Below are 72,089 nucleotides of genomic sequence, written 5' to 3' on the forward strand. Positions count from 1 at the left end.
AGGAGGTAGGAGGAACCAATTGTCACCCCCTAGAGAGAGAACACCCCCACCCCGAGCACCAACCCCACCAACACAAATTCTACGTCCACCCCAGACACCACTACAAGCATCCATTCCACCTCTTCCACCAACCCCACCACCTGATCGCCCTGTAAACATCATAAGGCTAGAAGAGAAAGGAAAAGCCGTAGTAGTGGATCCACCCAGAGCAAAGGAGATGGACAAGGGTAAGGAGAAGGTAACCTTTTTAGAACCACTTGAGGCCATGACTGTGAAAAGAGATAGGAGGGAGAAGGCTACACAATCAGATGATGAGAGAAGCATGAGAGGAGAAACTAGCAAGAGGCCATCCAGGCCACGACAAAAATTGGGCATCACCGACTTCCAGCTAGGGGAAAGTTCTAAGCCCTATGATCTAACATTGGATGTGGCAGAGCAAGGACCGAAGATTACATGGCCACAGATGCTACATCTTGCACCAAAAGTAAGGCGACAATGGTCTAAAATGGTAAGTACAAGACGCTCCAAAACAAAGGTAGCCAGAGCAATTTCGGGATGCAACATGGATGACATCCTTCCAATTGTCGACGTAAACATAAAAGGAAAGAGGGTTGGAAACACCTACATTGATGGAGGTGCACAAATCTGTGTAATGAGCGAAGCTATGATGCTTCGATTAGGGCTCGAGGTTGACAGGCCTTCTCCATGCAAGGCAAAGATGGCAAACAACGCAAAAGTAAAGTGTGTGGGTGTGGTAAGTGCCGTGAAAATAAAAGCTTTCAACACTGAGGTAGAGGTAGATGTTTTTGTAATGCCTACTAAGGGGGAGGGCTATCCACTAATTTTGGGAAGGCCATGGTTGATGGCCATGAAGGCAAAACAGGACTGGGGTACTGGCCTTCTACGCATGACCGGTAAGAAAGGGGAGACAATCTACTACGACATGAGGATTGGCAAGCAGAAGCAAATGAATCTGGAAACATCGGCAGATGAAACCACTAGCGAATCTTCTAGTTCTGAGGAGGAGACCACATCCACCGATGAAAGTGACAGTTCCATTGATGTGATGGGTATCATTATGAAGGATCCACAAAGGGTAAGCACAACTGGTGATCCATCACCAAAAGGGCAACCCAATGAAGAGGAGAGCAAATCACCTGGCCTAGGAGGAAGTAGGTTGAAGGGTATGTTGTCTACGGAATTAACACTTGAGGAGAAAGATAGTTTTTTGCAAATGTTGATGGGATTTCCTAACCTGTTCATTGACAACTATGAAAGAATCACAGGCATTACAGTGGTGGAACATCATATTAAGCTGAAGGAAGGGGTAAAACCAGTTGTGCAAAAGCTACGACGACTGGGGGTCATACAAGAAAAGGCACTCTTGGCCGAGGTAAGGAAACTGCTGGAGGCAGGATTCATCTATCCTGTAGAAAACTCAGAATGGGTGTCACCCGTAGTGGTGACGCCTAAAAAGAATGGTAAGTGGAGGGTCTGTGTTGACTACAAACCACTAAATGCAGCTACAAAGAGAGACCACTTTCCTCTCTCTTTCTTGGATGAAATTCTGAATGAAGTAGCAGGTTTTGAATGCTATACCGTCTATGATCTTTCAAATACGCATAGCCTTGGAAGATCAGCTAAAAACCACTTTTATCACTCCATGGGATTGTTCTACAGGGTTATGCCATTTGGTCTCACAAATGCACCTGCCACATTCCAAAGATATGTCACATATGTTTTTCAACCGTTCTTTGGAACATCCATAAGAGTGTTCATTGATGATTTTTGTATATATAGCTCCCGTATTTCACATTTAGAAAAGGTAACTGAAGGTTTGGCCAGGTTGCAGAGCCTAGGTGGGCAATTAAATGTGGATAAATGCCACATTAGGGAGAGTAAAGTCATTCTACTAGGCCATGAAATTTCAGCAAGAGGTATCAACGCCGACCCAAGTAAGGTGTCCGCACTCATAGCCCTACCTTCACCAACGACCGCACGTCAACTGGTCTCTTTTCTACAGAAGGTGAGGTATTTAAGTAGATTCATACATCTACTATCACAACTTGTTCTACCACTGCAACAACTCACTCAAAGATCAACTTTCACTTGGGACGAGGAAAGCGAACATCACTACAACAAGGTAAAGGAGGTCTTAGCCACTCTGCCAACTATCTCACCACCTAAGTGGTATGAAAAATTCTATGTCGCCTCAAGTGTTGGTGATGACTCATTGGGGGCTGTGCTACTCCAAAAGGATACGACGACATCTTTCATGAGGCCAATCTACTTCTCTAGTCGAATGATGACAGCAGGAGAGAAAGGTTTCACCCATGTGGAACACTTAGTCCTAGCTCTTAGATTTGCAACTACAAAGTTTAGGTCATATTTGCTGCCTAAGCAATTTGTGATTCTAACCACGGATGAAATATTTCCCTATGTTGTACAACACATGGATGTGTCTGCTAGAATTACTAAATGGCTAGTTCGTCTGCAAGAGTTTGACTACACGGTACAGGTAGAAAGCACGACAAGGGCAAGTTTGGGGGGACTCATGACCTACCAAGTCTTTGAAGGAAAGGAGAAGCAAGCTAAGGGAGGAGAAGTCCGATTACCTCGAGTACCACTGATGGTAGAAGGAGCATACTCTCTCTACTTTGATGGAGCCTACAAGCGAGCGTCTGACAAAGCAGCTGCAGGCATAGTGGTCTTTGATGACAAAGGGACAAAGGTATTTTCGTTGGGCCAATTGTTAGATTCACATTCTACAATGAAGCCGAGTATGCAGCACTAACCAAGGGTCTACAATGGTGCGTCTCACAAGGTGTACAACGCCTTAATGTATTTGGGGATGCTCTACTTCTGGTAAGGCAAGTAAATGGAGCATGGACATGCAAGAATCCTAGTTTAAGGACTCACTTAAGTGGTGTAAAAACCTTGTTGGGTAAGTTTGAAGAAGTTCAAATACACCATATCCCAAGGGCTCAAAACCAAGAAGCAGATGCCCTAGCAAGTGAAAGACTACAGGAAGTGGTGGTTGGAGCAATAAAACTAAAGCTCCCTCTATTTCAAGGAAGTGATGCCTTGACTGACATCATGCATTTTTTGGAAACAGGGGAATGCCCATCAGATTTAACAAAGGGACAGAAGCAATGGCTGACGTGGAAGGCCACAAGGTATCGACTCATCAATGACGGTTTGTACTGTAAGGGTAAGGACCAAATACTCAGGAAGGTCCCTCTCTCTCAGGAAATCACGGGAGTAATTGCTAGTTGTCACGACGGGGTTTGTGGTGGTCACTTTGCCCTAGACATAACAAGTAGGAAAATCTTGCAGGCAGGCTTCATATGGCCTAGCCTCAACCGTGATGTACACCATTGGTGCAAAACGTGTAAGTTGTGTCAAAAGGCCGGCACTAGGTCACTTATGCCTGAACCACAGACACCTATTCTCTCATATGGCCCATTTGAAAAATGGGGTATCGATGCCATTGGGCCATTACCTAGGGCCAACTCAGGAAAATTCTACATTATCATGGGGGTCGACTACATGACTAGATGGGCAGAGGCTACAGCCACCACTAGAATCACAGCGGTAGAGGTAGCTAAATTTATCTACGAGCACATATGCTGTAGGTTTGGCACACCTTTAGAGATCATCTCTGATAGAGGGCCAAGTTTCAGAGCAGACTTGGTAGGAGAATTAATGCAGAAACTGGGCATTACAAGGAGGCACTCTTCACCATATTACCCTCAATGTAATGGCCTAGTTGAAAAGGTAAATGGAATGGTTTCTAAAATTATTACCAAGCAGGTAAACAATCATCCTGGAGACTGGGATAAGTATCTACTACCAGCTTTATGGGCTTACAGAACTTCATTTCGTACATCCTTGGGATTCACACCGTATCATCTAGTATTTGGTAAGGAAGCAATCTTGCCCATTGAAGTGCAACTACAAAGTCTCAGAGTAATGGCAAGCCAGCTTCAACAGCCCAACATGCATTTGAGAGTTCACATCATCAACTTGGAAAGACTGCAGCTAGACAAAGAAGAAGCAATAAATTATTATGCAGCACAAGCAGAGCATAGACGGCTTAGCTTTAACGAGCATCTCCGGAAAAAAGAATTGAAGAAAGGAATGTTGATGCTCCGCTACGACAATCGCTTCGACACGCGCAAGGATAAGAAACTCCTACTCCGATGGGAAGTCCCTTTCATCATCAGGAAAAAGTATGCCAATGGAAGCTACCAGCTTATGGAGGCTGATGGAAAACTTCATAAAACCAGGGTAAATGGTTGGCGACTTAAACCTTATTTTCTTCCATTTGACCAGGCTCCACCAATTGACATTCCAGATGAGAACACACCATCAGCCACCACCTCCGACGATAATGATCAAACAGATGAGCTAGAGACATGAATGCCTCTAGCCAAAAGGGGAGGGCTAATGATGGGGGCTTTTCACAAGCCAAGCTCCCATACCCCTCTTCTCTCGTCCCCACCCCATGAAAACCCCTCTTAGGGAGGGAGTGATAAAAGGCATTGAAAAAAGTAAGAAAAAAAAAAGTATGATTATGTAAATGTATAAGAAAGGTAAAATAGGCCACCTCATGCCTGCGGGATAGTCCATCCCCACCTTGCCTCCTTTTTCTTCACTGTTGCCCCGTCGGGTGTCCCTTTTCCTCTCCTCCACTCAAAAGGTCAACCCCCTCTCTCTTCCCCTTGTCCTTTCTCCTTTCTCTCTCCCCTCAAGCTACCCCACCTCTCACCAATAATGCATTATAACTCACCAATAATGCACCCTAACTCACATGCAACTTACCCTATCTTCCAAAATAGTATACCCCACCCCCTCTTTCTCTCTCCTATCATATCCCATGACCCAAATACCCCCCTCTCTCTCTAAAGGGCGCCATGTCTCTTGTCTTGTAGCTAAATAACCTCCCCCACACTCACACACACTCAGTTTCATTGAAAAAGGTGCCCACAGACCCATCCCCACCCGGTGGTTACCTGATTTTTCTTGTGTTCACACACATCTGCACACAGATTCACCTCTGAACACACTCCCCTCTCTCCCCTCTCGTAATTACTTTATTCTCCATGTCACCTCTCACTTTTTTTCATCAACCCATCTCTCTCTCTCTTAGTCTCTCTCTCATGAGACTGCTGTTCTGGCACATATACACATAGCCAGACAAGTGGGGCCCACAATCACATGGCCTATGTAGATAATGATTTCTTCATTTCTAAATTCTAGAATTTCTCCCCCCTCCTCCCCTATATAAAGAGGGGTCACCATCACACTAAGGACACACACAACATCACCAAAGAACACACTATGCACTGTGTGTGCCTAGTGCACACACACACACCCACACCATCACCATCACCGCAATCACCATGCTTGTCTTGAGCATGACCTCTACACCCTTGGCTATGGAAGATGAAGGGAAAATAAATGAAGGATGATGGCCATAATCCTTGTGCGAGTCTTCGCCATCAACTCCCACCTATCCGCCATGTGCTCTACCACTTTCTCCCTTCTCATTCCCCTACCCTATGCTCCCCATTTCATCGCCTAATTCTCTAAATAAAGCTTGAGGTTTTGTGAGTATGTTTTCTTGCAATGTTTTGCCCATGTGAGGTGTGCGGAATCGCCACCTAGTCTTGGGTTTTGTTTTGGAGTGAGCTTGTGTATGTGTGAAGGGTGTGCGGATTCGCCATCCTTTTGTGGTGCCTAAGTACTAAGCCGCTATACCCCCTCCCTCACTCTCTCTCTCTCTCTCTCTCTCTCTCTCTCTCTCTCACTTGATCTCATTCCCTTTCCTCTTCATCATTACTCCCAAGCATCCATCTCTCTTGGATGAAAACTTTGTTATGGTGGTGTGTTGTTTGCGTCCTAGCCGTTGAAGCTAGGTGGTGCCCCTTGTTTGCTTTACCATGACAGGCTCGAGGCGCGCCATTCGGTCCCCGGTGTTTTAGAGGCCGCCGGGGTTCGGGGTTCGCTTTGCTCCCGTCAGCTTGATAGGGGTTGGAGCTGGTACCTCGTGCCAACTTGCAGGTTTACCAAGCAGATTTTCTATCAAGGATTGGGCTATTTCAATTATCTTTCGACACATTTCCAACCTCTGTTTTTTTATTTTTGCATATGGATAAGTCATCCATTATTGCTCTTGGATTTGGTTGTTTTTAGTCTGGCTTCGTATGCTTTTAAAAGTGTGTCCAGCTGCTCATTTACTTTTTCTACCAGCACTGATCCTCCCAATCCTGCACTTTTGGGTTCTACTCTTTCCTTGGCTCCTTTGGTCGTAGCAGTGTGTGAACTTAAACTAGTTAGATCCTCTAACTGCTCTAATCTATCCTTTGTGTGTTTTAACTCCTTGGATAGAGCCGTTTGCTCTCGTTCTCTCCTGGCTTTCATACGCACCTTTCTAGCTTTCCAAGTGCTTCTCTGATTTTTCATTTCTGCACTTGGGGCATTGGTCTTTGGCTCTTTAATTATAGGTTCATTTGTCATTCTTTGAGCTTGTGCTCGTGTCACTGCCTGAATAGGTATTACTGTCTCGTTTTCTGACCCTCCACTGGAAGGCACTGCTTCTAGCATGTTCAAAGTAGTTTTTTCTCCTTTGCTCGGGTTCTTATGGCAATCAAGAATCAAGTGAGTAATTCCACACTCGGTGCAATACGCATTCCGGTGGATAATAGACAGGATTTGTTGCATATCCGTTGGAATCTTCGTAATATGCATGCATAGGTACCAAAGCTTTCTCTTCTAGTTCGTTTACCGTTGGTTGTAATCCTGGTAGGGGTGGTTGTTGCCCCAATACTGGTTGTGGTCTTTCAACACCTACAGGTCCTGGTAGGTTGCCTGCTTGATACCTAGGCATCGATGGAAGTTGAGGAGATGCTACTTGAGCTTGGGGAGCATAAGGTCGCTCTCTCACATATCCTTTGTTATAATAACATTCCTCCATCGGTGGAAGTTGAGGAGATGCTACCTGAGCTTGGGGAGCATAAGGTCGCTCTCTCACATATCCTTTGTTATAATAACATTCCTCCGTCGCATGGTTTGTCCATTTTTGTTCAATAGCACACCACTTTGGCTATTTAGCATGAGGCTTGGCATACATTAATTCTTTTTAGCACTTCCTCCACAAGCTGCTCCTGGCTTACAGCTACTTCTTCTTTCGGTGTTGTCTTAGCAAACTTGCTTCCACTTTGTTGTGAGGATGAATCGTCATCAAGATCCTTGAATTCACCCTCCTTATAGACCGCACAATTGTCTACAAGGTAAAGAGACTCCTTAGTTAACTCATTTAACGTTGCTCCTCTTCATATGTAAGTCCTTCTAGAGATCTGTGTTCCTTAGTCCTTGAATAAATATAAGCATAAGTCTGGACTGAGTTGGAATTTCTTCCACATGGCAGAACTTCACATATCTTTTTAGTCGTAGGGCTGCCTTTCGCACAGATTTCCCTTTTTGTTTGAATTTTTGGATTTGTGAGACTGTATTATGAGCTATCCCCCTTTGTGAGAATTCCTCAATAAACTCGTCAAAAACCTCCTCCATAGACTCGAAATCTCTAGGCTCCACACAGTCAAACCAAGTAGCGGCATCCTCTTCTAGGGTAAGCCCAAACCCTGCAAACTGAGTAGGGAAGTCCAACACTTCTTCAGCTTTCATTACACGCACAAAAGTTGTTACATGATCCCTAAGATCTCTGTTTCCTGTGTATTTCTTGTTTACCCATTTTTGCACCTGAGAAGGTCTAATTCTACGATGGTCTACAAATATCATCATTGGTTCTCCTCGTCCTACTCGATATACCTCCTCTGGCCTTCGGTAGGGGGAGGGTTCCTCTCCCAGAGGTGCCCCTAAACCATAATCTTTTATGGTTCTTGCAAGAGGTGGTTCATCTCTTCGAACTCGTTCTATGGGTTGTCTTCCAGGCTCAGTCGACTCTTGAGTTTTTGGCTTACTCTCGCCTTGATACTGTGACTAGAGTGGTGCTTCTTGTAAATCTCTTAGCCCTCGTGTGGCTAGATAACCATCTCTATTTCGGTCTTGTTCTAATGTCGCAATTTGTTGAAGCCATGCCTGTAATGATGGCTGGCTTGCTTGTGGTTCTAGTAGTTGAACTCTTGTTGTTGGTTAGAATGTGATGTTGTCTCGTACTCTTCTGAAAATGGGTTTGCTGACTTGCTAGGGGTATAGGTGGACCTTGGTACTTCTTGGGAGGCATATGTTGATGTTTCTGGAATTGTTGTCTTTTCTACCTCCTCTGGGAGAATTCGTTTTTATTCTCGCCCGTACCTATCAACAAAAATGATATCCTTCCCCATAGCAATTTCATAAGAGAATAAGTAAAGAACCTTGTCTTTGCTTAATTCATTTGGGTAGGGTTCTTTGCATCGAAAATAAGAGACTACTCCCTCGCTCTCATGCTTGTAAATTCCCACATTCTCATTATAGGTAGAGACCCTGGTTGTTTTTTTATCATACATAAAAAGAGCTTCAGGTCGATCAATTTTTGGAGGCGGCTCTTGAGCCTTTGAGACCATTTTTCCTTTTGCCACATTATCTCCATATCTGTTGTAATCCTCAGGGTTACTAACTATCAGATAGTGGTTCCCTTTTCGTCTCGGAATCTATCTCATAGACTCGAATCATCTCCAGTCTCTGAGAAGGTCTTTCTTCTATACAAATACACTTGCGTCCCCGTTAGTCAAAATAAACTAGGGCTCCCCTAGAGTTTGTTCCTTCTAAGAAGATTGTAGTGAACGTGGCATCATTCAAAGGGTTTTGGGAGGTACTTCCTCCTAGCATTGGTCCTTCATCGGAGAAACATCCTGGCTGTTGACTACCCATCATGAAGAAGGACTTATCTGATGAAGTGTCAGTATCACTACCTTCCTCAATGATTGGTGCTAATGGATCTAGCCTTGCCTGAGTTACACTCTCCTCAGTGGACACTAAGCTACCCTGATCACCTACCACTTTTTGGTCTCTAGGAATGTATCTTCTTGATCTTAAATTCATCAAACTTAGCAATGCAATTTATCACAAATCCAACCACTCATCTGGCAAGGGATCAGTTTCCGCACAACTTCTTGCCTTGCCGCTGAGTATACCTGTACACAAGCGTTTAATTTCGGCAATCGAATCAAAGCATTTAACCGCTAGAGGTGGTCTTAGTAATGATTGGTATATTTGGAGGGTTAGCCTCAACCACTATTGTACTCTATACACTTCTGATGTTCTTGATTAGGTCTGCTAATCTGGAAATGTACTTTACTCGAGTGTTTGTCAGTCTAGAGGTAAAGTCTTAATTCCGTCTTTGCTCCGCCATCAAAAGGTCAAACAGGGTTCAATTTCACTTCTGAAAGAAGTTCTGGAACTCTTAAGTCAATTGGAACATCACTGTATGTCCACAGTCAGATTTTGACTTCAATAAGACCCTGTAGACATCCTACGCGTAGCATGTCTACCTGCTCTGTTTTGGCTGAAATTTTCACTATAGATTCCCCATGATGTGTTGAGTCCATAGTTGTTCTCACTTTTTGATTTGGACACCTATAAGCTGGTCAACTGATCAAAAATCTGTTCCAGCAGCCTGATGTTGATCTGACCAGTCAAATCAACTCCAATTTGGACCAAAATTGACTAGGAGGCTTGCCTAAGGCTATACAACACCCTGCTATGTACACAGTCAGACTTTGACTTCAATATCATGCCTTAGACATACTACGTGTAGCACGTCTAACTGCTCAAAATTGCTAAAAATGCAAACCACAGACTCCTCTTAAGGTGTTGATCACTCTGATATGGTCAAAGTTGGATTTTAGAGTGCTAAATCATTGTGAACACATCCTAAATGTAGGATGTTTAAGTGCTTTGTTTTACTCCAAACTCGAGCCACAGCTTCTCCTTGATGTCAGCAACCCAATGCTATGCTTAGATTTTAGTTTGGATTTCAAAAGACCCCAAATTTAGCTATTCTAGCCTTTTTCAGTAAAAATGCTAAAGTCTGCTTCAAACCCAATTTCCTCACCCAATTGAGATGAAACATTTCTCATGCACTCAATAAATCATGTAGACCATGCTCATGAAGACATCCTATGGTTTTAGTCTTAAAAATTGTGCCTTGTGCCCAATTTGGGTAAGATGTCTGGCAATTTCCGTCTGTTGGCCTTATCCTATTAAGATATGGTCAAATTCCCCTTTCCAAGTGAATATAGGGTAATTGCTACCTTCTAAACACACTGGTCAGCTCAGATTTTCAAAATTCTCACTAGAACACCCTGGAGACATCCTACTCGTAGGATGTCTACTGCTCCTTTTCTCAGATTAAAGTGCTACTTTGCCTTTCCTATGCTCTCAGCAAGTGTCAATATGCCTTACAAGTGCAAAAATATGCAAATTTTTCTCAACTTAAACCTTTTTTGAACTTTTACGTTTTCTGAGTCCGCCTTTTAGCTTTTGGGCAATCCAATAAGGGAAAAACACTCAAGTCTATATGTTACTAGGGTGAAACCCACCCTCTGAATACACAGGCGACCTCAGTTTCCCCAAATTCCCTGTTAAAAACCCCCTGGAGACATGCTATGCGTAGAATGTCTACTGTCTTAAAATTTAACTTTTTTCTGACAGAAGTACTCCCTATGCTCTGCAGCTCTCTCAGAAATACTCACAGAAACTTTTAAACTTCAATTCAGCTTCTAAACACTCTTTTCCGTCTTTTACAGCTCTTTGATGAGCCTAACAACAAATATAACATGCATCAAGTGCTCCAGATCATAAATCATGATGTCCTACTTACCCTACTCCTACTCATCATGTGAGATGGTGTTTTTGGTGTCTTGGTTGCTTCCTGGTCTCCCCGGACTCGCAAGCTATCCTTTCACCGCCTCTACCACTCCAAATCCAACCTAATACTACCTAAGTCAAAGGATGTAGGCTAGACACTCTCTCCCTAGACTCCTCCTAAGACCTAGAGAGTCTCCCACCCTCTGATCCTATCTAAATGTAAAATAAGACTCTGGCAAGCCAGAAAATCCCTATCCTCAAGGACTAGTCTCAGTCACCTACCTAGGGTTTTTGTCCCCGGCAGCGGCGCCAATGTTGGCGGATACGCCGTGAAGGACGTCAGCAAAGTAAGAACTCACCTAACAAGATTTGTCAGCTAAGGACAAAGCTCGACCCATAGGTGCGTGGAAGCAATCGTAGGGCGTCAACCTACACTCGACCGACTATTGACTACTTCCTACAGAGGTCTCTACCCAATGTCTAAGTTACAGCCTTCAAGAGTACACAAGAGGAGATTTTCTGCAACACTTTCAAGAGCCAAATACCCATCAAACATTCTCAAAACGCTACAGAACTTGAGGGAAATCCTATTAACACCAATAGGTCGCTCTCCCTAAGGTCCGTGACCCAAAACACCAACCCTAAACACCCGATGCAAAATCACGTAGGATGTCTGACAAGTTTTTGTAGGTCGTCGTTTCTGAAAACTAAAGTGTCTAATGTGTAGCTCTACTCATTGGGAACGCGTGGATATGTTGAAATGCAAAAACGGACAATGTATACTCACCGAATCACTAGATATAGCTCGTGGGTCGATCTCGCAAAGCCGGGTCATATACTTGTAATGTACGCGTTGGCGTGTAGCTCTCTTCGGGGGCAACAAGCTGCACTTCTCCACACTCGATTCCAACCACCAATGTGCACGTAGCGTCATGATAAACTCTCACGCTCTCTCGTGCATAGAGTACGCTCAACTCATATAGACAAAACTTATAAAAATAAAAGGTTTTTTGCATTAAGGTCAAAAGTGGTATAAATACCAACCAATCTCAAACCCTAATGTTCCAATTTAACCATTTACTAAGTCTAAATGTAAAAAATGGAATACAATTTGGAAGCTTCTGCAAGCCTCACTATTTACAAAGGTGAAATGACGGTTTCTTCTCAATTAAGGAATAATTACAAAGTAAATTAGTATCCCGTCGGGAAATCATCCTCCGTTGAGTGTGTCCAACTGCTAACATAGTTCCACCACTAAAAAGAGGTAACAAACTGTCATAAATGTCCTGTGAGCTTACATAATTGTTTCTAGTACATGATAGAAAAGGTTGAACAGAATCTTCCACAAACACAACGTCATGTGAGACCAAAATACACTTTGTTTGCGGATGGTACAAACTATAATCTTTTCTTTCAGCACTATAACCAACAAAAATACATTTGAAAACCTTATCATCCAATTTTCTGCGCTGCGTTTGTGGCACTAAACCATAAGCCAAACAGCCAAAAACAGGCGTGTGCTCAATAGACGGCTTTCTATCATGCCATGCTTCATATGGAGTCATAGATTGCAACGCTTTGGTAGGACACCTGTTGAGTACATAAGTGGCACACATGACATCCTCGAGCCAAAATGAATGTGTTAAATCTTGAGTCTTGACCATACATCTTTCCATTTCCGTAAGAGACTTGTTTTTCCTCACAGCAACACCATTGTGTTGAGGCGTATACGACACTCTACATTGGTATTTTATCCCACGACTAGCCAAAAATGCATTAAATTCATGAGACATATACTCCCTCCCTTGATTGGAATGGAGGGTACCCATAGTACATTTCGAGACATTTTAAGCCATAGAAGGAAATTTCTTGAAGCACATGAACACTTCAGACTTAGCTTTCAATGGATATACCCATGCATACCTGGAGTAGTCATCAATAAAAGTCACGAAGTACAAGTAATTTCCCAAGGACGGAGCTCCGAGCAATCTCCTCCAGCTCAATATTATTCTCACCCCCCACAACATCTCTTCCCTTTGCATTTATAACACTTTTTGACACAATATTGTAACTCACTGACCTTATATGATATTTTAGGAACAACTAGACGTTATCAAATCAAAGACTTGTCAAACATTATTGACATAAGGCTCAAGTAAAATATGGATGTGCTACATGAATATAGCTCTCCTCGCTTGATTTTAAAGGCCCCCTTTGCATCAGTGTTTGCAAAGGTTCCGGAACTTGGAAGGATCCAACATCCTTTCTCTGGCCCATCTTGCACGGCCACCACACATAGATCATTCCACTATATGAGATGTAACTCTCCTCTAGGTATTGCCTGTCAATGCCCCCTCCTACTTTGCATGCCTCACCTCACGGCTACTTGTCGATGCATACAAACAGAGACATGCCGCAGATATTCTTTGTGCTACACACGTGTGCACACAACCTTGCACTCCTAAGAGAAGAAATAGAAAAGGCAGGTGAGAGTGCTCATATTGTAGACTGGAGTCCTGCCACCCTCACTTTTACTTTCTCATGTGATTGCTCTTGGAAAACGATCTTCAAATGCAAGACCATCTACTTGCACATAGCCCTATACAAAGTTTGAAGTCACAAAATTGCACACAAGAGAGTGCCTATTTGTTTAGAAGTCCTTGTCCTTCTCTCTCTCTCTCTCTCTCTCTCTCTCTCTCTCTCTCTCTCTCTCTCTCTCAAACAAATGTCATATTTACAAGCTGTCGCATCTTGCTAAGGATAAGATAGCACTTATCTTGCATAGTAAATACATCTTCCAACATTTTAACTTTGAGAACTACAGTGGGAATGGTAGTTTTTAACACGCATCGACCATCAAGATCCCCACATTTCTCACATACCACAGAGACCATATAAACCAGTCCCTAAACGAAGTCAAACAAACCAAATACCTTGGCCTTATTTGTAGTAGAGCATAATCCAAAGGTCAAGGTGAATTTAGTGCACTTTATGATGCATTCCACCAATATGTAGCCCAAGCCCATCAGTCTGTAACTTCTTTACCCCCCCCAAAACAAGTGCCTCATTTTCTCAGGTTTTCCACATCAAAAGCAATTACTGGTACCATATTCTTTTTGATGAAGCATATAAGAGGTAGTCAATGAACCAGTTAGGGCTCCCCACAGATGCACTTTGAACTTTAATCATATCCGAGATACCCACAAATGAGAAAATATATTATTCCACCAAACAGAATAGACCAGTGTCTGTTACATCTAGCAGAAAGATCATGCTCATGAAGAAAATGCATGTAAAATTGGGATGTTTGAGAGTTTCACCAATTGGATACTGCATCTGGAAAAGTCTAGTCTCGGTACCTGTCTAGACGATTGGTAGTTGGTGGTATTTGTAGCCCCCCCCCCCCCCCCCCTTCTCTGTGTGTGTGTGTGTTTTCTTTGAAACATGGAAAAGAGCCATGATATCGTGATAATTCAAATTGTATACACAACCCAAAAATGTGCAGCTAACCTTGAGTCCTTCCACACCTAAGGCACAAGGCGTTAGCGTGTTCTTATAATTCGAAAGATTCCTATTGTTGCAAATGCATATTTCTTTTTTAGTGTTCTAGTAATAAACCAAGGCATCACATGGTAGAAGAGGACAAGCTCCAAAAATAGCCATAACTTGCGTACACAAGCCTTAATGTAAAGGATGTTGACTACCTTCTCCTACTTCTTGTTGCTACATGCACACTAAAGGTTCTAAAATTTTGATTCAAATGCCAATTTTGAGACCTCTTCAAGCATAGACATATGTCTTTGATTGAAATGCCATATTTTGATACTGCTTATTGACCAAGTGTGAGTCTCGCCTTACAAGGTTGTTTTCGTGGTGTCTACTTCTATTTTAGTCCCTAGTAAATTAAAAATATCCTCCCTAGCACCTGCTGATCTTGAATGTCAAATCTACTAATTTTCAAGCTTATTTTTTTTCTAAAACGGTAAATATCTGGAAAAAATCTGGGAGGTTATAAAAAGTCTTCTAATTCAATGATTACTAAAATCTTTCAATTTTTTATCAAATTAAAATAGCTATGAAAACTTTCGAAGGACCATAGCGGGGTCGATTTCCACTTGAATTCAATTATGGAAATTCCTAGCTTTAGGTTTGTCGTTCTTAAGGTTCCAAAAATAACAATTTGGGCTACTTTTGAGATAGTGGTTTACCAATTTTTTGGTCTGGTGCTCTCAATTAAAGCTTTAGGGTTTATTTTTCCGCTTCGAGAAAGGTGTATGTGCAGCATTTAATGGCCTAGGAACTTGTGTGTAGCGAAAAATAGCATAAACAGAGTGATCATTTCATTAGAATAGATTCCTAATTAGCATAGCAAGAGTGCTTGGATGGAGAGAGAAACAAAAAGCATAGCAGCTAGTTAGATAGGCATGAACAATACTTCAAAGCTATTGACAACAGTTGAGAACCGAATTTACATGGAGTCGGTCCCCCCTCCAAAAGGCTTTGTATTATAGGTTTCCCCCATCAAAGGAGACATTTTACAATACAATACTTTGTGTTCCTTCAATAACTTGCTAGTGCAATGAAGATGGAAGCTTCAAGCATCATGCACACTTTTGTAAAGCACAACATCAATTCCCTCATGGTCTCAGACCCAAGACCTCACACACCTTCGAAGATGGTGAGAGCTAGTGGGGTATGAGAGTAGATTGAGAGGAACAAGGATTAGTCTTACGAGAAAGAAGTATATCTCCTCACATAATCACTCATAATAGCTTAGCATACCTTAGTAATTATCATGGTAGAGGAGATGAGCATGCATTGAAGCTTGGCTCTTGGTTGGATTTGCATCACAAAGCCAAGAGTTGTTGGTGTAGGCCTCCCTTCTCCGAGCTTGGAGTAGATGATGAGCTTTCCATTAAAGCTTGAGAAGGAGAGATAGAGTCTTCTTGCTTCACACATGAGATTGAGTGTGTGTGTGATAATGCCTTGACAAAATCAGCCCCCTCTCTCTCTCTTGGTCAACCCCTCATGCTTTTTACTCATGTTGATACCCCATTGGACCCTGCAAAGCCTAGCCAATGATAATTAAGAAGCATAAGGATAGTCTTGTGACATGTGTCCCCCTTTCCCCTTTTGTGAGAGCTTTAGGTAATTAATTAATGCAATTAAACTCTCATTGGACCCCTTAGTCTTCTAGCCAATAGGAATCAGGCAAACCATTGGGCTGTTGAATTCTCATTGGACCCCTTGGGAGACTGGCCAATAGTCTTCTAGAGAGATTAATTCTTACTGGTTCTTTTATTAAGTGTTTTTAAATGAATTAAACTAGATTTACTCTAGCCTAATTCTCATTGCTCCAACTCTATGGCCATCCAATAGGATTTGAATGCAGCTTGTGGGAAATTGGGCTAGGTCTAAGTTGACATGTGTCCACTATGCGCGCCCTTTGTGTAAAGGGGCTTGCATGAGTGTGTGTGTGTGTGTGTGTGTGTGTGTGTGTGTGTGTGTGTGTGTGTGTGTGTGTGTGTGTGTGTGTGTGTGTGTGTGTGTGTGTGTGTGTGTTTCTCTCTCATCCCCTACTAAAAGGGCTCGCCCCCTCCTATTTAGGAGCTTGCAAATACTTTTTGTACACTATCAAGCATCCAATTTTCTTAACCATTGACCATTCGACTTAACCTTTGAATTTTTGAACCTTACCATTTTGGAAGTCTTAATGGGTTGAACCTTCGGTCTTTGAAGCCCATTGCTGGCACATTGCTCTTCTGTAGATGGCCCCCTTTTGGATCCCTATTTTCCCTCCTTTGGATCCCTACTATGGCCAGTCTGTTAACCTTACCAATAATCTAGCTTTTTCTCCCGTGGTACTTCCCCATATTAAATGATCTGTTTAACATGAGAAAATCATTTAGGAGAATTAGATATTAGTTATTATGACAGTATGTAAGGTGGAAACCTTACATACATGTCACCACAATTATACACGAAACTCATCAAAATAGTTGTTATGTGCTTTCAAGAGTACGCCACATTTGGAATACATTTGGCAGCATACACAAAGCTCATTGACAAAAATTTCTATACTTTCAAAAGTATATAACAATACTTGCAATACATCTTACCAAAGCATCAATTGCAAGACATGATGTCTTTTTGGAATCGTGCCTAACATTCCTTGACGTACAATCATGTAAGCAATTTGTTTTCCCATGTCAAACTTTAGCACAAGGCCACCCGCCTTCAAACAAAAACATAGGTGACTGCATCTGAAGTTGGAAACCCTTTACTTTGTACTTACTCTATGATGGTAGTGGTGGAGGAGAAGTGCCACTTATGCTACAAGAGTAAGAACTTAGCATTGAGTCATAGTTGGGGCTTGTGGGGGCACGGGGAGAAGCAAGAATTAGTCTATAAAAATCCCAAAAATTACTCTAGGACAATGGAAGCGCTTTAACTAGCATGATGAAGAAGCAAGGTATCAAGCTATAATCGTGGATATGCTTCCTTCTTCTCACTAGTTAGGTCTATTTTCTCAATAAAAAAGGGGTACCTTCTACAAGAGTGTTCTCCTTATTTTCTCTTCTCCCTATTTTCAAATGGAGGTGTGACCTTTTTTCATCTTCCCCCCTTGTGTGCCCTACTCATGCGGGTTTGACCGGATCTTATATGAGCACACTATTGCTCCAACAAAGCGAAACCTTTACGGTGGTTGGATTCAAAGGGCACAAGGACAAAGAAAGAAAGAGGGGTGTTCAGCTAGAGCAAAAAAAAAAAGATTGGATGAAAAATTAGAACACCATTACGGACCCACATCAAGCCTTGGCGACCCCCCCCCCCCCCCCCCCCCTTGCTTTGACAATGGATTTTATCCGCCTTCTTGCCAGTATGAAAAGTAAGCAAAGCTTCAAAGGCTGTTTTACAGCAAATGGGCTGATTGCAAGTGGCATGATAGGTTCTTTGGCACAAGCTAGCTACCACATTGTGTGAAAAACAAGCAGGGCGACAGAGATTTTAGGCAAATAGGGTTCCTTTGCCTCCGTCTGAACCAACCCTCTCACAAATACTACATTAACCCATAGTGGTTAGTAGGGTGTGGATTTGGCAATACAATATCCAGACTCCCCATTAACACTATATCACATAGGCATCATCAAATGGGATGAAGCGTGGATACAAAAATGAGGGTGCCCGTAGATCATGGGCTAGTTCCTCGCATGCAAGCGTAGTACGTGGCAAGTTCTAGGGGGAGGTTACGAGTTCAAGATTGGGGATGTGAAGTGACACAAATTTTTGCACTTACCTGTATTTATCTTTTGTTAGCAGCGGCTAACACAGGCTACACCAATTATGCACCAAGTTGTAGATGTGCAATAGTGCACAATATTTCATTCTCATTGTATAGAGCCTTGGGCTCATGTAGGAGTTCCAAAGCTGTATGAGTCTAGGCTAGAGAGCTCAACTTTATCCCATAGTTGAAGGGTTTGAGGCCCAAAGCTATAAAAGAGCCCTATGCTTAATGAGTAGTCATTCTTGGGTGAGTTCTCCTCTTTGTAGAGTGGATGGTCATGAGGATCATGGGCTTTCCATGCCCATGTAGCTCTTGATTTCTAATAATCAATTACACTTTCTTTATTATTAGTCTTCTTTGTTTCATTATGTGGAGTGAGATTGTATTAGTGTGATGGTAGATCTCCTAATCCCTTTTTTGAGTTAATATATTCTATCCACACCATTGGCCATGGTGTGTGAGTGCTATGCCTTCGTTCTCTTCATCTCTCTCTACAAGGCCAAAATTTTATGCGAAAACTATATCAATTCCTCATTGGAATGCACAAATTGCAAACTCAATCAAGCATAAATGAATGAATGCATGCTTAATTTCTCAAAAATTAACACTATTTTGACCCAATCAAGCAATGCACAAAAATTCAAATTTGGCTCAATTTGCAATGCATTTAGGCTTACACCTGATGATTGCACACACTTTTCATGCAAATTTCACAATCAAAAACCATTTAGGTGTCCCAATTGACCATCAATCATTAAAAATCAAGTGGTCATGGATGGGCACACACACTCAATTTTTGCTCAATTTTTTGCCAATTACGCTTGTCCAATGTTTGAATTAGCCTCACATACTCATCATTTACATGATTGCATACTCATGTATCATCAGTTCTATCACTTTATATGCATGCACACACTAAAAATTAGGTGCACACACACTTAAAATTTTTGACATTTTTTTCCCTCTTTGGTGTATGCACACACACAATGATTTCTATGCACACACATGAATTCTTGATGAGTGTTAAGCATTATTTGGATACACACAAATCTCTTTAGTCACAATTTGACTATCAATTTCATTCCAAGTCTATCAAATTAGGTGCAAAGTGTAGGTCAATTTGTGTTACACACATAATTTTAGAAAATAATTAGCAAATTGAATCACCTTGATCAATCAGAAATTGACATAACAAGTGAGTGCACTTACATCATAATTACACTCCAAGCTATTCCTTTGCTCCATGCAAAGTCGCATCATTGCACACACAAGTGTGTGCACATCAAATCGGCTCCAAAATTGACCATTTGTAGATCAAAAAATCACACACTCAAATCATCAAATTAAGCATAAATTAGCACAATTAACTTGATTAGAGTGATGATTCCACCTCTTGCAAGGGGATTTCACATACTTTACACTTCAATTTTTAGTGGTTAGGTTAGCAAGGTTAGTCAAAATTAGTAAAAATTAGCATGAAATTAGTACAATTAGCATGAAAAGAAGTGAAATTAATAAGGGTTAGCATGAAATTAGTGAAATTGGGGGTTTGGGGTATTCATAACTCAACATTAGCATCAATTTATTACACAACATCATCAAATCAAACCAAAAATTGAGTCACACACTCAAAAACCAACAAAATTAGTAATGAAATTACTCTATTCTACACATCCTAAACTCACTAGCTTAGGTTATCGATCCTCGGCAACGACGCCAAATGTAGGGATGCGTTGTAACACGACCTAATTGCAACCCACAAAATTATCAAATAGTGGATCGGCAACCTGGATAGGGCATGGAAGCACAAGCCTAGGATGTATAGACATAGAGGATTCAAGGGATCCTTCTTCTCATCATAGAGAGAAGCCATGGAAAGGACTTCCTCTAATCAACAACACATTCCTACTTACTAATCACTTGCACACAATCATGTGGTTGAAATTAACCTCTCACATCAATCACTCTTATTCACAACTACACAAGCATGCAATCAACATACCTACTCCACATTAGTGAGTCCTTTCCGACACAACCCCTCAATGTGACTATGTATGCACACACACTAACCGCACCTTGTAGAGAGAGATGAAGAGAAGGAAGGCACAACCCTCACACACCATGGCCAATGGTGTGGATATAATAGATTAACTCAAAAAAGGGATTAGGAGATCTACCATCACACTAATACAATCTCACTCCACATAATGAAACAAAGAAGACTAATAAGAAAGAAAGTGTAATTGATTATTAGAAATCAAGAGCTACATGGGCATGGAAAGCCCATGAGCCTCATGACCATCCACTCTACAAAGAGGAGAACTCACCCAAGAATGACTACTCATTAAGCATAGGGCTCGTTTATAGCTTTGGGCCTCAAACCCTTCAACTATGGGATAAAGTTGAGCTCTCTAGCCTAAACTCATACAACTTTGGAACTCCTACATGAGCCCAAGGCCCTATACAATGAGAATGAAATATTGTGCACTATATCACATCTACAGCTTGGTGCATAATTGGTGTAGCCTGTGTTAGCCGTTGCTAACACCTTTAGCCCCCAATTTGCAAACATGCATGACTGCCCCAACTGGAGGTGGCATCTAGCCCATGTATCTCTAGTAGGTTGGTAGGTGTGTGGTGAATTCTCCTATAATGACTTCTTTTTGTGAGAGCTAATTCTCTTTTTGCAACTTTAATTTTAATAGATGTTATGTTTTACAACGTGGCCCCCTAATAGGCTACTATGCTTTCAAAAGTTTATAACATCTTACCAAAGCATCAATTGCAATGGCATGTAGCCTAACACTCCTTCATGTACAATCATGTAAGAAATTTGTATACCCATGTCAACCTTTGGCACAAGGCCACGTGCCTTTAAAAAAAACATAGGTGACTACATCCGGAGCTAGGAGCCCTTTACTTTGTAGATACAACATGATGGTAGTGGTGGATGAGCAGGGGAAAAGGGCCACCCATGCTACAAGAGTAAGAACTTAGCATTGAGTCACAGTTGGGGTTTGTGGGGGCATGGAGAGAAGCACAAATCCTTCTATGAAAATCCAAAATTTACTCTAGGACTGTGAAAACTCTTTAATGGGTTCATTAGCATCACGAAGAACCAAGTATCAAGCTATACTCGTGGATATTCTTCCTTCTCCTCATTCATACGTCAATTTTTTCAATAAGAAAGGGTAGCTTCTACAATAGTGTTCCCCTGCGTTTTTCTTCTCCCTATTTTCCAATGGAGGTGTGACATTTTTTCATCTTCTACCCTACGTGCCCTACTCATGCTGGCTCGACCGTCTCTTATATGAGCACAATATTGCTCTAACCAAGTGAAACCTTTACTATGGTTGGGTTCAAATAGCACATCAACAAAGAAAGAAAGAGGGGCAATCAGCTAGAGTGGCACGAAAAGATTGGATGTAAAAGCAGAAACCTCTCTACACCCACATGAAGACTTGTCGATCCCCTTCTCCCCCACTCTTCAGCAATGGAGTTTGTCCGCCTTCTTGCAAGCATGAAAAGCGAGTGAAGATTCAAAGGCTGATTTACAGCCAATGGGCTGATTGCGAGTGGTATGATAGGATCTTTGGCACAAGCTAGCTACCACATTGCATGAAAACGAGTGGGGCAGTAGACATTGAAGACAAGCAGATTTCCTTCACCTTCGTCTGAATCCACCCTCTCACAAATGCCTGAGATGCACAGTCGTTAGGGTGTGGATTTGGCAATACAATATCCCTATCCCCCCTCAACACTATATCTCACAAGCATCGTCAAATGGGATCAAGCATGGAGGCAAAAATGAGGGTGCACATAGATCATGGGTTGGTACGATTATCGCATGCGGGCGTAGTACATGGCTTTTTGCGGAGAAGTCATGAGCTCAAGGGGAAGGATGTGAAATGACATGGATTTATGCACTTACCTGTATTTACCTTTAGCCTTGCATTTACAAACATGCATGGAGACGGACCCAACCAAAAATTCATAGGCTGGTGATTGTTCCTATGGTCGCTCTTTGGGTCTCTCCGATCAAATAATCCACTTTAATTTAGCCGTTATGTTTTTTGACCGGGCCCCCTAACAGGACACACAAATTATATTTTGGACATGATGTGTTCACAACTCACAAATTATATTTCTTGGATGTAGTGTGGTCTACATTTCAAATTTTCTACAAAGGCAATCGATGCTCAAGATGACAGTATTCTCAAGTACAAAGTTGAGGGTAGAAAAATCAAGGTGTATCCAGTAGTCCAAGGTGTTATATTGGGGTGTCCAAGGTAGCTTCTTCATGGACTTGGTCTCACTATTGATGTCCACTATCAGATACAAAGAGGGTGTTAGAGTTTTGGCATCTCAGGTAAACTACCCAATGTGATCCCATTATTTAGTTTGTCTTTTAGGTATTTATTTAAATTATTTGTCAAAGTGTAGGTATGGAAATTTATTGAGGTTGCTATATAAGCAACCCCTTGCCTCCATTGTATACACATTCAATTATTCATTTCCAAGCTTGATTGGTTCAGGAGACTCTCCCTCCCTCCCTCTCCCCCCCCCCCCCCCCCCCCCCCCCCCCCCCCTCTCTCTCTCTCTCTCTCTCTCTCTCTCTCTCTCTCTCTCTCTCTCTCTCTCTCTCTCTCTCTCTCTCTCTCTCTCTCTCTCTCTCTCTCTCTCTCTCTCTCTCTCTCTCCTTGGTCTCTATGCTTCCGCATCATCTACTTTGACATGGTATCAGAGCCTTGGTGGAGGTGGAGCTATTTAGTGTCAAAGAAGAGCTAGTGAGCTCTCCCCTTTCACTACCTCTTATGTTTTAAAACATTGTGGAGCTTTCCCTCTGCTAGCATTTTCAGACGTTGAGTCGACACTCTACTGCGCCCCTTACTCCCCCTACTCCCTGAGGGGCATTTTAAAATGTTGCCCTCAGGCGGCCCTTTGATGTCGACAGATTTCCTCCCTGAAGCGTGGTCCACTGTGCGTTTTAAAACGCAGTCAGCAAACGGTGGCCCTTCTTTGGCGATGATTCCCCTACAACAATTTGGAATACCCTTTCCTTGCTAACAATGTCTCCCCCACCTCCTCCACGATCTCTGCATCTTGAATCTACTCATCATTTTAAAAAGGTGATGGCAGGTTTGTCTTGGTAACTTGGAGCACAAGAGAGGGGCATTTGATTGGCTTTGGGAAGTGTAAAAACCACAGTGGAGGAGTAGATTGGGAGATGGTACAGACTTAGATCGACTAGTGCTGCCTTTAGAGGCGAGGATCTTAGAGCCCAAGAGAGGGGCATCTAAAGGAGACTTGAAAGAAATCGCGAAGGAGTTTTTGGAGCGGATTGGAAGAGGCAAGGAGATTGGAGATTATTTTGTGTCTTGGGATTTGTGCCATCAATTTTGAAGTGCAAGAAGATACCTAATTACCAGATTTTGCAAATTCAACATGGCCCCCGCTTGCTCAAGCTCCCGTGATGACAAATACCAAAACCAACAAGTGGTTATGGATAGCAGATCAATGATCCAGTTTGCAGCCTATGCATCGGCACCGCTCTCAAGGATCTTGAAAATTGTTTGGCTCAAGATTGTGAAGTCAAAATAAAACGACCGAGCTCGTTGAAGGACAAAGGCAAAGGATAGCTTGTAAAGGATGGTAGTACTAGTATTCAGCGAGCTGGATTGGAACCCACTAGGAATGGCCAGAATTGTTATAAATGTGACATGACGCTTTTTTTGGCTGGGGAGTTTGAAGACAAAGGCAAAAGTAGGAGCTCACATGAAGATAAAGATAAAGGCATGCTAGATAGAGATTACGGCCATAAAGATTTCACAAAGGAGATAGGCATGGCGGCCACCTCGATATCAGATTTCTAGTCTTTGGCTAGTGAATGGTAGAGAGGGGCTAGCAATGCTCCCTTTAATTAATTTGGACCCTTGTGTTGGAGTTCAAGTTATCCGTGTTTGGACCCGTAGGTCGGTTCAAGGCACATTCGTCTAGCAAGGAATCAATCAAAGTATCTAAAACACTATGGATGAGTGTACCAATCCATTGTTGTTGGTGAAATCATGGATAGGATGTGTTCCACAGTTCATTATCTTGAAGTGTTATATTTTGGACGTGATGTGTAAACAATTCACGAATGGGGATTCTTGGACGTAGTGTGGTCTACAGTTCAATTTTTTTACAAAGGCATTTGATGCTCAAGATGGCATTCTTCTTAGCTAAAAAGTTAAGGGTGGTAAAACCAAGGCCTCATATTGGGTTGTCCATGGTAGCTTCTTCATCGACTTGGTCTCACTATGATTTCCACTCAGTGTCCACTATGAGGTGCAAAGAGGGTGTTAGATTTTTGACATCTCAAGTGGAGTGCCCAATGCGATCCCATTATTTAGTTTGGCTTTTAGGTATTTATTTTTACTTATTTTTCAAAGTCTGGGTAGGGAAATTTACTAAGGTTGCTAGCAACCCCTTGCCTCCATTGTATACACATTCAATTATTTATTTCCAAGGTTGATTGGTTCAAGAGTCTCTCTCTCTCTCTCTCTCTCTCTCTCTCTCTCTCTCTCTCTCTCTCTCTCTCTCTCTCTCTCTCTCTCTCTTTGCTTTTGCATCGATGACTTTGACATGGTGAGTCTGAGCCTTGGTGGAGTCCGAGTTGCATAGCAGCAAAGAAGAGCAAGTGATATCTCTATTGTCGTCGGCGTCATCTTCCCCTTTCACTACCTCATACATTTGAAAAACAATGTGGAGCTTTCCCTCTGCTAGTCCATCCCAGTTTCCCCCTCTCTATCTTTACCGTTCTGAGTTGACAGTCCATTGCGCCCCTAACTCTCCCTATCGGGAACATTTTAAAACATTGCCCTCAGATGACCCTTTGATGGAGACCAATTATCTCCCTGCATCATTGTCTACTGTGAATATTAAAATGCAGTCAGCAAACAGTGTCCCTCCTTGGCGCCAATTCCCTTGCTATCGGGGGATATGTGTTCGCTACATGAGTAGGGCAGACAGGCGCGCCGGGCCTCTGGCTATGGGAGGTGTGAAAGAGAGAGAACAAGAGACAATGACAGCTCTGCCAATCACCGCAATCATCAATTAATCGATTAATACATCTGAGTAAAACTTAATCTTTAGCCAAGGCGGGCTGTTAACAACGCCGTCACTTGGATCATCTGCTAACTAGGAGTTTAAGCTCCCGTTTATAGGATTAACCGGGCCGTTAACGACACCGGACTTAACAGAATGATTAATCAAACATTAGCTGATGACGGTGATGGAAACTCCCTCATGTCGCTTTATCTGGTTTGAGTTCCCTTAGATTCAGCAAGCTTCAATTCTATTCAATGCCTCAGTTTTCCTGCTTTTGTTACTGTCAATTATTATGCAGCTTTCTGCTTATTATGCTTTGCACTGGCTTAATTTCCGCTCACAGGCTTTAACCTTCTCCTGCTCATCAATTGCTAGCCGGAACTTTATTCCTTGCTTGGTCGATACCCTTGTAAGAGAGATTATCCTCTCTCCTTGCTTCAGTTTCCCGCTCTACTTTCATTCGATGAGCGTATTCTGCGTAACTTAAATTCCTCAGTTTGGTTGCCCTAATTCTTTCTCCTTTCTTAACTCACTTGAGAGAGAGAGATAGCCTTGCTCGGTCATCAGAGCTCTACTTCGAGAGCCTTCCTTCGAGTCTTTCTTTGAGCCTTGCTTCAGTCTTCACCAAGCTCGACCTTACCTCCTCCTTGGTTTGTGCCCTCGAGGTCTTCGCCTCCTTTTCTTCGCCCTTCAATACGAGAGAGAGAGAGAACGAGAGGGGTGGCAAGCCCCCCCTTGAGGTCGAGAGCCTTCCCCTCTCTTGCTTCGTTTCCTTTACGCTACAGGGCCTTCCTTTGTTCTCGTTGGCTTTCAATAACCTCATGCAAAAGAATCCCCTATTAATAGCGTGCCTTCTTTTTGCAATGGTGCCGGCGTCACAAACGTGGTGTGGGAACGTCTCTGATGATGTGGCAGACGACAGTTAGACGATCACCAAAACCGCCGGAATTGGGGCCAAAAGGCTGCGCCTAGGCTTGTTCACCAACTCCCGCTTCATCGTCGAGCTCGACCGAGCATCACCCCGGCCAGCGCGATCGCTTCCTTCTCCTCCTGCTGTGCCGCTCGCTACCTCAGGCTACGCCTTTCCTTTTTCCACCTTTTGTTCACACTCAATAAAACCCTCAAGTGGGCGGCCTTTCACTGAGCCTTTGGGCGGGCGGCCGACTTAATGCCCTTGTAGGGCACCACATTTGGTATACATTTCGGCCAAGCTACATGCACTCAATGCACTCCATGAGTCGTCATTTCGAACAATGAGCTCATCAACATCTTTTTGTGCTTTCGTAACTAATGGCACACATAACCACATTTGGCACGCATATGATGCTTCCGTAAAGGCGCCACTCTTTACATTATCGGGCAAGGGAAGACTCTCAAGAAAGAAAAAGGTCATCACCCAGAAGAGGCATGGTAGCTTCTTGTGAATTCTAATGCTCATAATAACATTGCACAATAGTGCCAAAAGTTGCCCAGTTTAGTCGCGTCGGCAATTGACACCGACCTTAATCCTAGATTATCCGATCAACCTGGACTGTATCTGACGAGCCGTAAATTCCTTTAGACGTCTTGAATTGCATAGAACGCATACAAAATCCGTAGGGCTGTAAAATTCCCAGATGGCACACTGCCCAAGCCGACTTGACTGGCTCGGAGCCGGCCCTCGGTGAATATTTAACGGCTCATAGCTTGGCAACCGTAACTCGGATCTCGTTGACTTGAAAAGACCGACGCGCTCCACAAAGTAAGCACTTCAGGTCCATGCATTCACTTCATTTCTGTCACCTCAGCTGCAGTTGCCCCATCCGGTACGGATCTGCAATCGACTTAAACTTCAAACTGCCATAACTTCTTCACCGTAGCTCCAATTGACGAGCCGTAAAGACAGCTCGATAGAGCACTTCAAGCACTGCAGTTCTAGATCATAATCTTCCATCTATGCTCACTTCAAGCATACTCATTTTTGGCATCATTAAGGCATCTGTTGGCCCTTTTAAGCCGCATCTGACATACATTAATCATTAAACTTGGCCTGTTATCAACCTTGATCATTGCTTAGTAAATGTGTGGGCTTCAAAGAAGCTTAGCTTGCATTTCTCTGCTCTTTTTCTCATCATGGTAGCGGAGCTGCACGACATCCACCCCCTTTGAACCTGCATAGCCTCCGGTCTGTGCCAATAGCACTTCAATATGCATCTGCTTTAGGTAGTTTAAGTTGTTTCCATGATCAGACTTACATTACTTGTAAACATACGGAAAAAAATGAAATAAGGCTTATACCCTATCATCAATGTTCTAGATTAATCATTAGATAGCTGTCCATAAAAAATCTCTGAATTATACCTGCCGTATCTTCAAAGCATTCAATTATGGATAACATGTTTAGTGAACCCCGCCAGACTCAAGTGCTCCAGTTAATGATGCACACGGCTTGACCATTAATCTCTCTTTAAGGAACCCTATCAAGCTCAAGTATGCCTTACTCTGTCCTCACACGGAATGTCCGTCAAGTCCTTTACTTCAAGTTCTGTTAGCAGAACCAACTCAATAGATGTGAAGATACTTCATCAATTATCCAAAGAAGTCAACTGGAAGCCAACCATGTGATCTTATTAACTGCATAACCGAAAACTCTTCTGACTTAGCATAGATCTAGAAATCAAAACCTTACATCTTGCAGCCTGCTACATCAGGCATCTGGTACCCTCGAAAACTGCAACTTGCACTTTAGTAGCCCCCGGGATCAAACGGAAAACTAATCATTTGCCCAACTGGGAGCATTCCTTTAAAAAAATTGCACCATCCTCCAGGATCATAGGGAATATAAAGTAACTGACAGCAATCATAGCTAGCATGATAACCTCCTGGGTCATAAGGTAGTGGATGATCATATTTCAAGTATATTGCATCTCCACAAACTATCTCATAGCATAGGAACAAAAAGTCCCAAATTCCCATCATAGCAGAACCCAGAGGCAAAATTAATTCAATCACTATGGTTTCCAAAATATCAATCTGCATTTGTGAGTCATTGAATGCCATCACTTCATTTGATACCACAAACGCTGCATGGCTAGATACTGTATTAGGCACAAACTCCTCTAGAGCCTCATCCAAAAGCATCATAAGCTCTTCATCATACGTTGTAGGATGTTCTTCACTACTTTTGTCACAAGAAGCTCGAAATTCCTCTACCACATCATCAAGCAGATCCATAAGCTCCATATCTTCCTCCTTGGAAGAACCACCGAGTTTGTGAGTATTATCACAGGAAACCTCATGGCTTGTTGCATACATAGGCATGAATTGTTCTGGCAGCTCCACACTCCCATTCAAATATCTTTCCACTTTGATAGCACAAGTCTCAGCATGCATTACAAAGATAGCATCAATTTCTTTTTCCATAGCATCATCATAGCAAACCCTATAACCTGTAGCAATCATAGATTGATCATCATCCATCACCCCCTCTGAATATGCATCTCCATAATCATAATCTTTGTCTTGGTTCACATCAAATACATATGGTTGATCATCAAATACATCTACATCATCACCAGTGTCCTGAAATGCAGCCATAGACATGAAACCCTCTTGTATAGCATCATCCAAAACAATTGCTTTTGCATGTAATGCTACATAAGCATTCTACACCCAAAGAGCACTCCAAATGAGCATCCACATCACATATTGACTCAGACAAACATCTTTCTTGATCATTGCTAGCAACTATGCTTGTATGCAAACCATGTACTGGCTCTGAGAAACTTGCTTCTTTATTTATGTCACTTTGAGAGGATATGATTACATGCTTAGCATCCATAGAGTCATATCTGCTTTGGAATAAAGAAGACAATCCCAATCGAGCATAAACAATATCTAATATGAAATCATCATCTACATGCAATAATGTCTCGTCTTCCAGAAGACATGCATCAATAACAACTTCTAGCTTAGCATTTTCTTTGGCTTTACTTCTTGCATAAATATGCTCCCAGAATTCATCATAGTTGAGGATCTACATGTGATCCCCTTCACCTTTACTGAAGACAACCTTACTTCGTTTAGTAATCTCCTTTATTTCGCGATCTAGAATCCTTGAGCTTTTGTAAATGAATTACTCTGCAAAATACTCCCACCGTGTGGGATATGCTTCTTCCAGTTCTTGAACCTGCCTTTTAGAATCCGAGTTTACAGCCTCGTCAAAAGTTGTAATCATCCAATCTTCTGGAACATTTCGGCTCTTCATCTCAGCTTCGTAACATGCAATAAAACCTTTTGGATCATATCCCTGAAAAATATAATACTGCTCCCGAACAGCATCAAGTGCTAGCTCTACAACATCATCAATCTGCTTTTTTAACTGCATGGCTTTTGCTTCTAGCAGACATCCCTGAACTAATTTCATCATTTTAGGCAAATCTGCAACTGCTAGATTTTTATCAAATCCATTGGCACTGAAATAGTCAATAAACTGCTTTAATTGTTCTGTCATCTCCATCTTTACCTCCCACCCCGGCTCGTTTCGCGTTGAGTTCACCAAAGATGTCGGGGGATAAGTGTTCGCTACGTGAGCCGGGCAGGCGCCGGGCCTCTGGCTGTGGGAGGTGTGAAAGAGAGAGAACAAGAGACAATGACAGCTCTGCCAATCACCGCAATCATCAATTAATCGATTAATACATCTGAGTACAACTTAATCTTTAGCCAAGGCGGGCTGTTAACAACGCCGTCACTTGGATCATCTGCTAACTAGGAGTTTAAGCTCCCGTTTACAGGATTAACTTGGCCGTTAACGACACCGGACTTAACAGAATGATTAATCAAACATTAGCTGATGACGGTGATGGAAACTCCCTCATGTCGCTTTATCTGGTTTGAGTTCCCTTAGATTCAGCAAGCTTCAATTCTATTCAATGCCTCAGTTTTCCTGCTTTTGTTACTGTCAATTATTATGCAGCTTTCTGCTTATTATGCTTTGCACTGGCTTAATTTCCGCTCACAGGCTTTAACCTTCTCCTGCTCATCAATTGCTAGTCGGAACTTTATCCCTTGCTTGGTCGATACCCTTGTAAGAGAGATTATCCTCTCTCCTTGCTTCAGTTTCCCGCTCTACTTTCATTCGATGAGCGTATTCTGCGTAACTTAAATTCCTCAGTTTGGTTGCCCTATATCTTTCTCCTTTCTTAACTCACTTGAGAGAGAGAGATAGCCTTGCTCGGTCATCAGAGCTCTACTTCGAGAGCCTTCCTTCGAGTCTTTCTTTGAGCCTTGCTTCGGTCTTCACCAAGCTCGAGTTTACCTCCTCCTTGGCTTTGTGCCCTCGAGGTCTTCGCCTCCTTTTCTTCGCCCTTCAATACGAGAGAGAGAGAGAGAGAACGAGAGGGGTGGCAAGCCCCCCCTTGAGGTCGAGAGCCTTCCCCTCTCTTGATTCGTTTCCTTTACGCTACAGGGACATCCTTTGTTCTCATTGGCTTTCAATAACCTCATGCAAAAGAATCCCCTATTAATAGCGTGCCTTCTTTTTGCAATGGTGCCGGCGTCACAAACGTGGTGCGGGAACGTCTATGATGATGTGGCAGACGACAGTTAGACGATCACCAAAACCGCCGGAATTGGGGCCAAAAAACTGCGCCTAGGCTTGTTCACCAACTCCCGCTTCATCGTCGAGCTCGACCGAGCATCACCCCGGCCAGCGCGATCGCTTCCTTCTCCTCCTGCTGTGCCGCTCGCTACCTCAGGCTACGCCTTTCCTTTTTCCACCTTTTGTTCACACTCAATAAAACCCTCAAGTGGGCGGCCTTTCACTGAGCCTTTGGGCGGGCGGCCGACTTAATGCCCTTGTAGGGCACCACATTTGGTATACATTTCGGCCAAGCCACATGCACTCAATGCACTCCATGAGTCGTCATTTCGAACAATGAGCTCATCAACATCTTTTTGTGCTTTCGTAACTAATGGCACACATAACCACATTTGGCACGCATATGATGCTTCCGTAAAGGCGCCACTCTTTACATTATCGGGCAAGGGAAGACTCTCAAGAAAGCAAAAGGTCATCACCCAGAAGAGGCATGGTAGCTTCTTGTGAATTCTAATGCTCATAATAACATTGCACAATAGTGCCAAAAGTTGCCCAGTTTAGTCGCGTCGGCAATTGACACCGACCTTAATCCTAGATTATCCGATCAACCTGGACTGTATCTGACGAGCCGTAAATTCCTTTAGACGTCTTGAATTGCATAGAACGCATACAAAATCCGTAGGGCTGTAAAATTCCCAGATGGCACACTGCCCAAGCCGACTTGACTGGCTCGGAGCCGGCCCTCGGTGAATATTTCACGGCTCATAGCTTGGCAACCGTAACTCGGATCTCGTTCACTTGAAAAGACCGACGCGCTCCACAAAGTAAGCACTTCAGGTCCATGCATTCACTTCATTTTTGTCACCTCAGCTGCAGTTGCCCCATCCGGTACGGATCTGCAATCGACTTAAACTTCAAACTGCCATAACTTCTTCACCGTAGCTCCAATTGACGAGCCGTAAAGACAGCTCGATAGAGCACTTCAAGCACTGCAGTTCTAGATCATAATCTTCCATCTATGCTCACTTCAAGCATACTCATTTTTGGCATCATTAAGGCATCTGTTGGCCCTTTTAACCCGCATCTGACATACATTAATCATTAAACTTGGCCTGTTATCAACCTTGATCATTGCTTAGTAAATGTGTGGGCTTCAAAGAAGCTTAGCTTGCATTTCTCTGCCCTTTTTCTCATCATGGAAGCGGAGCTGCACGACATCCACCCCCTTTGAACCTGCATAGCCTCCGGTCTGTGCCAATAGCACTTCAATATGCATCTGCTTTAGGTAGTTTAAGTTGTTTCCATGATCAGACTTACATTACTTGTAAACATACGGAAAAAAATGAAATAAGGCTTATACCCTATCATCAATGTTCTAGATTAATCATTAGATAGCTGTCCATAAAAAATCTCTGAATTATACCTGCCGTATCTTCAAAGCATTCAATTATGGATAACATGTTTAGTGAACCCCGCCAGACTCAAGTGCTCCAGTTAATGATGCACACGGCTTGACCATTAATCTCTCTTTAAGGAACCCTATCAAGCTCAAGTATGCCTTACTCTGTCCTCACACGGAATGTCCGTCAAGTCCTTTACTTCAAGTTCTGTTAGCAGAACCAACTCAATAGATGTGAAGATACTACATCAATTATCCAAAGAAGTCAACTGGAAGCCAACCATGTGATCTTATTAACTGCATAACCGAAAACTCTTCTGACTTAGCATAGATCTAGAAATCAAAACCTTACATCTTGCAGCCTGCTACATCAGGCATCTGGTACCCTCGGAAACTGCAACTTGCACTTTAGTAGCCCCCGGGATCAAACGGAAAACTAATCATTTGCCCAACTGTGAGCATTCCTTTAAAAAAATTGCACCATCCTCCAGGATCATAGGGAATATAAAGTAACTGACAGCAATCATAGCTAGCATGATAATCTCCTGGGTCATAAGGTAGTGGATGATCATATTTCAAGTATATTGCATCTCCACAAACTTTCTCATAGCATAGAAACAAAAAGTCCCAAATTCCCATCATAGCAGAACCCAGAGGCAAAATTAATTCAATCACTATGGTTTCCAAAATATCAATCTGCATTTGTGAGTCATTGAATGCCATCACTTCATTTGATACCACAAACGCTGCATGGCTAGATACTGTATTAGGCACAAACTCCTCTAGAGCCTCATCCAAAAGCATCATAAGCTCTTCATCATACGTTGTAGGATGTTCTTCACTACTTTTGTCACAAGAAGCTCGAAATTCCTCTACCACATCATCAAGCAGATCCATAAGCTCCATATCTTCCTCCTTGGAAGAACCACCGAGTTTGTGAGTATTATCACAGGAAACCTCATGGCTTGTTGCATACATAGGCATGAATTGTTCTGGCAGCTCCACACTCCCATTCAAATATCTTTCCACTTTGATAGCACAAGTCTCAGCATGCATTACAAAGATAGCATCAATTTCTTTTTCCATAGCATCATCATAGCAAACCCTATAACCTGTAGCAATCATAGATTGATCATCATCCATCACCCCCTCTGAATATGCATCTCCATAATCATAATCTTTGTCTTGGTTCACATCAAATACATATGGTTGATCATCAAATACATCTACATCATCACCAGTGTCCTGAAATGCAGCCATAGACATGAAACCCTCTTGTATAGCATCATCCAAAACAATTGCTTTTGCATGTAATGCTACATAAGCATTCTACACCCAAAGAGCACTCCAAATGAGCATCCACATCACATATTGACTCAGACAAACATCTTTCTTGATCATTGCTAGCAACTATGCTTGTATGCAAACCATGTACTGGCTCTGAGAAACTTGCTTCTTTATTTATGTCACTTTGAGAGGATATGATTACATGCTTAGCATCCATAGAGTCATATCTGCTTTGGAATAAAGAAGACAATCCCAATCGAGCATAAACAATATCTAATATGAAATCATCATCTACATGCAATAATGTCTCGTCTTCCAGAAGACATGCATCAATAACAACTTCTAGCTTAGCATTTTCTTTGGCTTTACTTCTTGCATAAATATGCTCCCAGAATTCATCATAGTTGAGGATCTACATGTGATCCCCTTCACCTTTACTGAAGACAACCTTACTTCGTTTAGTAATCTCCTTTATTTCGCGATCTAGAATCCTTGAGCTTTTGTAAATGAATTACTCTGCAAAATACTCCCACCGTGTGGGATATGCTTCTTCCAGTTCTTGAACCTGCCTTTTAGAATCCGAGTTTACAGCCTCGTCAAAAGTTGTAATCATCCAATCTTCTGGAACATTTCGGCTCTTCATCTCAGCTTCGTAACATGCAATAAAACCTTTTGGATCATATCCCTGAAAAATATAATACTGCTCCCGAACAGCATCAAGTGCTAGCTCTACAACATCATCAATCTGCTTTTTTAACTGCATGGCTTTTGCTTCTAGCAGACATCCCTGAACTAATTTCATCATTTTAGGCAAATCTGCAACTGCTAGATTTTTATCAAATCCATTGGCACTGAAATAGTCAATAAACTGCTTTAATTGTTCTGTCATCTCCATCTTTACCTCCCACCCCGGCTCGTTTCGCGTTGAGTTCACCAAAGATGTCGGGGGATAAGTGTTCGCTACGTGAGCCGGGCAGGCGCCGGGCCTCTGGCTGTGGGAGGTGTGAAAGAGAGAGAACAAGAGACAATGACAGCTCTGCCAATCACCGCAATCATCAATTAATCGATTAATACATCTGAGTACAACTTAATCTTTAGCCAAGGCGGGCTGTTAACAACGCCGTCACTTGGATCATCTGCTAACTAGGAGTTTAAGCTCCCGTTTACAGGATTAACTTGGCCGTTAACGACACCGGACTTAACAGAATGATTAATCAAACATTAGCTGATGACGGTGATGGAAACTCCCTCATGTCGCTTTATCTGGTTTGAGTTCCCTTAGATTCAGCAAGCTTCAATTCTATTCAATGCCTCAGTTTTCCTGCTTTTGTTACTGTCAATTATTATGCAGCTTTCTGCTTATTATGCTTTGCACTGGCTTAATTTCCGCTCACAGGCTTTAACCTTCTCCTGCTCATCAATTGCTAGTCGGAACTTTATCCCTTGCTTGGTCGATACCCTTGTAAGAGAGATTATCCTCTCTCCTTGCTTCAGTTTCCCGCTCTACTTTCATTCGATGAGCGTATTCTGCGTAACTTAAATTCCTCAGTTTGGTTGCCCTATATCTTTCTCCTTTCTTAACTCACTTGAGAGAGAGAGATAGCCTTGCTCGGTCATCAGAGCTCTACTTCGAGAGCCTTCCTTCGAGTCTTTCTTTGAGCCTTGCTTCGGTCTTCACCAAGCTCGAGTTTACCTCCTCCTTGGCTTTGTGCCCTCGAGGTCTTCGCCTCCTTTTCTTCGCCCTTCAATACGAGAGAGAGAGAGAGAGAACGAGAGGGGTGGCAAGCCCCCCCTTGAGGTCGAGAGCCTTCCCCTCTCTTGATTCGTTTCCTTTACGCTACAGGGACATCCTTTGTTCTCATTGGCTTTCAATAACCTCATGCAAAAGAATCCCCTATTAATAGCGTGCCTTCTTTTTGCAATGGTGCCGGCGTCACAAACGTGGTGCGGGAACGTCTATGATGATGTGGCAGACGACAGTTAGACGATCACCAAAACCGCCGGAATTGGGGCCAAAAAACTGCGCCTAGGCTTGTTCACCAACTCCCGCTTCATCGTCGAGCTCGACCGAGCATCACCCCGGCCAGCGCGATCGCTTCCTTCTCCTCCTGCTGTGCCGCTCGCTACCTCAGGCTACGCCTTTCCTTTTTCCACCTTTTGTTCACACTCAATAAAACCCTCAAGTGGGCGGCCTTTCACTGAGCCTTTGGGCGGGCGGCCGACTTAATGCCCTTGTAGGGCACCACATTTGGTATACATTTCGGCCAAGCCACATGCACTCAATGCACTCCATGAGTCGTCATTTCGAACAATGAGCTCATCAACATCTTTTTGTGCTTTCGTAACTAATGGCACACATAACCACATTTGGCACGCATATGATGCTTCCGTAAAGGCGCCACTCTTTACATTATCGGGCAAGGGAAGACTCTCAAGAAAGCAAAAGGTCATCACCCAGAAGAGGCATGGTAGCTTCTTGTGAATTCTAATGCTCATAATAACATTGCACAATAGTGCCAAAAGTTGCCCAGTTTAGTCGCGTCGGCAATTGACACCGACCTTAATCCTAGATTATCCGATCAACCTGGACTGTATCTGACGAGCCGTAAATTCCTTTAGACGTCTTGAATTGCATAGAACGCATACAAAATCCGTAGGGCTGTAAAATTCCCAGATGGCACACTGCCCAAGCCGACTTGACTGGCTCGGAGCCGGCCCTCGGTGAATATTTCACGGCTCATAGCTTGGCAACCGTAACTCGGATCTCGTTCACTTGAAAAGACCGACGCGCTCCACAAAGTAAGCACTTCAGGTCCATGCATTCACTTCATTTTTGTCACCTCAGCTGCAGTTGCCCCATCCGGTACGGATCTGCAATCGACTTAAACTTCAAACTGCCATAACTTCTTCACCGTAGCTCCAATTGACGAGCCGTAAAGACAGCTCGATAGAGCACTTCAAGCACTGCAGTTCTAGATCATAATCTTCCATCTATGCTCACTTCAAGCATACTCATTTTTGGCATCATTAAGGCATCTGTTGGCCCTTTTAACCCGCATCTGACATACATTAATCATTAAACTTGGCCTGTTATCAACCTTGATCATTGCTTAGTAAATGTGTGGGCTTCAAAGAAGCTTAGCTTGCATTTCTCTGCCCTTTTTCTCATCATGGAAGCGGAGCTGCACGACATCCACCCCCTTTGAACCTGCATAGCCTCCGGTCTGTGCCAATAGCACTTCAATATGCATCTGCTTTAGGTAGTTTAAGTTGTTTCCATGATCAGACTTACATTACTTGTAAACATACGGAAAAAAATGAAATAAGGCTTATACCCTATCATCAATGTTCTAGATTAATCATTAGATAGCTGTCCATAAAAAATCTCTGAATTATACCTGCCGTATCTTCAAAGCATTCAATTATGGATAACATGTTTAGTGAACCCCGCCAGACTCAAGTGCTCCAGTTAATGATGCACACGGCTTGACCATTAATCTCTCTTTAAGGAACCCTATCAAGCTCAAGTATGCCTTACTCTGTCCTCACACGGAATGTCCGTCAAGTCCTTTACTTCAAGTTCTGTTAGCAGAACCAACTCAATAGATGTGAAGATACTACATCAATTATCCAAAGAAGTCAACTGGAAGCCAACCATGTGATCTTATTAACTGCATAACCGAAAACTCTTCTGACTTAGCATAGATCTAGAAATCAAAACCTTACATCTTGCAGCCTGCTACATCAGGCATCTGGTACCCTCGGAAACTGCAACTTGCACTTTAGTAGCCCCCGGGATCAAACGGAAAACTAATCATTTGCCCAACTGTGAGCATTCCTTTAAAAAAATTGCACCATCCTCCAGGATCATAGGGAATATAAAGTAACTGACAGCAATCATAGCTAGCATGATAATCTCCTGGGTCATAAGGTAGTGGATGATCATATTTCAAGTATATTGCATCTCCACAAACTTTCTCATAGCATAGAAACAAAAAGTCCCAAATTCCCATCATAGCAGAACCCAGAGGCAAAATTAATTCAATCACTATGGTTTCCAAAATATCAATCTGCATTTGTGAGTCATTGAATGCCATCACTTCATTTGATACCACAAACGCTGCATGGCTAGATACTGTATTAGGCACAAACTCCTCTAGAGCCTCATCCAAAAGCATCATAAGCTCTTCATCATACGTTGTAGGATGTTCTTCACTACTTTTGTCACAAGAAGCTCGAAATTCCTCTACCACATCATCAAGCAGATCCATAAGCTCCATATCTTCCTCCTTGGAAGAACCACCGAGTTTGTGAGTATTATCACAGGAAACCTCATGGCTTGTTGCATACATAGGCATGAATTGTTCTGGCAGCTCCACACTCCCATTCAAATATCTTTCCACTTTGATAGCACAAGTCTCAGCATGCATTACAAAGATAGCATCAATTTCTTTTTCCATAGCATCATCATAGCAAACCCTATAACCTGTAGCAATCATAGATTGATCATCATCCATCACCCCCTCTGAATATGCATCTCCATAATCATAATCTTTGTCTTGGTTCACATCAAATACATATGGTTGATCATCAAATACATCTACATCATCACCAGTGTCCTGAAATGCAGCCATAGACATGAAACCCTCTTGTATAGCATCATCCAAAACAATTGCTTTTGCATGTAATGCTACATAAGCATTCTACACCCAAAGAGCACTCCAAATGAGCATCCACATCACATATTGACTCAGACAAACATCTTTCTTGATCATTGCTAGCAACTATGCTTGTATGCAAACCATGTACTGGCTCTGAGAAACTTGCTTCTTTATTTATGTCACTTTGAGAGGATATGATTACATGCTTAGCATCCATAGAGTCATATCTGCTTTGGAATAAAGAAGACAATCCCAATCGAGCATAAACAATATCTAATATGAAATCATCATCTACATGCAATAATGTCTCGTCTTCCAGAAGACATGCATCAATAACAACTTCTAGCTTAGCATTTTCTTTGGCTTTACTTCTTGCATAAATATGCTCCCAGAATTCATCATAGTTGAGGATCTACATGTGATCCCCTTCACCTTTACTGAAGACAACCTTACTTCGTTTAGTAATCTCCTTTATTTCGCGATCTAGAATCCTTGAGCTTTTGTAAATGAATTACTCTGCAAAATACTCCCACCGTGTGGGATATGCTTCTTCCAGTTCTTGAACCTGCCTTTTAGAATCCGAGTTTACAGCCTCGTCAAAAGCTGTAATCATCCAATCTTCTGGAACATTTCGGCTCTTCATCTCAGCTTCGTAACATGCAATAAAACCTTTTGGATCATATCCCTGAAAAATATAATACTGCTCCCGAACAGCATCAAGTGCTAGCTCTACAACATCATCAATCTGCTTTTTTAACTGCACGGCTTTTGCTTCTAGCAGACATCCCTGAACTAATTCCATCATTTTAGGCAAATCTGCAACTGCTAGATTTTTATCAAATCCATTGGCACTGAAATAGTCAATAAACTGCTTTAATTGTTCTGTCATCTCCATCTTTACCTCCCACCCCGGCTCGTTTCGCGTTGAGTTCACCAAAGATGTCGGGGGATATGTGTTCGCTACGTGAGCCGGGCAGGCGCCGGGCCTCTGGCTGTGGGAGGTGTGAAAGAGAGAGAACAAGAGACAATGACAGCTCTGCCAATCACCGCAATCATCAATTAATCAATTAATACATCTGAGTACAACTTAATCTTTAGCCAAGGCGGGCTGTTAACAACGCCGTCACTTGGATCATCTGCTAACTAGGAGTTTAAGCTCCCGTTTACAGGATTAACTTGGCCGTTAACGACACCGGACTTAACAGAATGATTAATCAAACATTAGCTGATGACGGTGATGGAAACTCCCTCATGTCGCTTTATCTGGTTTGAGTTCCCTTAGATTCAGCAAGCTTCAATTCTATTCAATGCCTCAGTTTTCCTGCTTTAGTTACTGTCAATTATTATGCAGCTTTCTGCTTATTATGCTTTGCACTGGCTTAATTTCCGCTCACAGGCTTTAACCTTCTCCTGCTCATCAATTGCTAGTCGGAACTTTATCCCTTGGTCGATACCCTTGTAAGAGAGATTATCCTCTCTCCTTGCTTCAGTTTCCCGCTCTACTTTCATTCGATGAGCGTATTCTGCGTAACTTAAATTCCTCAGTTTGGTTGCCCTATATCTTTCTCCTTTCTTAACTCACTTGAGAGAGAGAGATAGCCTTGCTCGGTCATCAGAGCTCTACTTCGAGAGCCTTCCTTCGAGTCTTTCTTTGAGCCTTGCTTCGGTCTTCACCAAGCTCGAGTTTACCTCCTCCTTGGCTTTGTGCCCTCGAGGTCTTCGCCTCCTTTTCTTCGCCCTTCAATACGAGAGAGAGAGAGAGAACGAGAGGGGTGGCAAGCCCCCCCTTGAGGTCGAGAGCCTTCCCCTCTCTTGATTCGTTTCCTTTACGCTACAGGGACTTCCTTTGTTCTCGTTGGCTTTCAATAACCTCATGCAAAAGAATCCCCTATTAATAGCGTGGATTCTTTTTGCAATGGTGCCGGCGTCACAAACGTGGTGCGGGAACGTCTATGATGATGTGGCAGACGACAGTTAGACGATCACCAAAACCGCCGGAATTGGGGCCAAAAAACTGCGCCTAGGCTTGTTCACCAACTCCCGCTTCATCGTCGAGCTCGACCGAGCATCACCCCGGCCAGCGCGATCGCTTCCTTCTCCTCCTGCTGTGCCGCTCGCTACCTCAGGCTACGCCTTTCCTTTTTCCACCTTTTGTTCACACTCAATAAAACCCTCAAGTGGGCGGCCTTTCACTGAGCCTTTGGGCGGGCGGCCGACTTAATGCCCTTGTAGGGCACCACATTTGGTATACATTTCGGCCAAGCCACATGCACTCAATGCACTCCATGAGTCGTCATTTCGAACAATGAGCTCATCAACATCTTTTTGTGCTTTCGTAACTAATGGCACACATAACCACATTTGGCACGCATATGATGCTTCCGTAAAGGCGCCACTCTTTACATTATCGGGCAAGGGAAGACTCTCAAGAAAGCAAAAGGTCATCACCCAGAAGAGGCATGGTAGCTTCTTGTGAATTCTAATGCTCATAATAACATTGCACAATAGTGCCAAAAGTTGCCCAGTTTAGTCGCGTCGGCAATTGACACCGACCTTAATCCTAGATTATCCGATCAACCTGGACTGTATCTGACGAGCCGTAAATTCCTTTAGACGTCTTGAATTGCATAGAACGCATACAAAATCCGTAGGGCTGTAAAATTCCCAGATGGCACACTGCCCAAGCCGACTTGACTGGCTCGGAGCCGGCCCTCGGTGAATATTTCACGGCTCATAGCTTGGCAACCGTAACTCGGATCTCGTTCACTTGAAAAGACCGACGCGCTCCACAAAGTAAGCACTTCAGGTCCATGCATTCACTTCATTTTTGTCACCTCAGCTGCAGTTGCCCCATCCGGTACGGATCTGCAATCGACTTAAACTTCAAACTGCCATAACTTCTTCACCGTAGCTCCAATTGACGAGCCGTAAAGACAGCTCGATAGAGCACTTCAAGCACTGCAGTTCTAGATCATAATCTTCCATCTATGCTCACTTCAAGCATACTCATTTTTGGCATCATTAAGGCATTTGTTGGCCCTTTTAAGCCGCATATGACATAAATTAATCATTAAACTTGGCCTTCTATCAAGCCTTGATCACTGCTCAGTAAATGTGTAGGCTTCAAAGAAGCTTAGCTTGCATTTCTCTGCTCTTTTTCTCATCATGGTAGCGGAGCTGCACGACACTGCAGCGTTCTGAAATGCACTGCCCTTCCTAGCATTGTTCCCCCCCCTCTCCACGATGGCTCTATCTTGAATGTGTTGCAGCATTTGAAAATGTTGATGGCAGGTTTGTCCTTGATTGGCTTTGGGAAGTGTGAAAACCATAGTTGAGGAGGGGCTTGGAAGATGGTACAGACTTAGATCGACTTGGGACTAGTGCCTCCTTTGGAGGCGAGGATCTTAGAGGCCAAGAGAGGGGCATCTACGATGACTTGAAAGAGATCTTGAAGGTGTTTTTGGAGCAGCTTGGAAGAGGCGAGGAGATTGGAGATTATTTTGAGATGATGCCATCTAGTTAGCGGCCGATGGCATCGGCACAATTCTTAAGGAAAGGAGAAAATTGTTTGGCTCAATATTGTGAAGCTAGAAGCAAATGCCCGAGTTCGCTAGAGGACAAAGGAAAAGGTCAGCTTGTCAAGGATGGCAGTAGCGGTACTCAGCTAGCTGCCTTGGTACCCACAGGGTACGACCACAATTGTTGTAAATGTGACACGACGCTTTGTTTGGCTCGCGAGTTTGAGGACAAAGACAAAAGCAGAATCCTCAGGGTGGGTCACTTAATAATAATGTGACTACCACGTGAATGAAGTAGAAGGGGTTATTAAATTTTATATTTTCTCACATTTTCACATACAGGAAGGGTACCATAAAATGGAATTAAAAAAAAATTATAGATTGAATAGGAAAAGGATGTATTTTACAAGTCAAAAATTCACAGAGGAGTTTCAAAAATAGTCCTTGAATGCACGTGATATAAACAATTTACACATAGTGATCCCCCCCAAGGCAGGAACTCACATGAAGATAAAGATAAAGGCAAGTTGGATAGAGATTATGGTCATAAAGATTTGACAAAGGAGATCGGCATGAAACATGTGACGGCACTTGCGCTTTGACAAGAAATCTGACATTGAGGAATTGGAAAAAGAATTATAGATTGAATAGGAAAAGGGTGTATTTTACTAGTAAAAAATTTCACAGATAAAGAGTTTTAAAAATAGTCCTTGAATGCACGTGATATAAACAATTTACACATATTGAGACCCCCCTGAGGCAGGAACTCACATGAAGATAAAAATAAAGACAAGTTGTGGCATGGCACATCTAGCGATAGCCACCTCGATGTCAGATTTCTAGTCAAAGCGCAAGTTCCGCCACTAGCTTCAGCCAGAGAGAGGCTTGTGAGTGGCAGAGACGGGCAAACAATGCTCCCTATAATTAGTTTGGACCCTTGTGTTGGAGTTCAAGTTATCGGTGTTTGGACCCGTAGGTCGGAGTTCAAGGCACATACATCTAACAAGGAACCAATCAAACGTATCTAAAACACTCTGGATGAGTGCACCAATCCATTGTTGTTGGCCGGATCACGGATAGGATGTGTTCCAGAGTTCATTATCTTGGAGCATTATATTTTGGATGTGATGTGTTCACCATTCACAAATGGGGATTCTTGGACGTAGTGTGATCTACAATCAATTTTTTTACAAAGTCAATTGATGCTCAAGATGGCATCATTCTTAGGTAAAAAGTTAAGGGTAGCAAAACCGAGGTGTATCTAGTAGTCCAAGGCCTGATACCGGGGTGTCCATGTACCTAGCTTCTTCATCGACTTGGTGTCACTATTGATGTCCACTATGAGTTGCAAAGAGGGTGCTAGAGTTTTGACATCTCAAGTGAGTTGCCCAATGTGATCCCATTATTTAGTTTGGCTTTTAGGTATTTATTTTACTTATTTGTCAAAGTCTGGGTAGGGCAATTTACTGAGGTTGCTATATAAGACACCCCTTGCCTCCATTGTGTACATTCCTAGGTCAATTTTCTCAATAAAAAAAGGTAGCTTCTATAATATTTAGTGTTCTCCTGATTTTCTCTTCTCCCTATTTTCAAATGGAGGTGTGACCTTTTCTCATCTCCCCCCCTACGCGCCCTACTCACGGGGGTTCGGCAGGCTCTTATATGAGCACACTATTGCTCTAACAAAGTGAAACCTTTAATGTGGTTGGGTTCAGATGGCACGACGGCAAAGAAAGAAAGAGGGGTTTTTAGCTAGAGCGGCAAGAAAAGCTTGGATGAAAAAGAAAAACACCTCTCCGGACCCACAAAAAGCCTTGGCGACCCCCTTCCCCCCCTCCTTCAGCAATGGAGTTTGTCCTCCTTGCTTGCATGAAAAGTGAGCGAAGCTTCAAAGGCTGATTTACAGCCAATATGGGCTAATTGCGAGTGGTATGAGAGGCTCTTTGCACGAGCTAGCTACCACATTGTGTGAAAACGAGCAGGGCAACAGAATTTGCAGGCAAGCGGATTGCCTCTGCCTCTGTCTGAACCCACCCTCTCACAAATGCCTCATCTACCCCCACAATGGTTAGGGTGTGGATTAGGTGCAATACGATATCTCGATTCCCCCTCAACACTATATCACAATTGCATCGTAAAATGGGATCAAGCGTGGAGGCAAAAATGAGGGTGCGCGTAGATCATGGGATGGTGCGATAATAATCGCATGCGGGCGTAGTACGTGGCTTTCTAGGGGGAGGTCATGAGTTCAAGACGAGGCATGTGAAATGACGTGGATTTTTATGCGTTTCCCATATTGACCTTTAGCCTCGAATTTACAAACATGGATCGAGACGGCCCCGACCGGGTAGGGTGGTAGGTGTGTGGCGATTGTTTCTAGAGAGAACTACCAAAATACCCCTCTAATTTTATGTCTAAAACTAATGAAGCAATTCATCTCCAAAGCCTACATACCAACTCAACGTCCAGTTTTAGCATCTTGTATTGATAGGCAAATGTATGAAGGGCATTTAGAGAATTTATGACAAAATATTGGGAATCTTTGAAATTTGAGGGCTATTTTGGGAATTTCCGCAAATTAGAGTCCCTTGTTTGCTTTTCGCGTGCTTTAATTTAATAGCCGTTACGTTTTCTGGCTACACAAACCCTCGTTTCAGCTCGGGCATTTCTTCATTTCCTCAACAAACATTCGACGAAGCAGAAAGCAGACGCCAAGCTAGCCATGGGCACATCTGGTGATGCAGAAGGGCCGGACTGCTGCGAGATGGTGAAGCAGGACTTAGGGCTGGAGACCGTGAAGCAGCTCGGTTGGGGAGGGCAGGGCTTGGTTTTACTCTGCCGCGACCCTGCGTCTGGCAATCGCTTTGCCTGCAAGGTGCTGGCCTCCCATCGTGAGCGCCAGCACAAAATCCTCCTCACATCGTCGTCATCATCATCGACTTTGCCGAAGAAGTCTGAAAAGAGGAAGCTTAAGATGAGGCCCAAGGAAGCCGTTGAGAATGCAAACTTGTTGCGGGAGGCAGAGCTTCTTCACCACCTTCGCGGCTTGCCTGGCATCCTGCCCCTCATCACCAAGGTCGAGGGCGATGACGGGTGCGTCCATTTATTTACCCCCTTCTGCGACGCGGGCGACCTCCTCGACAGACTCGACGCATGCCCGATCCTCCATGAAAGGGAGGCTGCCCACGTTGTGGCGAGCCTGGCCCGAGCCCTCATCTCGTGCCATGCTCGGGGCGTCGTCCACCGCGACATTAAGCCTGGGAATGTGCTTTTTCGTAGGTATGAGGCCACCAAAATGCAAATGCAGAGTATAAGTGCACAAGAATACATGAATTCTAGTTTGCAGACTAATTCTATACTTAGTACTAAACTAGCTGCTGCAGGTGCACCAGGACTATATTCATTAGAGCTACATGAGGTGTTGCTGGCAGACTTTGGGCATGCTGCGAGGGTGGAGCATCCCCGGCAGAGGCTTGATGACCCCCATGTTGGAACCTCGACCTTCCGCGCGCCGGAGCTCATCCAAGGACGCTACGACCATCGCGTAGATATCTGGAGCCTCGGGGTCCTCCTCTACCTCATGCTCACTGACACCATGCCCTTCATCCAGCACCTTGCTCACGATGCCTCCGACAAAGACATCCATGCTGCCATCCTCTCCAACAAGCTCTCTCTGGATGGGTCCATCGTTGCTGCCTCAGCTCAGGACCTCCTCAGAGGCATGCTTTGCAAGGACCCCCAACATCGCATCACCCTCCAGCAAGTCTTGCATCATCCCTGGGTTGTCCTCAACATCTCGAACTGTTTCCAGAAGACCCTGAACCATGTCGTCGAGATGAGCCCTACTCCAAGTGCTGGCATCAAAATTCTCACTGCTGCTGGCCGTCCTGTATCAGCTCAAGCAGCTGACGTAGCTGTGCAGCCCAAGGCATCGAAGAAAGAACCTGTAATTCCTGGTATCCCAAACCACAATATTGTTGAGAAGAGCACTAGTATGCGAAATGCAGGTGGAAAAAATATGCACACCGTGTGGAGGACATCTGGGCATCGATCTGCATCGGCTCAAGTTGCGCAACCCAAGGTAAAGAAAGAGCCAGCTGTAGTCTCCAACACTACGAACCATATTCATACATGCGCGGCGCGGCCAGCAGTAGGATCTCCATCCTCCACCATGAATGCCATGCCTCTCGGCAGCCTCACACCAGCAGTAGCAGTGGGGCGGAATATCTCATGTATGCCGGGAAACAGTAGTAGCATTGCAAACGACGATGAGGTGGACGATGAGTTTCCCAGGTTTACGAGGGTAAAGCGACAACAAGTTCAAGTGCCATCAGCTGCATGCCATCAGCAGCATTGGCGAGTCGAGGAGGCTCATCAAAAAAGGCCAGCAGGCCACATACCCATGACCAGAAATTATACCTATGGAGCACCTCCTCCTTGCATCTGCTAACATTAACTGAAGCAGGAGCTAATCAGATAGGCTGATATATTTGAATTGGTGCATCCTGAAGAAGGTGAGAGAAGCAATATATTAAAGCTTTTAACATTTAGTGCAGCGGTACTACGGATACCGGTTGTTAAACGTACTACTTGTAACTCCGCAACTGAAGACATCTCGTCTCAGATAATTTTGGACTACTTGTAGGGCTTTGAAGCTACAGGATCATTGAAAGATCCAAAACTGGTATAAATCCGTGTGCATTCAATCTGACTTTCCGATGTGTTTCTCTGTCAATTAATTACTGCTTCACTGATCTAAATATATTAATTACATTGCAAACTGTTCAGAGTGCAGCTTGTTGATATACTCTGCAAACATTTTGTGTTAGTTGTCAGCTTATTGGTGAAAAACTTCAAATTAGATCTCTTTTATTAAAAAAAGGCATGGCATATAAGGTACGTATTGCATGAATAAAGGAGCAATTTTTTTATCAAGGGCATTCTCAAAATACAGCGGTGCCCAGCGGGGGAGAGTATTTTTACCTACATGCATACATGCTTTTCTTATCTGATATAATATTGCCTGGCAATTGATCAGTAATCATCATCATGTGATGCCTTGCCCATTGATTATATTTTCTGCTTAAAAGATGCCTGCGTTCCCCCCACCACATTTGGAATACCTACGACACCTTTCTCTTGCATGCTTTCACCACATTGATTTTAAAGGCCCCCTTTGCATCGGTGTTCGCAAAGGTTCTGGAACTTGGAAGGATTCAACATCCTTTCTCCACCACACATGATATATCATTCCACTATATGAGACGTAACTCTCCTCTAGGTATTGCCTGTCTCAACGCCCCCTCCTACTTTGCATGCCGCAAATATTCTTTGTGCTACACACTCTTTACACACGTGTGCACACAACCTTGCACTCCTAACAGAAGAAATAGAAAAGGCAGGTGAGAGTGCTCATATTGTAGACTCGAGTCCTTCCACCCTCACTTGTACTTTCTCATGTGATTGCTCTTGGAAAACGATCTTCAAATGCAAGCCCACCTACTTCCACACAGCCCTATACAAAGTTTGAAGTCACAAAATTGCACACAAGAGAGTGCCTATTTGTTTAGAAGTTCTTGTCCTCTCTCTCTCTCTCTCAAACAAATGTCATATTTACAGGCTGCCACATCTTGCTAAGGATAAGATATCACTTAACTTGCAGTGCCTTATCGACTACTAGTTTGCGCAACCTGCCTATCGGCGGGTCTCGCTCGCTCTTACTATGACACAAATCCAATTAATTTAATGATACTTGTTTACATGCTCTCAAATGCAGGTTTCTTTCACTCCATGTTTGATGAGAGAGAGAGAGAGAGAGAAGATTAATGTGCATTTGTGTCGTGCATCTCACTTATGCTTGCAAACAATTCATACGGATTGTCCTTTCTCCCTCTACCTTCAATGAGAGAGAGAGAGAGAGAGAGAGAGAGAGAGAGAGAGAGAGAGAGATTACACAAAAGCACATCAATAAAGAGAGAGATTTCAAACCAAAAAAGATTTTGTGACTTTTCAATCATAAAGATTTCAAAATTACATCATTGCCAAAAAGGCTCTGGAATATATCTACATAACACTCTTAGTCGCGGTATTTCAACAGGATCTTTGAACTTCATTTGCTTTGAGATTATCACACTCAATCTCAATGGACATAGACCTTGCTCTGAGCTCACTGAGTCTTTGCATCACTTCATCCCAATCATTGGCTTGTGGCTGTAAATCCATTGTATCTGTGGCCATTTCCTTCCACCAATCAAAGGCTCAACATATATTCTTTGGGCCTAGTGCTAGACAACTCAAAAGCTGTATTAGCTGCCTCTTCTCGAGGGTATCCAGCAGCTAGTAGATCAAGGAATATTCTATAGTTTTTTTCTTTTGGATCTGGCTTCTCATCTTTTGGTTCAATTTATGGACTTTGCTCTTTCTCTTTGTTCTTCTCTTCCTTGGAGTCTTGCTGCCCATCAGATTTGTTCAATGTTGTTGGGGTTGAGGAGGACTAGGAGGAGGTGGTGATGGTGGAGGGCTGGATTCTCGGCTTGATGGTGGGGTTGGTTGCTTCTTCTTGAAGTCCGGATCAGCCTTTGTTTTCCTCTCTCTTTCTTGCCCTTCCTACTCTTCTAGCAGCTGCCATCTCACATCATCAACTTCTTCTTCGGTAAAAGGTATGTTTGGGATATTCTCAGGTGTAGCATCTAAGATCTCGAAATTCTTTATATAATCTTCAAAGCGATCCCTTTGAGTTCTTCGAGAAGATCCAGACATAGCCTCAAGTGAGGGCTTCCATAATTTTCTCAGATCCCCTTTTAGCATCCTCTCAGCTCTGAAACTCTCCATTAGTCTTTCCAGCCTTGCTGCTTTCTGTGACTTTGTTTCCTTTATTGGCACCTGTAGAGTTTCTTTATTCCCCTTCTTGGGCTGTGGCGGCTCTTCTGGCATTGTCTCTAAACGGCACTTCAACCTTGTGGCTACCCTTGGAGCCTTAGGAGGCTCTTCTTCTTTGTCTTCCTTCAGCCAATCATTTTGGGAGGGAGGTAGAGGCCAATTTCCCTTGGCATGCAATGCTCCATAGATGACTTTGGTTATCAACTCACTAGTCACAATATAAGTGGGATTTTTGGTCCCCATTTTCACAAGGTTGTCGTGAATGTAAGAGGCATAGTTTATCTCCCTCGGGCGGCTCTTCTGCATCACCCAAGTGAAAGTGGTGGCAATAGCTCCAGGTGGCATCTTGTATTTCTGTGGCCGCTTGGTACACATGTGGAAGTATTGATTGTATAATTGGCTCATGATGGCCACCTTTGGGTTTGCAATATCTTCAAATGTCTAGTTATTTTTCTTCTCTGAGTAGACCTTAATGTGGAGGACATCTGGGCATTGATCTGCATCGGCTCAACTTGCGCAACCCAAGGTAAAGAAAAAGCCAGCTGTAGTCTCCAACACTACGAACCATATTCATACATGTGCGGCGAGGCCAGCAGTAGGATCTCCATCCTCCACCATGAATGCCATGCCTCTCGGCAGCCTCACACCAGCAGTAGCAGTGGGGCGGAATATCTCATGTATACCGGGAAACACTAGTAGCATTGCATACGATGATGAGGTGGACGATGAGTTTCCCAGGTTTACGAGGGTAAAGCGACAACAAGTTCAAGTGCCATCAGCTGCATGCCATTGGCAGCATTGGCAAGTCGAGGAGGCTCATCAAAAAAGGCCAGTAGGCCACATACCCATGACTAGAAATTATACCTATGGAGCACCTCCTCCTTGCATCTGCTAACATTAACTGAAGCAGGAGCTAATCAGATAGGCTGATATATTTGAATTGGTGCATCTTGAAGAAGGTGAGAGAAACAATATATTAAAGCTTTTAACATTTGGTGCAGCGGTACTACGGATACCGGTTGTTAAACGTACTACTTGTAACTCCGCAACTGAAGACATCTCGTCTCAGATAATTTTGGACTACTTGTAGGGCTTTGAAGCTACAGGATCATTGAAAGATCCAAAACTGGTATAAATCCGTGTGCATTCAATCTGACTTTCCGATGTGTTTCTCTATCAATTAATTACTGCTTCACTGATCTAAATATATTAATTACATTGCAAACTATTGAGAGTGCAGCTTGTTGATATACTCTGCAAACATTTTGTGTTAGTTGTCAGCTTATTGGTGAAAAACTTCAAATTAGATCTCTTTTATTAAAAAAAAGGCATGGCATATAAGGTACGTATTGCATGAATAAAGGAGCAATTTTTTTATCAAGGGCATTCTCAAAATACAGCGGTGCCCAGCAGGGGAGAGTATTTTTACCTACATGCATACATGCTTTTCTTATCTGATATAATATTGCCTGGCAATTGATCAGTAATCATCATCATGTGATGCCTTGCCCATTGATTATATTTTCTGCTTAAAAGACGCCTGCGTTCCCCCCACCACATTTGGAATACCTACGACACCTTTCTCCTGCATCCTTTCACCACATTGATTTTAAAGGCCCCCTTTGCATCGGTGTTCGCAAAGGTTCCGGAACTTGGAAGGATTCAACATCCTTTCTCCGGCCCAGCTTGCACGGCCACCACACATGATAGATCATTCCACTATATGAGACGTAACTCTCCTCTAGGTATTGCCTGTCTCAACGCCCCCTCCTACTTTGCATGCCTCACCTCACGGCTACTTGTCGATGCATACAAACAGAGACATGCCGCAAATATTCTTTGTGCTACACACTCTTTACACACGTGTGCACACAACCTTGCACTCCTAAGAGAAGAAATAGAAAAGGCAGGTGCGAGTGCTCATATTGTAGACTCGAGTCCTTCCACCCTCACCTGTACTTTCTCATGTGATTGCTCTTGGAAAACATTCTTCAAATGCAAGCCCACCTACTTCCACACGGCCCTATACAAAGTTTGAAGTCACAAAATTGCACACAAGAGAGTGCCTATTTGTTTAGAAGTTCTTGTCCTCTCTCTCTCTCTCTCTCTCTCTCTCTCTCTCTCTCTCTCTCTCTCTCTCTCTCTCTCAAACAAATGTCATATTTACAAGCTGCCACATCTTGCTAAGGATAAGATAGCACTTAACTTGCAGTGCCTTATCGACTATAGTAATTACATCCTCCAACATTTTAACTTTGAGAACATGCGTCGACCCTCAAAGATCCCCACATTTCTCACATACCACAGAGACCATATAAACCAGTCCCTAAATGAAGTCAGACAAACCAAATACCTTGGCCTTATTTGTAGTAGAGAATAATCCAAAGGTCAAGGTGAATCTAGTGCACTTTATGATGCATTCCACCAGTATGTAGCCCAAGCCCATCAGTCTGTAACTTCTTTACCCCCCAAAAAAAATGCCTCATTGTCTCAGGTTTACGACATCGAAAGCAATCATTGGTACCGTATCCTTTTCGATGGAGCATATAAGAGGTAGGCAATGAACCAGCTAGGGCTCCCCACAGATGCACTTTGAACTTTAATGATATCCGAGATACCCACAACTGAGAAAATATATTATTCCACCAAAGGGAATAGACCAGTGTTTGTTACATCTAGCAGAAGGATCATGCTCATGAAGCAAATGCATGTAGAACTGGGATGTTTGAGAGTTTCACCAATTGGCTCCTGCGTGTGGAAAAGTCTAGTCTCGTTACCTGTCTAGACGATTGGTAGTTGGTGGTATTTGTAGGTTGTTGACACATGCACAAAGATTATACCCACTATTTCCAGAAACCAAATCCCAGTCAGAACCTCCCCCTCCCCCCCCCCCCTCTCTCTCTCTACTTTCTTTGAAGCTAGGGCTCCCCACAGATGCACTTTGAACTTTAATGGTATACGAGATACCCACAAATGAGAAAATAAATTATTCCACCAAAGGGAATAGACCAGTGTTTCTTACATCTAGCAGAAGGATCATGCTCATGAAGCAAATGCATGTAGAACTGGGATGTTTGAGAGTTTCACGAATTGGCTCCTGCGTAACGAAAAGTCTAGTCTCGTTACCTATCTAGACGATTGGTAGTTGGTGGTATTTGTAGGTTGTTGACACATGCACAAAGATTATACCAAGAATTTCCAGAAACCAAATCCATTTCAGAATCTCCCCCTCCCCCCCCCCTCCTCTCTCTCTCTCTCTCTCTCTCTCTCTCTCTCTCTCTCTCTCTATTTTCTTTGAAGCTAGGGCTCCCCACAGATGCACTTTGAACTTTAATGGTATACGAGATACCCACAAATGAGAAAATAAATTATTCCACCAAACGAAATAGACCACTGTTTGTTACATCTAGCAGAAGGATCATGATCATGAAGCAAATGCATGTAGAACTGGGATGTTTGAGAGTTTCACCAATTGGCTCCTACGTGTGGAAAAATCTAGTCTCGTTACCTGTCTAGACAATTGGTAGTTGGTGGTATTTGTAGGTTGTTGACACATGCACAAAGATTATACCAAGCAATTCCAAAACCAAATCCCAGTCAGAACCTCCCCCCCCCCTCTGTCTCTCTCTCTCTCTCTCTCTCTCTCTCTCTCTCTCTCTCTCTCTCTCTCTCTCTCTCTCTCTCTCTCTCTCTCTCTCTCTCTCTCTCTATTTTCTTTGAAGTTAGGGCTCCCCACAGATGCACTTTGAAATTTAATGGTATACAAGATACCCACAAATGAGAAAATAAATTATTCCACCAAACGGAATAGAGCAGTGCTTGTTACATCTAGCAGAAGGATCATGCTCATGAAGCAAATGCATGTAAAACAGGGATGTTTAAGAGTTTCACCAATTGGCTCTTGTGTGTGGAAAAGTCTAGTCTAGGTACCTGTCTAGACGATTGGTAGTTGGTGGTATTTGTAGTTTGTTGACACATGCACAAAGATTATACCAAGCGTTTCTGAAACCAAATCCATGTCGGAACCTCCACCTCCCCCCCCCCCTCCCCCCCCCTCTGTGTGTGTGTGTGTGTGTGTGTGTGTGTGTGTGTGTGTGTGTGTGTGTGTGTGTGTGTGTGTGTGTGTGTGTTTTCTTTTAAACATGGAAAAGAGCCACGATATCATGATAATTCAAATTGTATACACAACCCAACAATGTGCGGCTAACCTTGAGTCCTTCCACACCTAAGGCACAAGATGTTAGCATGTTCTTATAAATCAAAAGCTTCCTGTTGTTGCAAATGCATAGTTTTTTTTTGTGTTCTAGTAGTAAACCAAGGCATCACATGATAGGAGAGGACACGCTCCAAAAATAGCCATAACTTGCGTACACACGCTTTAATGTAAAGGATGTTGACTACCTTTTCCTACTTCTTGTTGCTACATGCACACTAAAGGTTCTAAAATTTTGATTGAAATGCCAATTTTGAGACCTCTTCAAGCATAGACATAAGTCTTTGATTGAAATGCAATATTTTGAGAGTGCTTATTGACCGAGTGTGGATCTTGCCTTGCAAGGTTGTTTTCGTGGTGTCATTAATAGCATTAAGGCACATCCAATTTCTATGTATGTTTTTGAGAATTAGGAAGAGAATGGGGTGTAGAAGGGCCTCCTTCCTTGCCATGCGAGTATAAATTGATGAATATATGCATGCCATGTGTGAAAGAATGGTGGGTGTGTAAGGGAGGTGTAAGAGTGGTCAAAAGATGCACTTTTCCCCCCAAAAAAGGAGGTTGTCAACTTTATAATTTTTGACCTTCCATAACTCCTACATACGATCTCTGATTTGAGCGAAGATTATGGATCTATAATCTACACGCTAAGCTCTTTCCATAGATATGCTACATGATATGGTTTTGCTTGCTAGATTTTAAATCTCATTTTAGGGGAAAATTTAAATTCAAATAAACTAGCCGTTTTACATGTTTGAATTCAAAAGCTATCATTTGATTGCTTTCTTAATACTAGAGCTTTGACTCTCTTAAACTGCGAAATAAACCAGCCCTCCTAAACCCCATCCTCTTCCTAATGGATATCTCTTGGATGTTGAAGCCTTACGACAAGAAACCCTCGCTCTCATAGGAGGTTTCTTAATAGAGCGGGAGACTCCCCATTGGTAATAGATAAATATTTATTGGTCAATTTAGGTGATTGACATGGATCATTTCCTTTAATATTGAAAAATCTTGATCATAAGATTCCTTGGTGCTCTTTTTTTACAAGAGTTTTCTGTACATTATCATCTCTAGCCCTGCCTACGTCACATGTTTTGGAATGCCATCCTTCATGAGGGCTTCAGATCCCATTTTCTCTCATCATGATAGGTTTAATCGGAATGCTGTCATTGATGAGAGCTTTGGAGCCCATTATCTCTCATCACAACAGTGACGAGTAGTCGTCCCTAGTCTCCAATGACGTTCCACATCTCTACCAGATGCTAGATCTTGTTGGAATTAGGGTTGCACAAAAACACACACAGCTTGGACAAGACGAAGGAAGCTCAAGGCACACAATAGAGAGTGTATTACTTAGTGTGCAATGGAAAGATAGATAGCCCTAGAGTGATGGGCGCATATACAATGCACGAGGGAAAAAAACTCCTAAAGAGGGAAAAAATGTCCTGGCGGTCCTAGTGTGTTCACACACATCACTACCACATGTATATGGTAACACATCCCCCATGGAGTGGTGCGGTGAACGAGAGCTGGCACATGAGTAAAGGGAAGTGCCATGCCCTGAGGACATGATCAGTCACAAAGGGGAGTAAGCCCAAAGATTTGCGAAAAGATTCGAGCTTCTCACGAGACAATGCCTTTGTTAAAAGATCTGCAAGGTTCTCCTATTTGGCACATAAGCCAAGCTGATCTCTTCTGCTGAGAGCCTCTCCTTGACATAGTGGTAATGCACCTCAATGTGCTTTGTGTGGGCATGAAAAATTGGGTTCCTCGCAAATTCCAATGGGCTCTCACTATCAGTGTAGATAGTGTTGGTAGTGTCCTGTCCAACAACCAAATCAACTATAATGCATCTGAGCCATACACACTCAATCGTAGCTGTGAATACTACCCTGTACTCAGCCTCACAACTAGAAGTGGCCAGAGTAGGTTGCTTCTTGCTCAACCATGATATGCATGAACTTCCAAGCATGAAACAAAAACCACTTGTGCACACTCTTGTGTCAAAATAACCAGCCCAATCTGAGTCCGAAAAAGCATGTAAGTCTCGCGGCAATGATCCCCCCTTGGGATAAAACAAGCCAAGATGTAAAGTGCCACTCAAGTAGTAGAAAATCTTCTTGACATCCTGCCAATGGTTAGACCCTAGGCTATGCATGAATTTGCTGACCTGCGAGACTGCAAACTCAATATTTGGCCTTGTGTTGCATACATAAATGACGCATCCAACCCATCAGTATGTAACTTCTTTAACCCCCCAAAACAAGTGCCTCATTGTCTCAGGTTTACCACATCGAAAGCAATTAATGGTACTATATCCTTTTTGATGGAGCATATAAGAGGTAGGCAATGAACCAGTTAGGGCTCTCCACAGATGCACTTTGAACTTGAATGGTATCCGAGATACCCACAAATGAGAAAATATATTATTCCACCAAATGGAATAGACCAATGTTTGTCACATCTAGTAGAACGATCATGCTCATGAAGGAAATGCATGTAAAATTGGGATGTTTGAGAGTTTTACCAATTGGTTGTTGCGTGTGGAAAAGTCTAGTCTCGGTACCCGTCTAAACAATTGGTAGTTGGTGGTATTTGTAGGTTGTTGACGCATGCACAAAGATTATACCAAGCGATTTTGAAACCAAATCCCAGTCAGAACCCCCCCCCCCCCCCCTTCTCTCTTTTCTCTTTGAAACATGAAAAAGAGCCACGATATCATGATAATTCAAATTGTATACACAACCCAACAATGTGCGGCTAACCTTGAGTCCTTCCACACCTAAGGCAAAAGACGTTAGCATGTTCTTATAAATCAAAAGCTCCCTATTATTACAAATGTATAGTTTTTGTTTAGTGTTCTAGTAATAAACCAAGGCATCACATGATAGAAGAGGAAAAGTTCCAAAAATAGCCATAACTTGCGTACACAAGCTTTAATGTAAAGGATGTTGACCATCTTCTCCTACTTCTTGTTGCTACATACACACTAAAGGTTCTAAAATTTTGATTGAAATGCCAAGGAGACCTCTTCAAGCATAGACACAAGTTTGTGATTGAAATGCCATTTTTTGAGACTGCTTATTGACCGAGTGTGGATCTCGCCTTGCAAGGTTGTTTTTGTGGTGTCGTTAATAGCATTAAGGCACATCAAATTTCTATGTATGTTTCTGAGAATTAGGAAGAGAATGGGGTGTAGAAGGGTTTGGTTACTCGCCATGTGATTATAAAGGTGATTAACATTTTGATGAATATGTGCATACCATGTGTGGAAGAATGGTGGGTGTGTAAGAGAGGTGTAAGAGTGGTCAAAAATGCACTTTTTCTCCCAAAAAAGGAGGTTGTCAACTTTATGATTTTTTACCTTCCATAACTCCTACATACGATCTCTTATTTGAGTGAAGATTATGAATCTATAATCTACAAGCTGAGCTCTTTCCATAGATATGTTACATGATATGGTTTTGCTTGCTAGATTTTAAATTTCATTTTGGGGGAATATTTAGATTCAAATAAACTAGCCGTTCTACATGTTTGAATTCAAAAGCTATCATTTGATTGTTTTCTTAATACTTGAGCTTTGACTCCCTTAAACTACCAAATAAAGGGGCCCTTCTAAACCCCATTATTTTCCTAATGGATATGTCTTGGATGTCAAAGCCTTACGACAAGAAGTCCTTGCTCTCATAGCAGGTTTCCCAATAGAGTGGGAGACTCCCCATTGCTGATAGATGAAGATTTATTGGTCAATTTATGTGAATGACATCGATCATTTCCTTTAATATTGACAACTCTTGATCATAAGATTCCTTGGTGCTCTTTAAGTCGCCAAGATTTTTTTTTACATTATCATTTCTTGCCCTGCCTACGTCACATGTTTTGGAATGCCATCCTTGATCAGGGCTTCAGATCCCATTTTCTCTCATCACGATAGGTTTATTTGGAATGCTATCATTGATGAGGGCTTTGGAGTCCACTGTCTCTCATCACAACAGTGATGAGTAGTCGTCCCTAGCCTCCATTGACGTTCCACAACTCTACTAAATGCTAGATCTTGTTGGAATTACGGTTGGAAGAAAACACACACCGCTTGGAGAAGATGAAAGAATCTCAAGGCACACAATAGAGACTGTATTACTTAGTGTGCAATGGAAATATAGATAGCCCTAGAGTGATGGGCGTATATACAATGCAAGAGGGAAAAAAACTCCTAAAGAGGGAAAAAATGCCCCGGCGGTCCTAGTGTGTTCACACACATCACTACCACATGTATATGGTAACAAATCCCCCATGGAGTGATGCGGTGAACGAGAGCTGGCACATGAGTAAAGGGAAGTGCCATGCCCTAAGGACATGATCAGTCACAAAGGGGAGTAAGCCCAAAGATTTGCGAAAAGATTCAAGCTTCTCACGAGACAATGCCTTTGCGAAAAGATCTGCAAGGTTGTCCTGTTTGGCACATAAGCCAAGCTGATCTCTCCTGTTGAGAGCCTCTCCCTCACATAGTGGTAATGCACCTCAATGTGCTTTGTGCGGGCATGAAAAATTGGGTTCCTCGCAACTTCCAATGCTCTCTCACTATCAGTGTAGATAGTGTTGGCAGTGTCTTGTCCAACACCCAAAGCAGCCATAAGGCATGTGAGGCATACACACTCAACCGTAGCTGTGAAGACTGCGCTGCACTCAGCCTCACAACTAGAAGTGGCCACAGTAGGTTTCCTCTTGCTCAACCATGATATACATGAAATTCCAAGCATGAAACAAAAACCACTTGTGGACACTCGCGTGTCAAAACAACCAGCCCAATCTGAGTTCAAAAAAGCATGTAAATCTAACGGCAATGATCCCCCCTTGGCATAAAACAAGACAAGATGTAAAGTGCCACTCAAGTAGAGGAAAATACTCTTGATAGCCTACCAATTCTTAGACTCTAGGCTATGCATAAATCTGTTGACCTGTGAGACTGCAAACTGAATATCGAGCCTCGTGTTGCATACATATATGAGGCATCCAACAAAAGTTTGGTAAAGAGTGACATTTGTAGGATCACCAGCATCATGAAGACTCAATTTCAAACCTTTTTTGATGGGAGTGGCAATAGGTTTTCAATTCTCAAGTCCAAACTTACATAGCAAAGTATCTACGTAACTTGTCTGACAGAAGGGCCAAGGAAATACCACCATCACACTACTTAAACTGTATACCCAAGTAATGATGCAACATCCCCAAATATTTCATCTTGAAAGTAGCATTCAAATCAGCCTTAAATTCATCAATATGTCTCTCATTTGGTCCAGTGATTAGCAAATCATCTACATTGTTAACCCTGACGGCTCACGGACACCCCATCACCTATGACGGACGTGTATTATGTATTTGGTAGAGTCAGGTACCGGGCTTGTCGGACCAATAGGAAAAGGGTAAGAGTGATCGCCGATGAGAGGCGCACTCTAACTGGGACATTCAAGGGATTAGTGGCTAAGCATGGGCGCCCAAGTGTGAATGGGGTGAGCTCATATAAAAGCCAACTAAACCTAAAATTCACTCATTCTCTCATTTGTGCAATAGAACAGTGCTCTTGCTCCATCTCCATCTCCATCTTCTTCTTCTTCACCTCCTTGTGTGTGTGTGTGTGTGAGAGAGAGAGAGAGAGAGAGGGAGAGTGTGTGTGCGATCGAGCATTATGAAGGCACGACGGCGGCGAAGCGGTTGAGCGCGGCACGACTGCAGCTTCTTCTTCATCGCGGCGAGGAATCCACCACGAAGGCGAGCGTAGAGCGGTGAGTGACACACCCTTTGCTATCTTGAGCTTGCTAGTTTAGGCTTGTTGTGTGCTTGGAGCCATTTGTGGCTCGCACACGGTGTATTGGCAAGTCCTTTGCTTCGACAGTGCGGCAAGGAGCGCACATTTTTGGCGCCGCTGCCGGGGAAATGCCCTACACTAAGCTCGGTTAAGCACTTTACGCTTTCTTGTGGTGCAATTTCTATCATAGGAAAGGTAGGGAATGAGTGTGTGTAGTTGTGTGGAGATTTCTATTTTTTGCATTTTCTGCGTTTTTTGGTTTGCACTGCACAGTTAGCATTTCTTGCGTTTCTGCGTTTTCTGCATTTTTTGGTTTGCACTACACAGTTCTGTCAAGTTTCAATTTTTTGCATTTTCTGTGTTTTCTGGTTTGTGCACAGTTAGACGCACAGTTAGTTAATTAAGCAGGCTAGTAATTAGGTGAGACAGAAAGTAGGTAGGTGAGGTCAACGCGCACCAAAACGCGTACCAAAAAAAAAAAAGAAAAAAACAAAAAATAAATTAAAAAAAAGAAAAAAAAATTGGAAAAAAAATTTTAATTTTTTTTTTCGAAAAATAAAAACGTGAGTGAGGGGGAGGTTAAATTTTCGAAAATAAAAAACGTGAGTTTTAAAACGGACGGGTTGGTTTGTATAAAAGTTAGATCGGGATCGTTTCCCCAAGCCCAAGCCCAAGCCCAGGCCCATGCCTCAGTCCTCAGTCCTATGATATATACTAGACTCACTCTTATATATATACCCTACCCCCTCAAGAGGGAATGAGAGCATGTGGGACAAGTCCTCCACTCTCCTCCCTTCTCTTCCCACTTGCACCCTTAGACTTGCTATTTGGAGCCTAGTTCCCCAGCTAGGAAAAGACTGTTTCGAGCTTTTCTGGAGCAAAATAGAACCAAACGGTGGGCTGTAAAGCACAGCACGTCCCTCCTAGCGATACGCTCGTTTCGAGCTATCACACGGCCCATTCCACGACACGCTCTAAAAAATCTAGCAAAAAAACAAACAAAAAAACACGCAAAAAACTAGTCACAAGGCCTCCTAGAGCAGCTTTTTGACACCTTAGGGTATCAAAAGCACACGCACTTACGCTCTGGGCGGGTGCTAGAACACGAGCATATTGAGGGTGCCTCTGTTCATACGGACACCCATTACCCATCCACGATAGGCTCTAGACCCTCAGCGGGGACACAAGGTAGCACCACCCAAGACCCTAAAATAGCCGCTAGTGATTCCTCCTCCGACTCAGAAGTCATGGAAGCATACCCTACCTAAAACACTGAGAGAGAAGGCCATGCACCTCCCGAAGCTCCACAGCCTAGTACTAGTATGTTTAGCCGTTTCATGGAAACATTAGGTAGAGCTACTCGCTCGGAACCTGATGCAAATGAAGCACACGAAGGGGGTGGGGAAGTGGACTCTCCTTTCACATCGCACGTGGACCCCACACCCCCAAAGAGTGTCCATGTGGATATCCTGCCAACTTCTTACCAAGAAGGCCCTGTTGAGATGCCTCCTTCAGAAGTTCCCTCCAGAGTACCGTTGGTGACAAGTAAAACCATGGGGAGCAACATTGCTTCTACCTCACAAGAAACCGTTAACACGTCGACTCTAGAAGGATTGTTCATTAATGATCATTGGACATACGACCTCCACACTGAGGTGTTGACGGATCTACACTCTGGCCACGCCTACCATGTAGGATGGATAGAGATTGTACGATCCACCTCTAGTGCCACGAGCCTCGAAGATCAACAGAAAATGATCTGTAATGTTATCCATGGCATTATTCAATCAGAAAGGCAAAACCGAGGGGTAAATATACTCTCAACTGGCCCCATGAGATTTCTGGATACGAGCAAGGCTCAACAGCCTACTCTATCACAAATGGAGACTCCTCTAATGAGCCCCATGGACCCATCTTACGTCATTTCACCTGGGGTCTCTATGCAATCTGAGCCTCCGAGCGACAACTTTAGCTTCCCTAACTTGGCTCAACCCTCTATTAAGGAAAACACAGTGCTCACTCTAGGGATAGGCCTGACAGAGAATGTACCGATGACATCTGCGATTAGCGCAGTGTCACTACTTAGTGTCGTAGTACCTAATATGGGGCCTCGACCATATGCGCCTCTAGCCCCTTATGCACACATGGCCCCCACACCTTCAATTGTACCACTTGTTTATGCTCCTCGAGTGCCGCTCCCTAGCCCTTATCCGAGTGGACCTATGCCCGGTTATGTTCCATATCCTGCATCATCCACACATATGCCAAGACCGGTACCCGTCCCTCTCCCACATATGATTATTAGAGTACCTTCACCGGCCCTGCCTCCTCACATAGGTGACGTGGCAGCGTTTGCTCAAACCATAGGTCGATCTATCGCGGAAAATATGCGTCATGTATCTGATAGAGAGCCTAGAAGTAAGGCAGTACAAATTGCCAAACTCAGGCAAAAATTCAATGGGAACGAAGATGCTAGAAAACACATTGAAGTGTTTGAACAAGTATGTGATTCCTTAGGGGAACGCAACTACATAAGTGCAATGCCTTAAGCTTGACATTAAGTGGGAAGGCTGGAGATTGGTATAGAACCCTAAGGGTGGACGAGAAAACAATCTACCCTACCCTTCGACGGTTGTTTCTAAAGGAGTACATACGAGAAGGTGTGCTTTGGGGTGTAGCATCTCAGCTATAGAAGGCCGAACGTAAGGAAGGAGAGTCAGTAAGGGACTTCATTAGTCGTCTAAAGTACTTAAACTCTCGCTGCCCTGTAAATGAGCGCTTCAACAATAACCAACTGCTTGATCGATTCATTCGAGGGTTGAGGAATGAAGGAATCTATAATGGACTAGTGATTAGAGGTATCACAACCTGGGAAGATGTCACTGCCAATGCAATCCAATTAGAGGACAACTTGATGATAGCAGGCATGAGGGTGTCTACTGACACGAGATCCACTAGCTCACAAGCCATTGAGTATGAACCCATGACTGCAAAGCCCATTGCCAATGAGCCAAAGGTATTTGAGACATTCTTGACAGACCTCACCAAGGCAATCCAAGAGTCTCTTAAGGATAATCAACCCCCTCAAAATAGTCACATGTATCCAAGAAGGGAGCAACAATGGTGTTCCATTTTCTTAGGTCCACATAGCACTAGTGAGTGCCCTACGTTTAGAGTAAAATTTAATGGAACTTGCAACGCATGTGGTAGGTATGGTCACCAAGCTAAGGATTGTTTAATGATCAAACGTATGATGGCAAATAGACCACCTGTAGCCTGGACGGATGCACCTCGAGCTCCTGTATTGATGCCTGCTCCACCTGTTGAGCAACTACCGCAACACATGGTCCCTAGATCTCAAAATGTTGTACAAGCTACACCGCTACCACCTCCTGTGCTAGGACCGCAGCCCCCGCATCCAAGAGTCGCCCCTATGAACCAAGTGGGTTGCGAGCCATCTACTGCTTATGCAGATGGCTGTGAGGAGGAAATAGACACTAGTATTGCCTACGGACTTGATACATTGGAAGAGTGTCCTATATACTACATGGAAGATTGTTGGGGGCAAGTCAAGCCGGTTTATCAAGCTGCTGCTCTCACATCCAGAGGTCAAAATATCAACACTGAGGCTAGGAGGCCACCTCTTCAATGCTACGAGTGTGGTGGACCACATCGGGCAGCGGAGTGCCCTATTAGGCTGCAAAAGAATGCTGCACAGATGCAAATGAATCAAGGGAGCACGTCTGCAATGCCAATACTCACATGTAATCGTTGTGGCATAGATCACTTGATTGCCCAATGCCCCTATAACCCAAATGCGCCTAAAATCACACCCCTAAATTTGGTCGAAATTGCTAGTGTGACATCGCCAATACCACCCGTCGCACCTGCTTATGCGATTACACGGTCCATGCTTCAAGGGCCAGGCCATATCCTCGAAGAGAGAGATACCGCGTCAGTTATCCAAGCAAAGAAAAAGAAGACACGAAGGAAGAAGTCGCAGAATACGGGAAATTCAAAGCCAAGTTCCAAAACAAACATAGGAACAGGAGATGACCCCGTGTATATGAATGACCTCGAGGATGATTCAGATTCAATCGAGACAATGGAGACTAGAACCAATACCACAAAGGGAAAGACCGACAAAGAAAACCGTAACATGGAACCAAATGAAAACCGAATAAGAGAAAACCATAAAGAGCCTCTGAAAACACCACAAGTGTTTCCAAATCCAATCCAAGACCCCCAAGATAAACCGCAGGGGCAAAAAGGGAAGAATCGTAAAAAGAAGATTGGGACGTACCCAAACCCAGTAGACGAGATTGAGCAGGTGAAACATCTAAGAGGTTTAGTGGAGGAGACTCAAAGGAAACTAGAACCAGAACCCATGCATGTCAAAATTCATGACACAGTGTTTCCCACGCAAGTTCATCCACCCCACATGAACCATAGACCGTTAGCCATATCTAGTATCATCCAAGAAGGGAGTGAGGACGGGACATCAGAAAGTGAGCATACACCCTTCTTGTTGGAAAGGATGTTCAACGAAGGAATACCTGATCCCATTGAGGAATATGAGATTCCATCCTCACCAGTTCCTAGTCAAGGACCTACACCCTGCAAAATGCCAATGAATGTTGCCAAACTAGTGGACTTCATGTCTTCTGAGGTCCGAACCACGATCATAGCAAAGCTATATGGAGATCTTGAGTTATTCCTTGCACTTCGAGCATTCCTTAACGGAGAGCTACGAACGGGATTACCGCAGTTTGCGCAACCAAATAGGCCTGACTCGATTATGATTGATGAGGAAAATCATGTGCAATCACTTGACTTAGATGGACACGAGTCTGTGATCGAGGTACCCATTAACGAATTAGGGCAGTATTTTGAAGGCGACGAGTCTAATGCGACCCTACCCATCACTACCAAGGAATTAACTATAAAGGGAATTCTTGATGGTGGTGCGGGAGTTAGCATCGTTACAAAAGATTGTTGGGAATCCATGGGAAAACCCCGCCTCAGTGTTACTAACATTGTGGTAAAGATGGCAAATGGTACCATAGCCAAACCTATGGGGATGCTCAAGGATCTTAAGATCAAAGTTCTAGGACAAAAGGTACGACATACATTCATTGTAATGGATTTCTCTAAACACCTTATGTCATATGAAATGATTTTAGGACGACCATTCATGAGGGAAGCACAAATGGTTCATGATTGGTCTAAAAATCATGTCTATTTGCAATTCCAAGACTCTGTCCTTAGAGTGGATTTGGTGACTGGTAAGGTACACCCCTTAAGGAGTAAAACCATTATTGATCATCGCTCTGACACCACAGTTCACTCGGCCCCACTACAATATTGTTACACTTGTAAGAAGGATACAGACATTGGCCAAGATTCTCCTTACATGGATGTGTTACCGGGTATGACGGAATCAGACAACGTAGACTGGGTACACCTAGCTGCAACCATAGATACCTGGGGAAATAGAGGAACCACTTGGGTAACACCTGAGGGGGATGAAATGCCTGTACCCTTAAATATGCTACAAGCAATGCATATCGCTTCCGACAAGACTCATCCTAATGTAACGAAGAAAACATACAAGTGGGTCCCTAAAGCTTCTTTAGTGACCATAACTAGTGCTAAAAAACAGAAGCCTTGTAAGAAACGTACCACTCGCTCCAAGAAAAGTAAGAAAATGTTGTGATGGATCCCTAAACGACTATTGGAAGCCCAAGGCTACTATCAAGGAAATGATCAAATCTGGGTGCCAAAACGTAGATTGTGCTCTTACCTATCACCTGACCCAAGTGAGCCCAATCCCGTAGCTCCAAAACAAATCAATGATCGTGGAAAGAAAAAAATCACAGAATGCTACACACCCGCTCCCGAGCTAGTTTGGGTACCAAAGAAAGAACGATTTGTTCCACCTAGCTCAGGAAGGGGGGAGTCCCATGAAGCTTCTAGCTCCTCATGTAATACATCCATAGAGGTAAAAGCTTCTACACAGCCTCCATCTATAGTAGTGGACCTCCATGAAGCTACAAAAGAGCCCACACCTCCCAGTGTTCAAGAATCACCTGATGAACCACTTCAAGTTCGATCCTGGGAGAGTACCTTACCACCCTTGCAACTAGATGAAATGCATAGGGCGGTTGAAAACTATTGGTTAAAGCCTTCACCCATAACAACTTGGAACAATTGGTTTCAAAAGGTGACGACCTCATTCCAAAAGGTATGATCTACCCAAGGAAGGGGGGAGTGTTTGCTAACATCAATCATTCACTCGTTCCCCTCTCAACCTTCCTCCCTGACCTCTCAATTCCAATCTTAGGGAATGTATATATATAGCCTTATACTCACAAAAAACAAAAACAGTAAAGAGCAAGAGCGAATAGCAACGAGAGAGCACCCTATCAGATCTTACATATAAGTCCAAATTCACCGTGTCAATTCAAGAAACACACAAAAACAACTCTTATGTTTTAAAGGCCTAACCAAATCTATCTGTATTGTCAGAAATGGCTACTTCACCAGAGGCATGCACTTCTATTTTTGATGAAAGGTACCCTTTGTCTTTTCCTCAAGTGTTCTACGTATGCTACCCTATACTTTCTTGCGAATGGGATTTGATAGAGAGCCTTGCATGTGAGAGAAATTTTGAGGAGTTAGAATGGCTGATACGTCTATGGCTAACTAGTGATCCCTACCCAGTAGCGAATGTGTCTCCAATGGCACATGCTTATTCTTTTGCACAAGATGAGTATCCACGCATCGCGAGGTTCTTGATTAGCATGCTTGCACAAGAGGATGATGAAGAGGAACTAATAGAGACCGAGGAAGACTATGGCCTCACGGACAACGATTTTATTTATCTAGATGATGAGGATAGAGGCCTAGCCTTAGGGTGGCCACTCGGTTTATATAATATCCTCTTTCCTTGATTCTAAAAGGGGTGACAGATAGGTAGGTTAGGGGTCTAGATTGTGTTTTGAGTTTTTTTTTTAGGAGTTTTAATTTTTCACACTGACATGCCTCCTAGAGGTATAGTGCCTATTTTTGGATGTGTTAGGTAGGACTTATATGGATCTCCATCCACATGGCTGAGGACATCTGCTTCAACGAAATGAGCCACTCCATACCTCCAGGTGTACTACTTTCCATGATTCATGTTGGTGGATATGTGTAATTGCTAATAATGATTTTTCATGCTTTGTTTGAGTGCAATAGTTATGATTGTTATCTACCATTATAGATGTATAAATTTGTCTTTGCTTAAGTTGATTGAACTCCAGTTTAATCTTATGGATGAGCCTCGAGATTAGGAGACCGTGACTTTAGGTTAACTCATTTACTTGACCACTAGGCCTAGCTAATAAAATTATCCGAGTATTTGAGACCTTAGGAATGTTTTAGGCAGAGAAAGGCTTGCTCACTTAAACAACAAAAAACACTAGTGCGAATACCAAGGAAATGGAAGCAAAAAAAAAAAAACATAAGTGCCACAAATGAAAAATCTTACGCTGGAAGAGAAATCCTCGCTTGAATTGGTACTTCACTCACGTGTATTGTCTATGGTACTAGAGCCCTAGAGGTTCCCAGTGTGGGCGCTTTTCCTAGAGAAGCAAAAAACCCCGGACATACAAAATAAGCACACATGTCACATGATTGTGACCCAAAGTAAAAAAGTATTAAAAAAAATAAAAGAATAAAAAAATTTAAAAGACTTCCAACGAGCTTACAGTTAACATTTCAAGCTTTTGTTTGCAGTTGTGAGAGCGAGTTGGCTAATCAAAGCTGAAAAGCATAATTAGGGAATCTTGCATTTAGATAATCTTCTTAGCTTAGCTAGTACTAGAGTAGTTGTTTTAACCTTAGTCATAGCTAACTAATTGATAGACTCACCCATAAACTCAAAACTCTTGATTAATTAATTTACTCAAAGTGCAATTTATTTGTCCTTAATGGCAGTCTAACATTTCATAAATCTTGCATTTACTCATTTCCACATGTAGTTTACATTCCCCTCATGATTTATGGCAATATAATTCCGCTTGCTAAAACAGTGACTTTGCCTTGCAGATTCATCTCAAATGCTCTTCCACCTCGACGAACCAGCTTCAACTCAATAGCTTCCGAGGACAGAATCTACATCAGGAAGGGGGGCATGTTAACCCTCACGGCTCACGGACACCCCATCACCTACGACGGACGTGTATTATGTATTTGGTAGAGTCAGGTACCGGGCTTGTCAGACCAATAGGAAAAGGGTAAGAGTGATCGCCGATGAGAGGCGCACTCTAACTGGGACATTCAAGGGATTAGTTGGCTAAGCATGGGCGCCCAAGTGTGAATGGGGTGAGCTCATATAAAAGCCAACTAAACCTAAAATTCACTCATTCTCTCATTTGTGCAATAGAAGAGTGCTCTTGCTCCATCTCCATCTCCATCTTCTTCTTCTTCACCTCCTTGTGTGTGTGTGTGTGTGTGTGTGTGTGTGTGAGAGAGAGAGAGAGAGAGAGAGAGAGAGAGAGAGAGAGAGAGAGAGAGGGAGAGTGTGTGTGAGATCGAGCATTACGAAGGCACGACAGCGGCGAAGCGGTTGAGCACGGCACGACTGCAGCTTCTTCTTCATCGCGGCGAGGAATCCACCACGAAGGCGAGCGTAGAGCGGTGAGTGACACACCCTTTGCTCTCTTGAGCTTGCTAGTTTAGGCTTGTTGTGTGCTTGGAGCCATTTGTGGCTCGCACACGGTGTATTGGCAAGTCCTTTGCTTCGACAGTGCGGCAAGGAGCGCACATACATAAAGAACCACAATGAGAAGTACATCACCCTCAAGCTTTACATACAATGTGCTTTTTGTTGGACTATTACGAAAGCCTCGTTTGGCCAAATGAGTGTTATTCTTCTCATACCAAGTACAAGGAGATTGCTTCAACCCATGCAAAGCTTGTTACATTTGCGCACCTTATCCTCTTGTCCTTTCTTGACAAAACCGCGAGGCTGCGTTACATAAACTTCGTCAAATATGTCACCATTCAAGAAAGCATTAACAATGTCTGATTGATGTACATCCCAACCAAAATGAGCTTCCAATGCACATAGAAAATGCATAGTAGTCATACGACAAGTGGGAGCAAAAGTTTCTTGATAATCTATGCCTTTTGACTGCACATAGCCTTTTGCAACAAGTTGAGACTTATGGCGATCAACCTCACCATCCAGCTTGCGTTTCAACTTGTAAACCCACTTTGTACCAATGGCCTTTTTGCCAGGAGGAAAATCACATAAAATCCATGTGTCATTTTCTATATGTGCATCATATTCTGATTGCATGGTAGCCATCCAATTTTCTAAATTGTGTGCTTCATCAAACAACAGAGGTTCCTCAACATCATGTAGGCTAGACACAGCCAAAGCATAACAATCTGATGCATAAGAGGCATGGCGAGAACCTGAACGAGTACGACTAGACAAAGGTGCATCCAATTTACTATCACGCAAAGTGTGCACAACCATTTTGGCATACCTCTAGCCTGATCAATTTCAGCCCTTTCCTCATCAAGTAAATCATGTACATCTGCATCAATAATAGGTTGATCTCTGACATTTTCAGAAACCCCCATAGGCTGTACATTTTCCTCATTGGAATTTACATTTGCACTTTGTTGGCGGATACGCCGCGCCGAACTTCAGCACATCGAGAACTCACCTAACAAGATTTGTCAGCTAAGGACAAAGCTCGACCCGCAGGCGTGTGGAAGCAAACATAGGGCGTCAACCTACACTCAACCGACCATTGACTACTTCCTACAGAGGTCTCTATCCAATGTCTAAGTTACAGCCTTCAAGAGTACACAAGAGGAGATTTCCTACAACGCTTTCAAGAGCCAAATATCCATAAACGTTCTCAAAACGCTACGGAACTTGAGGGAAATCCTATTAACACCAATAGGTCGCTCTCCCTAAGGTCCATGACCCAAAAACTGAACCCTAAACACCTGGTGCAAAACCACGTAGGATGGCTGACAGGTTTTGCAGGTCATTGTTTTTGAAAACTAAAGTGCCTAATGTGTAGCTCTACTCATTGTGAACGCGTGGATATCCTGAAATGAAAAAACGGACAACGCATGCTGACCGAATCACCAGATATAGCTCCTGGATCGATCTCGCAATGTCGGGACGTACACGTGCAATGTAGGTGTTGGTGCGTAGCTCTCTCCGATGCAACACGTTGCACTTCTCCGCACTCGATTCCGACCACCAGTGTGCGCGTAGGGTTGAGATAAACTGACACTCTCTCTCGTACACAGAGTACGCTTAACTCATATAGACAAAACTTATAAAAATGACAAAAGGTTTTTTGCATTAAGGTCAAAAGTGGTATAAATACCTTAGAATCTCAAACCCTAATGTTCCAATTTAACCATTTACTAAGTCTAAATGTCAAAAATGAAATACAATTTGGAAGCTTCTGCAAGCCCCACTATTTACAAAGGTGAAATGACGGTTTCTTCTCAATTAAGGAATAATTACGAAGGAAATTAGTATCCTGCCGGGCAATCATCCTCCGTTGAGTGTGTCCAACCGCTAACACTCCCCCCCTCCTTGACCATGTTGTCTCCGACATGACAATAGAACTGCTTCTTCAGTGGAGGCTTCACGCATCTTCAGAACAGACTCATACTGTGCATGCTGGGCCAGTAATGTAGGGCCGAATATATCTGTATCAATGGTGAAGAAACCGGTGTAGAAGGATTCTTCAAAGGCTTGGAGATGGTAAGAGGGCAAAAACATTATTCGCTGATAGAGGGCATGTATCACCTCATGGGAAGGTTGACCAGATAGTTCATACGCACATCTATATGTGTCTTGGAAGAAGAATATGCTGTCTATTTCTTGTCCAGGTTTAAAGATCTCAAAAACTGCCAGAAGGGTTTTACAAATCTTCCCGAGCATAATGCAAGAGAGGTCAGGCGAGCCAGTGAACAATTTAATGGCGCCCGTTAGGGTTTTCACCATGTATTGCTCACTCAATCTCTCACATGCCTTCAAACCTGGCAGCTTTGGGTAGTTGAGCCACGTGAGATGGCTTTTGTTCAGCAGTTCTTGTTCTTTCCAGGTCCGCATCCTTGGTAGAGGGCAAAAGCTAAGGTTGTCTCTGATTATTTTAGGCGCCTCTACCAGATGTATTAAATACTGTGGGTATTTGGTTAGCCATGCCTTTCTCCATTTTGGCTGAGAGTCCACAATAAGCTTAACACCTTCTGGTTTGGTGATATCTTCTTCGTATAGTGGCACTATCGGCTCCTCTTTAATCCTCTTGTTTATTGTAGCAGCTTCATACTTCAGAAGAGGATATGGGAGAGAGGGTTGTATCCATTCATGTCGAACAACATGTGCATCTAATTTCCGAATGGTCATAGACTTCAATACTCTCTGCTCCCACTCCATTACTTCTTTGGCGGTGTCTTTTATGGCTTCCATTGCCTTTTGTAGATTGTCTTCTTCTTCTTGTGTCAGATCGAGGGGCTCTTGGGATGGTCCCAGAAGGATGTCCTCTTGCATTGTTGTGTCCACTGGATCTGACACATTGTCTATATCAATTCCTTCCATAGCTGCTAGCCATGTGCTCAAGTGGGGCTCTTCAGTCTGCTATTGGCCTTTTAGCTCATCAATTTTCTTTTGATATGCTTTCTTTTCCTGTTCATCTTGATCCCCCATGGTCACTAAAAGGTCGTTCAATTCAGGATTGGCTTTCTCAGCCTCGTCTAGCTTCTTCTTGGTGTCTTCAAAGTTTTAGTTTGCATCTTCTTGAGATCCTCGTCCATCTTCTTTTTCAAGGCTTCTAGCTCATCTTTCATGGCCTTGTTCTCATCCTCCAAACGGCTTTGCATCACTAGGGAGCCCTCGGCCAGCATCAATCTTTGTCTTTTCTCTAGTGTCAACTCCTTTTGGAGTTCCTTCATCTGTTCTTCATACATATCCTTGTCTGAAGTAGTGCTAGTTGAGGTAGAGGCTCTGACTCTGCCCGGAGATGCCCTTAGCCTCTGGATTGTCTAATCTTTCACTTTTATTTGATCTTTCATCTCTATAACTTTGTCCTGGCTGGATTCATTCTAGCTCAGCTTTTTCCTTATCATTCCTCAAAGTCTCCACTTCTTTGGACTCATCAGCAAGCTGGAGTCTCAAGTTGTCTCTTTCTTTCTCCGCATCCGTCAGTGATTTGCTGATTTTCTTATAGTCCTCATCTACTCTTTGAAGCTTTTGGTTTGTTGCCTGACTCTGACTTTCCAGCTCTTGGCATCTTTTTAGTGCCGCATCCAGATCAGCTTGCAGCTTGTCTTGCTTTTGTGTGTTCTCTTGGTCCTGCTTTCGCAGCGAGTCCACCTCGGCTTTGATTTGAACTTCATTTGCTTTGAGATTATCACACTCAATCTCAATGGCCATAGACCTTGCTCTGAGCTCACTGAGTCTTTGCATCACTTCATCCCAATCATTGGCTTGTGGCTGTAAATCCATTGTATCTGTGGCCATTTCCTTCCACCAATCAAGGGCTCAGCATATATCCTTTGGGCCTAGTGCTAGACAACTCAAAAGCTGCATTAGCTGCCTCTTCTCGAGGGTATCTAGCAGCTAGTAGATCAAGGAATATTCTATAGTTTTTTTCTTCTGGATCTAGCTTCTCATCTTTTGGTTCAATTTCTGGACTTTTCTCTTTCTCTTTGTTCTTCTCTTCCTTGGAGTCTTGCTGCCCATCAGATTTGTTCAACTCCTGAGTTTGTTGGGGTTGAGGAGGACTAGAAGGAGGTGGTGATGGTGGAGGGCTGGATTCTCGGCTTGATGGTGGGGTTGGTTGCTTCTTCGTGAAGTTCGGATCAGCCTTTGTTTTCCTCTCTCTTTCTTGCCCTTCCTGCTCTTCTAGCAGCTGCCGCCTCACATCATCAACTTCTTCTTCGGTAAAAGGTATGTTTGGGATATTCTCAGGTGTAGCATCTAAGATCTCAAAATTATTTATATAATCTTAAAAGGATCCCTTTGAGTTCTTTGAGAAGATCCAGACATAGCCTCAAGTTAGGGCTTTCATAATTTGCTCAGATCCCCTTTTAGCATCCTCTCAGCTCTGAAACTCTCCATTAGTCTTTCCAGCCTTGCTGCTTTCTGTGACTTTGTTTCCTTTATTGGCACCTGTAGAGTTTATTTCTTCCCCTTCTTGGGCTGTGGCGGCTCTTCTGGCACTGTCTCTAAACGGCACTTCAACCTTTGTCTACCCTTGGAGCCTTAGGAGGCTCTTCTTATTTGTCTTCCTTCAGCTTGAGCACTCCTTAAACACTCCTTGGTAGATTCTTAGATCATTGGTTTCTAGTAGGTCATCTTGAATCCAAGTGCTTGTGGGCTTCAGGGTTCCCTCTGGGATAACAAAAGGCTCCACTTCTTCTAAGTAGTTCTTGATAGTCATCCTCTTCTTCTTTGCAGGCGACTTTGTGGCTGCCATGGATCCTTTTGCACTGAGTAGTCCAAAGTTAGCGTTTTCTATAGATTAACTGATAAA

General features: G+C 43.2%; 1 protein-coding gene and 3 pseudogenes across 2 annotated transcripts; 1 reads left to right on the forward strand and 3 right to left on the reverse strand.

Annotated features, from left to right (window-relative positions):
- Positions 1-28,460: 28,460 nt before the first annotated feature.
- On the reverse strand, positions 28,461-29,006 carry LOC147436667 (uncharacterized; annotated as a pseudogene).
- Positions 29,007-33,121: 4,115 nt separating this feature from the next.
- LOC147436668 (uncharacterized) lies at positions 33,122-33,667 on the reverse strand (annotated as a pseudogene).
- A 4,115-nt stretch (positions 33,668-37,782) lies between these two features.
- Positions 37,783-38,328, reverse strand: LOC147436669 (uncharacterized; annotated as a pseudogene).
- Positions 38,329-44,715: 6,387 nt separating this feature from the next.
- LOC147436670 (uncharacterized) lies at positions 44,716-46,373 on the forward strand. Of its 2 annotated transcripts, none has more exons than XM_086488210.1 (2): positions 44,716-44,908; positions 45,013-46,373. In XM_086488210.1, exons 1-2 carry the CDS (start codon positions 44,716-44,718, stop codon positions 46,077-46,079), a joined length of 1,260 nt encoding a protein of 419 aa, XP_086344336.1. In that variant the 3' UTR covers positions 46,080-46,373. The 2 variants fall into 2 exon arrangements, with proteins under 2 accessions (XP_086344336.1, XP_086344337.1); XM_086488211.1 differs by having other exon boundaries at positions 44,798-44,908; positions 45,022-46,373.
- Positions 46,374-72,089: the final 25,716 nt, after the last annotated feature.

Source organism: Adiantum capillus-veneris, chromosome 18 (genome assembly GCF_014529385.1).
Source record: "Adiantum capillus-veneris isolate H3 chromosome 18, ASM1452938v2, whole genome shotgun sequence".
Lineage (NCBI taxonomy): Eukaryota > Viridiplantae > Streptophyta > Polypodiopsida > Polypodiales > Pteridaceae > Adiantum > Adiantum capillus-veneris.

Bases quoted from the DNA above. Each gene is read 5' to 3' on its own strand.
- LOC147436670 (XM_086488210.1), top strand. From the start codon at position 44,716: ATGACGGGTGCGTCCATTTATTTACCCCCTTCTGCGACGCGGGCGACC. The intron at 44,909-45,012 runs GTATGAGGCCAC...TAGCTGCTGCAG, and splicing joins GGGAATGTGCTTTTTCGTAG to GTGCACCAGGACTATATTCA.